General features: G+C 38.0%; 1 protein-coding gene and 1 non-coding gene across 4 annotated transcripts; one reads left to right on the top strand and one right to left on the bottom strand.

The window, feature by feature from the left end:
- Positions 1–3,689: 3,689 nt before the first annotated feature.
- Positions 3,690–25,209, bottom strand: ZNF711 (ZFX family zinc finger ZNF711). Of its 3 annotated transcripts, XM_090264966.1 has the most exons (9): positions 25,113–25,209; positions 21,758–21,849; positions 14,596–15,144; positions 11,170–11,325; positions 10,260–10,397; positions 7,918–8,055; positions 7,011–7,055; positions 5,668–5,808; positions 3,690–5,215 (listed from the first exon to the last, which is right to left on the bottom strand). In XM_090264966.1, the coding sequence occupies exons 2-9, from the start codon at positions 21,834–21,836 to the stop codon at positions 4,038–4,040; spliced, it is 2,424 nt and encodes an 807-aa protein (XP_090121092.1). In that variant the 5' UTR covers positions 21,837–21,849; positions 25,113–25,209; the 3' UTR covers positions 3,690–4,037. The 3 variants fall into 3 exon arrangements, with proteins under 3 accessions (XP_090121092.1, XP_090121090.1, XP_090121091.1); XM_090264964.1 differs by lacking the exon at positions 7,011–7,055; XM_090264965.1 differs by lacking the exons at positions 7,011–7,055; positions 7,918–8,055.
- A 26,920-nt stretch (positions 25,210–52,129) lies between these two features.
- Positions 52,130–52,236, top strand: LOC149990359 (U6 spliceosomal RNA). Its single transcript, XR_016508715.1, has one exon. It is a non-coding gene; the product is annotated as a U6 spliceosomal RNA (small nuclear RNA).
- The last annotated feature ends 19,853 nt before the right edge of the window (positions 52,237–72,089 follow it).

Raw genomic sequence — 72,089 nt, forward strand, 5'->3', positions numbered from 1 at the left:
TTTTTGCTATATATTCTTTCAAAAATCCTTAAAAAGATGTCTAGCATTTACTGCAAATTAAACCAGTAAACTCAGGTGGCTTCAAAACAAACCAATCAGGTAGGTGGGCACAGGAAGAAGTGACGGAGAATATACAGGAAACAAAATTGGCCACAAAATGGTAAGTGTTGAAGCTGCCTGGTGGCTATATACTACAAGGATTCATTATATTCTTCTATTTTTTATTTGTGGTTGAAAAATATATCGTCCATATTTTTAAGGGTAGTTCAGGTTTCAACTGGTGGTTGTCCTCTTTGAGCCTGAGTTGAATTTGAGAGCTGTACCCAAGTAATTATCCCAAATACAGTAATAACCCTTTCCTCTGCATCATGGAATAGGCCGTTTAGAAGTGACAATCAGAAAAGCCCATTTCCACAAAATGGCCGTTAACTGTTCTGGAAAAATGCTTTTAAAATAATTACCTAATTATTTCTCTTTCTCATGATGGTATTTTGACCTGCATTTTTAGGTGAAATGTTTTGTCCTAAGACAGGCCCATGCAGTAAAATTTGTATTTTTAAGACAATGTTTTGTTACATGGGCTACATTTTTATTTGTTCTATCTTGGATGGGGTTTTCTAGACCCAAGTTGTAAGTGAAAGAGAAAATCCATCTACTTTTCTCCAGCTCCTCTGTAACTGTGAACAGCTAGAATAACTTTTTTTATATGGCTCCCTACTTCCTGCAGCTTCCATACATTCCTTACACAGCCTCCAGAATAATCACATCACATATTCCCTTCCTTAAATGGCTTCCCTTTCCAGATTCTCATAGGCTTCATCTCAGTCTTCCTCACCATGATCCAGCCAAAGCTGGTTCCAGCCAAAGCTGGTTCCATCCAAGGTTATTTGCATGTTTCTCTGCCTGGAATGGTCACATGATCGTCATGACTGGGTCCTTCTTGTCACTTATGTCTCAGCTCAAATGCCATATCCTTAGTACAGATTGCCTCTATCTACTTACTCACCCATAGATATCTGTTTAAGTAGTTGTCAAAAAGTACAAGAATCACACTGGGGACTTTGGTCTCTTATGGTAGTGACACATGGAAGCTCACTGGAAATGCAAAATTGAAGGCCTCATCCCACTACTGACTCAGAATATGTATTTAATGAGATCCCTAGGTGAACTCTACAGATATTGAAGCTTAAAAAAGCACTGAGTTAACATGTAATGACTAACACATTTTTTTTGTTAGTGATCATTAAAAACTAATTAACCCAAGTGACAGTCTTAAGCAATAGTGCTATGTATTAAGGTGCATGAATTGTACTGAATGACTAGTTTGAATTTAGCAGATAATTTTTATGCTCATTTGCAAAAACCTTTCTCAAATACTTAACAGTTTTTCTCTTGAATGTATAATGCTCTATTAGGAACATTATTTTTTTTTAATTTTTAAATCATTTTTTGTTGTTCTATTACAGTTGTCCCAATTTTCCCCCATTGCCCTCCTCCGCCTAGCCCACCCCCCGCTCCCAGTCAGTCCCCACCCAGTTGTCCATGTCCGTGGGTCACTCATACATGCTCTTTGGTCCCTTCCCCTTCTTTCCACCATTACCCCCCTCCCACTTCCCCTCTGGTCACTTTCAGTCTGATTCATGTTTCCATGCCTGTGGTTCTGTTTTGTGATCTCCAAAATATATAAAGAACGCATATGACTCAATACCAGGAAGACAAACACTCCAACTGAAAAATGGTCAAATGATGTGAATAGACACTTCCCCAAGGAGGACAAAGGGCTCATAGACATGAAAAAATGCTCAACATCATTAGCCATCAGGGAGATGCAAATAAAAACCACAATGAGATGCCACCTCACACCAGTCAGAATGGCCATCATCAATAAATCAACAAACAACAAGTGCTGGCGAGGATGTGGAGAAATGAGAACCTTACTGCACTGTTGGTGGGAATGCAGACTGGTGCAGCCACTGTGGAAGAAAGTATGGAGTTTCCTCAAAAAACTAAAAATGAAACTGCCTTTTGAACCAGCGGTTCCATTACTAGGATTATACCCAAAGAATCCTGAAACCCCAATTCAAAAGAATTTATGCACCCCTATGTTCATAGCAGCGCTATTTACAATAGCTAAGAGCTGGAAACAGTGTATGTGCCCATCTGTAGATGAGTGGATGAAAAAACGGTGGTACATTTACGCAATGGAATACTATGCAGCAGAGAGAAAGAAGGAACATAATTTTTGATTCATTTCTCAGGATTGTGTTACTTACTGATCAGGTTATGAATTTTGTTTTCTCTATAATATTAAATATCAAGTCTTAAGATGGGCACCTTCACAGCATTCTGCCATGGTTTTAGCAAACACTTAGTTTTGAGCAGTAATAATGTCATAGTCATTATAATAGTGTGAGTTCCTAACTCATGTTGTTGGTAATGCACAAAATTCTACATGTTCCAACTGCAGACCAAACTGCCGAAGAGCAATTTTATGTGAAAGTGTTTCAATAAAGAATGAACAGGACAGCAAAACTTTAAATAAACTCGTACAACTCTGAAGTGCAATAAATGCATTTTATTGTATGCTCATTATAATGAATACATTTAGAAAGAATAACCCCACGTAACATTGACAATCTTATTTTACAGCGTGTACATCATTTACAGCCACATAACACACAATTTTAGATTTTCCAAAGTTAAGAAAGATAGAAAACCTATTCTCAAGGAACTTATTCTTATCTGGTGCAAAAACAGAAAGGTGAACATTAGTTAAAACACAAAGCCACGATATAGTGTGAAGTGAAATTACATGTTAATTATGTTGAACAGCTGCGTGTAAGCATGAAGCAACTAAAACTTAAAGGTACACATCATATGCATTACATTTATGAACAGGATTTTATTAAATTTCCCTAAACCAGCTTTTTATATTAAGCGCCATTTGATTTGCAGCATGCTAACACAAAGCATTGTTAAAGGGATGCATATTTTAAATTTGTACACTGTAAACTGAATACCCACCTCTGAACTCTATTGGCAGCACAGTGTTTTGCTAAATACTGCATAAACACTGCCTCATATTGAAAATGCATGTTAATTATATGGTATATAGATTTCAAAAACCAAAAATTTCAATAATGGCATAAAATTGCACCTTCAAACATTAGAGCAAGTAAGACTAGAACCATCATACTTGCTAAGACTGCCCTAAAAAAAACCTTCTAAACAATGAATATATTTAAGAAAACTGCGTTCTCTCAATGTCATCTTTAGCTCATTAAGAAATATAGTGCTTAACTTTGTTGGCAACACTACCAGTTGCATCCGTTTTAGAAAGCCACACTTCACTCAAATATACTTTTGTTATATATGCTATACGGAACAACAATCAACTCGAACATCAGGAAATGGGGAAACTGTAATCCTTAGACTTCTCCTTGGACTTCAACGCAGAATGCTCTATTTCAAACATCCTGCCCTGTGGTAAAATTTTAGCATCTCTGAAATTCTTTTTTATAGTAACTCACTCAATCTAACCTGCTTTCCAGTGCCATTTGCTTTAATACACAAACTTGAAGATTTCTGGAATTTCCAGGTGCCATAATAAAGGACTCAGCAGTTAAGTGACTGATGGGGACTGCATTTTATTTCCCATCTCACTGCTGAAGTTCCACAAAAGTAAGACTTGTTTGTCATAGCAAAGCATTGCTCAGCTCCTCAATTATGTAGGACTTTTTTCAGAATCACATCTCTAGTATCAGCCAAGTAGTCATCATCTTTGCTCTTCCCCCTCTGTATTTATGCATATAATCCTATTACATCAACAGTAAGTTTTTCTACAACCACTCTATGGTGCTTCTTAAACTTTTTAAGTAGTTTCAAAGGGCTGAGACCCCCTGTCAATTTATATATCTTTAATACAAAGAATGTAAAGTTATGAATATCAACTTTATAACCACATGAAATAGTTTAATTTTCCTGCCATGTAACATATCAAAATTTCCAAATCACTTTTGTTTCTTAAATGGGCCTCATTACATAAGCGCCTCCTTGTGGTGTCTCATAATATGCTGATTCTTTTCTGATGGTCTTCGGAATCCCTTCTTGCAGAATTCACACCGGTGTGGATAGTCTTTTGTATGGATCGATATCACGTGCCGTTTGAAGCCAGATGCGTCTGTAGTACTGTACTCACAATATTCACATTGGTAAATCTTCCTTCCGGTGTGGGTCTTCATGTGTTTTTTGAGCTCATTTTGTTGCCGGAACCCTCTCTTGCACCTTTTGCACTTCAATGACTGATCCTTAGTGTGAACTGAAAGGATATGACCGCTAAGAATGAACGGATCTGATGTTTTAAAGTCACAGTGCCTACACTGATGAATCTTCCTACCCTTATGGATATCACTATGTTTTTTGAGCTCAGAAGGGCGATGGAAACCTTTATCACAGACCTCACATTTGTGAGGGAAATCCTTAGTGTGGACAGATATGATGTGCCGCTTAAGGTCACTTGAGTTGGTGCTCTTATGGTCACAATGAGGACACTGGTGTGTCTTATGTCCTTGAAACAAATCCAGATGGCGTTGAAGCTCCCTCTCGTCACCAAAGGCCTGGGGACAATGCTCACATTTATATGGCAAATTGTTGCCGTGCTTAGACTTAATGTGAGTCTTCAGATTTGATTGGTCTGCACACCTGAACACACAATACTGACACTGATATGGCTTCTCACCAGTGTGGGTTCTCATGTGCTTTTTGAGTTCCGAAGGATGTCGAAAGCCCTTTCCACACTCCACACAAACATGAGGAAAGTTCTTGCTGTGAACGGCCAGTAAATGCCTATTCAGTAGTCCTTGTTCGGCAGTTTCATAGTCGCAGTACTTGCACTTGTGCATCTTCGGCTCCTTGTCCCTTAGTATGAGTTTGTTGGAGCTCAGCGGACTAGCTTCTCTGTATCTTCGTGTATATTCTGTGAATTCATGGGTCTTGTCAACTTTGTTTATGAGCTTGTGGCTTTCTAAGTGGTTATGGAAACTCACTTTCTTGTTAGTTGTAAAGTCGCAATCTGTGCACTGGTATTTCTTTCTCATCAGATGATCAGGATGGTTCTTCATGTGTCTCTTCAAGAATCCCCTTGACTTAAACTTTTTTGTGCAAATATGGCAAGGGTATACAGTCAGGGGCTGTCCATCAGGGCCTATTATAACAGCTAGATTTAAAAAAAAATAGGAAAGTTGTTATATTTGGCCAGACTGTTTAAAAGGGTTTTATAACAAAAGTGCCAAAATTACCTGACACTCACAATGTGAGAACTATGCTAGTGGCGTAAAATCTTGTACATTGAAATGTACATTAAAAGCAATTGATGATAAAGTGGATCACTAAAAATTAATGAGCAGCACTCCACTATAAATTACTCATCTGCCAAAATACTATATCACATGCACTTTAAAAACATCATTTGGGTAAAGAGCAAACAAGCATTGTTTTATTTATTATCAATCAAATGTGTTTTTAAAAACCCAACTATTGAGATCAAACACAAACAAGTATGTGGGAGTAGAGCTATACTAAAACAACTGATTTTTCTTCAGTTACAAAAAAATAATTCCACATTTCAAATCATTATAATATTCATAAAACAAAGTATTAGTATTTTACCCGTTTGCCACTGCCTTGTTTCTCCCCTTCTTCTCTTCTTGGCTTTTTGTTTAAGTACTTTATTTGAATTAACGTTCTCACAGATTTGAAGGTACTGTGCCGTACTACCTCTGTTTTCTAATGTTGAGTCCAAAGTATTTCCTGAAAAAATTGATACACTGCATATATTTATACGTAGCACATTGGTAGTAAATTTCACAAAATGTATCCATGTTATACACTTTGCCACTTTTACACACACACACACACACACACACACATTTATGCAAACACTTTAAATAGGACATGACATAGAAGTAATTTTAAAATATCCCAATTTAGTCAACCTAAAAGAATAAACTGATGAGGTGAATGTAACATGAAAAACTGTTATGACTCTATAAACGAGTTCTTGGCATCAGATCAATTTCTCACCAATGAAGGCTAATGAAACTAACAAGATTTAGCAGAGAAACATGCATGCCAGTGAACCAATATGGTCATGGCGACTATGCGTAACACAAAACAAACAAGAGTTCTCTTACACATATGCTTTAGAATAGTTTACTTAATGTGAAAAGTATTAAGGTGGATTTTAAGTTAGCTGTGGCAGACAATTTACCACAATTCCAGAGGGATCGGTGCCTACAGGATAAAGCACTTAATAAAATCTCATTTCGCAGAAATCTGTTGTTATGCAGTTGAGTTTAAAAATGCAGACCTAAAAAACTTTAGTTTATATACTGTGATTTTTGCCTCTTATCAATTCCTCTGAAATCTACACTTAAATTTAGAGTCAGATACCACCTAAGGGTAGAAATGGAACAGACATATAGTATAGCATAAGAAAAAGTCTCTCTGCTTAAGAAAATAAAATGAACTATTAACTGTGGTATAACACTATATGTAGTGTATTAAAATAAAAAAATAAGCTGACAAATGGGTTTTATGTAACAGTTACATAAATCTACTGGCTGCAATAAAAACAATTCAAAAAACAGTTCTGCCCCAAGGAAGATATTTCCAAACAGTTGATATCATGGACAATTTTTACATTTCTATCAAAATAATTTCTATTTTATATTTTTCCATAGCAGCCTTTGATGGACCATCTGTTAAGTTGCTTGCTATTTGCATTTTGAGGTAAATCTAAGTTAACTGCATTCACAGAATAACATATATATATAATCTGTGTGTAGATTAATCAATCCCCCAAAGAGACAAAATCCCATGGAACTAATTAGATATGATCAGGCAAGAGTCTATCCAAGAAATGTGTCTCTACATACACCCTAGTAACTCTTCAGCTGCCAAGCAGCATACAAAATTGGCTGTTTAACTTACAACTCATAAGGCTCTCTCACCTGATGCTTGACAATCTTCATATGTTCGTGAAACTCTTTCGTCTCCTAAAAAAAGGACTAATTAAAAACTGATATGCTGAGTATAATAATTACTAGTGGGTCACATCTTAATCTATAAAACCTTCCTTTGAGCACCGTTCCTTGGATTAGACTTTTGTTGCTCAGTTTTTCCAGTCCCATAGATTAAATAATCTCACACCCTGAAAATAAGGCTTGCTCTCAGCATCCCTGGACTGTTAATGTCCTGAACAAGCTTGCTTTCTAAATAAAAACTTGGTAGATGTTTCTGCAGAGTACCCTCAAAATTGAAGATGCCATTAAGACTGTTGAGTGGATGAAACTTTAGGAAAACCAAGTTAAGATAAATTACTGCAGTTGAACAGCAAAATTTTTCAAAAAGTATACCTGTACCATCTTGTAAATTAGGTAGGAATGAGATAAAATAGAGAGGAAAAAAGTAATTGGATATATTGACCTTTTTATTATGTACTCTCCAGAAGATTGCACTTGGCTGGATTTCTTTTCCTCTTAAAAATCCCCAAATCTTATTGTTTGTGGTGCTAATACATGAAAATAAGACTTTCCAAAAGGGAGAGGGTCAATTTTCAAAGACTATATTCCTATTTTAGAAAAATACAACTTTTATGGCACTCACTTATATAGATAGGATTTAAAATAAATCCTACTTGAAAAACATAATGCATTAAGGAAGGTTCATTTTAAATAATGCAAAAAAATGTGGACGAAAACATCACATAGGTAACTAGAGATGAATCAGTGCACAGCAAAACACACTGTAATATTAGCCAACTCATAAAGGGCATTAGTGCAGGATATTTAATGACCTAAAAGCTGACCAAATAGATACGTTATGTACTTATCAGGTGAAAAAATGCCAGTTTCCTACCATATGCCGCAGCCCAGACAACAGGGACAATTTTTTTATTAACATCAGAGTCCTCAAGCTGAATCTCAGGGAGAGAAGTTCCTTCCTCTTCCCCTACAATGACTTCCATGTCAACTTCATCTGCTATTTCAGGGCAACCTAAATTTCAGAAATAATTGCTTGTTTATAATGCCAAATATTTACTAAATGGGTAAAACTTCCAAATAATTAAAATCCTTCAACTTTCAAAATTCCCATTTGGTTGATTTAAAAATGACATTAAGCAGTTTGGAAGCTAGTGCCACTAGGAGACAATCATTTATCAAAATTCTTTTCTCCTTAGAACCTAGTCTTATAGAAATGATTTTTTGATTACATAAAATGTGCCCTTGCAACACACTGCCTGGTTTTACAGCCCACTGAGCAGCCAACAGAACTTCGGTATTCCACAATTCTGATAGTTCTTTGAAAATGAGAAAGCGTTTTCCATCAAATCTGTACTAGAAAGTGGTCCATGCTATCGCACATACTGTAACTTCAATGAAAAATGGTCAAAAATACTAGTACTGAAAAGTTTTGAATAAAAATCATTAAAATCATATATACTATTACACATAATAATACTGGTGCTGAAGAATATGTGGACATCCTTTAAGAGGGAGGATTTTCTGAGACTTTACTGAGGAAAACAGTAAGTGGGACTCATTTCTAAAAACAGTGTCGATGTGAAAAAAAACTTAAACTTAGAAGATAAATTAATGTATTTCATGTGAAATAACCCATTTAGATTTAACCTGTTTAATAGAAAAGTGGCTTGGATTTAAGCTTTTCCTTTGATTCACATAATGGGATCTTCTAGTCACTACAGAAGAAACATGGAAAAAAATGTGGAAAAACGTGTTCCTCCTCTTCTTGGTTTCCGTTCTTTAAATTAAAGAGAAAGAGTCATTGGTCTGTTTTCCACCTCCCCATGGAATTCTGGAATCAGCTAATCTAAGCTTCAGTCTCCCACCTTCTACTGTGCCCCTTTACTTACCAATTGCTAGAAAAGATGGAAATAAAGACCAAGTAGCAACTATTTTATTTACCTCTCTACCTCTCCAGTGAAATCCTCTATACTCATTTGTTTTGATATTTTCAGGTGTGGTCTATTATTCACGCTTGGGCTTGGAATTCAGTTCCCCGTGGCTGCTCAGCGAAGGAGAGTCGAGGAGCAGGGATAAGAATACAGTACAGGTAAAGCTGGGCCCTGTGAAAGTAAAGCACTTAAGTAGGGACTCGGTGTCCTTCTGGGACAAAACAGGTGGTTCTGTCTCAGCGTGGCGAGAAGACGGAAGAAGCCTTAGGGAAGGGCTGCACTCCCATGAAGAGGTGAGGAGACAGCAGGCAGAAAATAAAATGTCTTCATAAGGAAAAGGCAGGAAAGGAAATCTGAGAACCTTTGATCACCCCTTGGTACTCAGCCCTAAGAAGTCTTAGCAGCAACTACCTGGAGACCATCAAAGGCATAAGAAGTAAAGATCCTGGCAGCTTGACTTGGAAGAATACTGGATCTGCTCTTCCTTCAGGGACAGAAGGCAAACGATCAGTTAGTCCTTCCACTGCTAAATGCACAGAGGGGCCAACACCTTAACTGCCATGTGGAAAGAACACTGGGGCAGGAGAGTTCAATAGAGAGCAGTTCAAATTCTACCTTCCTGCCTAGTAGAATAATCTTGGGGAATTATTTAACTTCCCTGAGCATTTTTTCCTGCATAAAACAGGGATAATATCAACTACCTTAGAGATGAGTTGTGAGAGTTAAATGAGAAAACATTCGTGTGACATGTCCATTAACACAGAGAAATTAGATTCTCCATAATACCACGTATCTTGGTGGACCATATTGAAGTCAGGAAGAGTCTGCTCCTGATCTCTGTGTCCTTGGTATCTGGTCATAGTATTTCATGTTCGCTGATTTGAACAATACACATATTATTCAAATCAGCATAAATGGGCAGAAAGGTCCTTCCCTTTTAAATTAATTATAGCAAAGAGTCAGGCTTATCTTAATGACTTCTGTTCCTATAGTGTGCTTATATCTCTGAGATTGCTGTATTTTTTAAAAATTATCATTAATATTATTTATTTTTATTTTAAAAATATTTTTTAAATTTATTTTTAGAGAGAGGGAAGGGAGGGAGAAAGAGAGGGAGAGAAACATCAATGTGTGGTTGTCTCTCATGTGCCCCCAACCAAGGACCTGGCCCACAACCCAGGCATGTGCCCTGACTGGGAATCAAACTGGCAACCCTGAGATTATTTTTTAAAAATACATAATGGCTACTGATAAATCACTCCAGTGTCCTTTTTTTTTTCCTTACTGATATCATCTTCTTCTTGAGAAGAATCTTTAACTGCCATATAAACCATCTTCTCCCGTTGCATTCGGGTCTGGTCAAGCACTCCAGCTACAGGATGTCCATTGGTGTATTCACTCTCTGTGACAATTTCTGTTCCGCCTTAAAAATTAAAACACATATCAAAATAGAGAAGTATCATGGAATAATTTCCTAAATTAATAAGGAGAATATAAAAGAAATATTTTCCTTTAGAAAAATATCCCCCAAAATATTCTAATAAGAATTTCTAAGTGTCAAGAGAATTTTCTCATAATTTACATTTTAACTTCTCAGTCAGTGACAAATAACTGAGGCAGAAGGGGTTTAAATAATTCACCAAAGGCCACTCAGCTAAATGGCAGAACTAGGATTAAAATCCAAGCAGGCTACCTCTAGCTTCAGCCTGCCCTTAAATACTTACTATAACTTCCCACTCTACGCTAAATCTTCTCCACTCATTTGTTTTAACATCCAACTGTAATATCCTACTTGTGTTTGAAAGAATCTAAGAATGATATATTCTGCATTCCTGCTTTATATTCATAGACAATGTCTTATATTCCATACCCAAAGAAACCTATAAAAACTCTGTAATTTACATTATTTATTTTTAGAGAAGGGGGAAGGGAGGGAGAAAGGGAGGGAAACATCCATGTGTGGTTGCCTCTCCCATGCCCCCAACTGGGAACCTGACCCACAACCCAAGCCTGTGCCCTGACTGGGAATCGAACCGGCGACCCTTTGATTTGCAGGCCAGCGCTCACTCCACTGAGCCACACCAGGCAGGGCAAAAAAATATGTACTTTTAATTCAATTTTGGTATAGTCTCCAGAGAAAATAAGAATAAGTTCTAATCCTTAACTATTACAGCAATAAACATTTGTCTTTGTACCTATTTCAACATCATCTTCAGCTTCAGCTTTAAATATATACACTTTTATTACTTCTGAACCAAATCCATCTTCTTTAACATCTTCTTGTGAACCATCAGTGCCGATTTTTAATGGTGTGTTCCCCATATGCTCCAATTTTTCTCCAACGTCATCCACTGTAAAATATAAAGAGGACACTACCTCAGTCAAAAAGTACCATTGACATTTAGGGGGTGTTGAGCATTACGTATTAATAATCCACGCACTATATTCACATAATGACCTATTTTGCAACCATTAAAAGCGGTATGCTTCATGAAAATAGTGTAAAAATCAGATATACTAAATGATCACAACTATATAAAAAATAATCCACAGGTTTCAATTCATACATGACATATTTAATAACCATGCAGCTTTAATTAAAATGGCTTGGGAAAAGACTAAATAATCTTCCATCATGTTCTACATTTTAAGTTAAATGCTAATACCAAAATTAGTAACATTAAAAGTAGTATGCGCTCATGAAATATGCTCACATAAACAATTCCCAACTTAAGAAAAACAGTATTTCTAAAACCAACTAACATATGAAATCTAGGAATGAAAAAAAAAGAGGAACTACAGAAAACACCTGAATGCTTTTTCTAAAAAGAGCTTTTCAGAAGTCATTACAAATATAAAATCTTAGTACTCTTAATTTTTGTGAGTCAATGGAAGACAACTTCAAACCACAGATTTTGTATATTCCTAGATGGACCAATGTATGCTTTACTTCAAAACCATATATATTGGTAAAGCAACATTATTTGAAATATTACTTACATTTTAAGTATACTTAAAAATTCTGGTTCTCTGCTACACAATCTTTAAGAATAACATTTAATTTCACATGAATGCTATGCACAAACTATGCAATTGATTATATTAATATACTTTGTTCTTTGACTATAAATATGAAATATATTTTACCAAATATTAAATGCTGATAAATTTTTAGTTCAATGCTTATCCCTGAAAAACTAAAATATAAAATAAGTTGAAAATGTGCTCCTTATTATTATGGACATCGAAGTCTAGATTTTCTCTACCTCACTTACAAATTTGATATGTTTTCAAAAATAGTCCTTTTGCCTTTTAAAGTAGTGAAAGACAATAATTTTCAGAAATTATTTTACAATGCAAAGCTACTTTAACGTTGTGATTAAACATCCATGTGTGGTTGCCTCTCACGCGCCCCCAACTGGGGACCTGGCCCACAACTCAGGCCTGTGCCCTGACTGGGAATCAAACTGGCAACCCTTTGGTTCACAGGATGGCACTCAATCCACTGACCCACACTAGCCGGGGCATAGTAGGTATTTTTAAAGAAAAAAAACCAAATCTAGGGTAACTTTAGATAGGTCCAGTTATCCTATATTAATATCCAAGTTACTCAGCACAAGTAGGAGAGCCTAACCATCCACTAAGATACACAATTTGTGAAGTCTGGCCTGAAAGAAGGAGAAATTCAGATGCACCTCAGATACTGAGAGAAGACAAACTACCTTTAAACCTCAGCTACTGTCAAGAGTTCTTTATAGTATTATTCAGGGATTTGGGAACAAGGCAAAAGTCTCTTTTAAGTCCTCAACTTTATCTCTTATTTTGAAAAATCTCTATTTTGGAAAAAATATAAAGAAGAGGATGTTTAATTTACCATTAAGTTCTTTCAAGGCATTTTATTCTAAATGCCTGAAAGATTCAATGGTCAACAGAAACCAAGAAGTAAAGAAAATGAAATAAAGATTAAGAGATGGGGGAAAAAAAGAAAAGCTGTATTAAAATAGAATACAACATACAAAATTGTAAGAAAGAGTACTTAGTCCCAATTTGAGTATTATAACCATTATAAAATATGATCAAGGATCTGGATGGTGGGAAAATGAGTGATATAAAAACACTTAATGCTTGTATATTTGTGTACCTTGTTTTCCAAAATTAAAAAATGCTTACGTTTTCAGAGGACTTTTACAAAACTATTTGTTTCTTTACTAATAATTAAGGAGTTAATTAATCCCCGGTTTAAATTCCCCTTGGAATAGAGTGTTCTTTCTAATTGTCAGTCTATTAAAGTAGAAGGACAGAAATCCTCTGTATTTGACACATATAGTAATATGAAGATAAATAATCTACATTAAAATATTCTAGAAACTCAAAGAACTTTTGTAGAAACAAATCATAGAAGATATGTTAAGGTATGACTAGTCATAATATTTATGATGTCTAAATTTTAGAACACATTAATACCAAAGAGTTCAATGTGACATGTACCCTTTGAAGGGCACATTGAATCTACACTATTTTATATAATCATAACCATAGCTTTTCAAATTTCAGGTTAAGATATAAATATGGAGTTGCTTTAGCAATCCACATTAATTTAGAAAGAGGTAATAACATTTGCACAAACTGTCTTTTAGTGGTTTGAATCATTCATTCCTTTAAAAACAATGTAAATATTCACCTTCAAAGCTGCACCTAGAGGAAAAACAACACGCTAGACTTTAGAGTCATTTTTACAAATTAAGTTAATCTAATTTGTTTTTCATTTCAAATTCACTGATATACACAGGTAACATACAATCACTGTATACATACATACACATATTGTAGCTCCCAACCATTTTTTATTTTAAAAAGAATGGAAATCCTCTATAGAATGTGAAGTCTTTACCTAATCTTTACTAGTTCCAGCATAATCCCTTCAAATTGGACAAAGCATTGACCTACATCTATTTCAGATCCATCAATAACTTATCGTTAGATTTTTATTATTGTTGCTGTTCAGGCAAACCCACGACTTAGAATGAGAACAAGATATTTATATCTTCCTCCTTCAGATAGTGTCTTAAGGACAACATAAAGCAATCAGGAATAAACACATATTTACACAAACGGAAATAAAATCGAAATACAATTGTAGAATATAATGTGAGTTTATGTTACTTTTCAAGTATTTCATTAAAAACTAATTACACATTTCTGAACATATTATGTTCAAATTCCTGAGCAGGAGTGAACTGACAACTCTTGTATTTGCCATATTAAAAAGAAAGTAGTGGCTACCTAAAATAAATTTCCCATTTAAAAAAAATGTATATTTTTACCGTTAAAATTTTGTATCAGTTAATGGTTCTTGCTGAACCTTCTAAATCTGTGTCTCTTTTCTAAGATATTACTAAATTACATTATTTTACTTTATTTTGGGTATGGATTTTCATTGACTAAATTTAAAATATGGGCAAATTCAAAAAAGCATCTCAACAATACAGCTTTGGAAAAAGTTCTTTTTCAAAAAATTTTTCCCATGACTTTTACTGAATAGATCCCACATCCCACAAAACCTTTCCGGATTATATATAAATCAATCCCTCAAGTAATCATGCGCTTTATGTTTTACTTACGTGATATCATCAGGTAGTCTTCAGAAGTGCTCTTGACATCCTCCTCCTCCTCATCATCGTCTTCGGTTTTAATAGTAACTGTAGATCCAGGAATACCACCAGCTGTTTGAATCACGGTTTCTGTATCTGAATTAGTTACGAGAACCTCCTCTGATACCATTGTGGGAGAGTCAACTCCTGAAACACAATCTTGGACCACATGTTCCAAGTGTCCATCAGGGCCAGTAACAAGGTCAGCCACGAAAACCTGCTCAGGTACTCGAACGGTTTCAGTAATTAGTTCAGAAGTCAGGATGTGATCACCATCATCTTCCTCTAAATCTTCTTCAATGGCAACATCAGCTTCAAGTACAGCTTCAGGGACAATTACACCTTCGGTTACTACATCAGTCTCGGTGATGATGTCGGGCCCATGGACAACTTCAGCTGCGAGGCCATGATCAAGAGTTATCCCATCGTCTGTGACAACATCGGAAACCAACACGGCCTCAGGAACTGAGACAACAATGTGGTCTCCATCGATATGGGCAGTACCAGCCATTCCAGCCACTACAAGACAAACGATTATCCAAAACAGAATTTTATTAATTAAAAGTACTCTATTTTATATCTTAGATAACATAAAATATTTTTAAGTATGAAATAGTCCTGGGCAAACTATCACTAAACAACCACTGACAGTTTGATGGCAATAAAAACCATCACTAACCAGAAAGTGAGTGAAAACAATGTTAGTAATATCTAAATTAGGACCTCAAAAATAATGCACTTTATTTTCCAATAAAACCTAAAGCCACAGTGACATATCATGACATACCAATTAGAATAGCTGAAATAAAAAGCAATGATAACAGAACAGGTTAGTGAGGATGCAGAGAAAAGTTGATCTCTCCTATGTTGCTTGTGGGAACGTAAAATGCAGCAGTTACTCTGGAAAATAGTTTGGCAGTTTCTTTCAAAACTAAACCCGACAACTGCACTCTAGGGCATTTTCCCAGTTATTAAGACATATGTTTACACACACACACACAAAAATGTACATGAATATTCACAATACCTCATAGTAACTATTACTCAATAGTAACAAAAAACCCAACTCTGGCACATCTTTACCCTGGAATACTACTCAGCAATAAAAAGGGACAAACTATTGATATATTCAACAACTGGAATGAATCTCCAGAAAATTATGCTAAGTAATAAAAAGCCAATTACCAAAGTTTACAATACTGCATCATGTAAAAATGGAATAATTTCTGTAACATTCACAAAATCAGAAAACTATACAGAGAATGGAGTAGCACTTGCCAATGGTGGGGGTGTGTGCGAATATGTAAGCATAGCATATGTATGGCGATGGAACAGTTCGTATTTCCATTGCGGTGGTATTTACACAAATGTGCGTATGGGATAAAACTGCATAGAACTAGACATACTCATACACAAATGTACGGAAAAATGGTAAACACAGAATGAGGCCTGTAGTCCAGTTGACAATAATGCACCAATTTTAATTTCTTGCTTTTGATGTTGTAGTACAATTAAAAAGATGTCACCATTAGAAGATGAGTAAAGGGTAAACGGAACCCTATGTACTATTCTTCTACTTCCGGATAGTCTAGTTTTTCAAAGATTAAAATAAAAATAAAAAGGACACACAAACATGAGAGTGCTAGCTGCTATATTGAATTAGGTGAGTTAAAAATGACAAGTTTAATGTAATACATATTATAAAATATGTAGTATAATCATAAAAGTTTCTGAACTTCTTTATCTTCTAAGAATTACTACACAGAAAAGTGGAATGCATCTTTTACCACCTGATTTTGGGGGAGAAAACAAACTCATTTTAGACAAATTTGTCTTGATAAAAAAAATCATACATATGGACTCTTAAGTTCTAAATTAATCTGTAGGACAAAAAGCTTTAAGTAACATTTTCTTGGGCACCCTATTTCCCTTGCAAATATTATGAGAACGTAAAATCCCTTCATGAGGAAGTCTGTTCAATTCTGCCTCCCTGAGGTAGTACAGAAAACAATTTCATAGTTTTTGAACCAGGTTATAACAAAATGATCTACATGAAAGAATCCAGTAGAAAGCCTTTTCCATATGTTGGCTTTCTATAAAGTAATACCTGAAAGTGTCGTTTGCTATGCATTATTCACTATTGTTAACAGATTCATCATGGAGGTAGGCTAACAAGTTCGGGATGGGCTGGACACTGTTAGTACCCTAACCCATCGAAAAACAATGCGGGAAGGGAACGCTGCCTTTCAGGATTATCTTGCTTTCAACCCCTCTGTATTCTTCTCGCTATCCTCAAACGCTCAGCTAAATCACCGTAATTAGCGCAAAAGAATGCAGCCTCGATCACCGTCATTAGCCCCAAAGAATGCAGCCTCAATCTTGAAAATCTGGTAGACAAAGGGAGTGTGTGTACCAGTAGGACTTTCTCTTCACCTGTTCCTCCATCGGCCATTTCAGAGACAGGGAGGGGTTCCAAATGCAGCAGTCAACCAGACTGGCAATATGCTTTTGAGCGAGGAAAAATTAAACGTTAAGTCGATAAAATTCACCGCGTTGAAATTTTATGTAAGCTAGAGCAAAGGAAGACCCCACTGACTCTATAATAAAGAAATGGACCGGGTGAAATGACTTCCTCCTTTATAACTAACTAGAGGGGCGGAGGGAGGGGGATCGTCCTGCCGAACAAAAATGACTAAGAAGATTTGTAAATTGGGTTCTGTTCCCTGTTTGAAATGTTCTGACCTCCCCTCCCTTGAAATACAGACCAGCAACCAGAGGAGCAGACTGACTGAAGAGACATTTCCTGGCTTTCTAAAGCTGTGGGCTTGAATAGGGTGAATTGCTAGGGACTTGGAGAGAAAGGTGACGAATCTCATTCAGGTCCAAATAAATCAGCTCTAAACCAAAAGAAATGCTTCTTTACCCTGAACTAGATAATCTCGAAGAGCCTAGGCCAAGAATCGACGAGTTTTCCACAATACTGGCAGATTACTCAGAATCACATCCAAGACACCTATGAAATTTTGCTCTTTCCTCCTATCAGCTCATCTGTGGGATTCTATTGCCTTTCTAAACAAAGTCACATATTTAGCTAAACAACAGCTATATTTATTGAGCACTGACTATGCACCAAGCAACTTGCTAATGCTTTTACATATATGATCTCATTTAAGCCTCAGAACTGTATTCTAAGATGAGTTGTTATTATCTCCAATACAAATAAGAAGTAAGTACGGTTTAGAGACGTTAAATGAGCTTCCCCAAGGCTCAAGCTGGGAACTGAACTAACTGACTCTGGATTGGACTTACTTTTTAATGTTTTCCTGAAAAAGGAGAAGAGAACTTGTTTCCTCTAAAGACTGTATTTTTAGGAGATTTATATAGGGTTAAACAGGCAAGTCACTACTAAAGGAACAGTTTGAGAAAAAAGTAAAACATCTATCACATAGTCACTTATTTAAATTTCAAAGCATTAAATGGCATTAAATTTTTATCTCACTAGGTAACAAAATGATAAACAGTAAAGAAAAAATCACTTGAAAGTGTGAAATCAATTTGATAAGCAGATGAAACATAGTCATAATTTCAAGGATTTTCCATTTATTAAAGTCATTTCATTTCCATGTAAACAGCTGGAATTTCACAACAGGAGCGGTATAAAATTTGATATTTTTGGAGCCTGTCTAAGGCTGTTATTTTTTTTTTTTAATTTAAGTCCAAAAGCAATGAAGACTTTTTGCAGTAATAAAATCTTAAACAACTATTAAATTCAATGGTACAGATTCCAAGGACAACCATTATACTGAGACATGAGCAAGGTTATTATTACATAGTATTGTAAAATTTAAACTCTCAAATATCCTTGAAAAGAAACAAGTGCAATGAATTTCTGCATTAAATTCATGTTTTGGATTTTTAATACAGAAGCCATCCCATCCACATTTACTTAGCTAGCTCTACATGTGAATGCTAAACTCTGTTTCATAATTATCACTAATTTATGGGATTGCAAATATCTCGCTTCTATGTTAGCAGAAACTTAAAGAGGATGTACCTGATTTCTAATTACGTTGCAGAATTTGGAAAGTTTAATGGATGAAGGGGGGACTAGTCAGAGACACTGCTCTCAGAAGGAACCCTAAATTACTCAGGGCTAAAATTTCCATTGTCAAAAATCCTACCAATAAAGGTCCCTTTAGGTTTAGACCTGTCTGATACCTTTTTGGTTCTTAAAATATCACACAAAACAAGAAAACACCTATATATGAAACTGAGTTCGGAACTGCACATTAAAAAAATATAGCGTTCCTACTTTCTAAGATTTCAGAACTTATTTACTAAGGACAAATGGAAACCTAACGTATACATCATCCCTAAACACAAACGGGAGAACATTACCCATATTAGCCATTTCTGATTTAATTGGATAGTCAGCAAAATAATTAAGCCAAAAAATGTAAAAGCAATTTAGTTGCCATCAATTTATTTGTCTTCGTTTAAAAGATCATAAAATCAAATTTAAAAAGAATTTTTAAAAATGTACCATTTCAAAAACCAGTAATCACAAAATTCCACTAGGAAAGTGAATCATGAACAGCTGCATAACAAAAAACCGTGGCTTTAAAGTTCTATGGTCTAGGTAAGTTGATTTGCTCTACTACATTCATTTTAGAAAGGGCTTTACATTAGAAAATCTGAATGTAGTTCTCAAATGCTCCCATTTAATGACTCATACAAATAAAGGGGACAGTAAGTGAAAACTTTGCTTTCTATACTCCTTACACTATTATAACTGTCCCCAATTCAAATGAAGTGCTGTTTGTCTAGTGATTTCAGGCACATGGTGGCACATGAGGCACACCTGCCTCCACAGGCACTCAGACTCCAGTCTAAGATGCAGAGCTTTAGGTCAAACACAGAAGCATTAAAAATGGGTGACTGAGTCAAATGTCTGTCAAGTGACAAATGGATAAACAAAATGTACAATAGTTTACCCATGCAGTGGAGTATTATTTGGAAATAAAAAGGAATGAAGCAGCGGCACATGCTACAACACGGATGAAACTTGAAAACGTGATGCTCAGTGAAAGAAGCCAGTCACAGAAGGCCACGTACTGTATGATTTCACTTATATGAATTGTCCAGAACAGGTAAATCCATAGGCAGATATAGTAGTAGTGGCCTAGGTCTGGGGGAAGGAAGGGATGGAGGGAGTAACTGCTAAAGAGTGAGATTCATTTTTAGTGATGAAATATTCTGAAATTACGTGTTGCTTGCACTTTATCCTAAATACCATTGAATTGTATTCTTTAACACGGGTGAATTGTATGGTATAGCAATAAAAATAAATTTAAAAAAGAATGTACATAAAAATATTTCAATATGCATGCTCTACTTCCATAGTGACTAAAAGAAAATAAGTATTAGATATAAGTATTAATTAACCCTCAAAAAAAAAACCACCGAGGAACAATGAAAAGGAGGTTAAGAAGAACACGCAATAAATATTCACTTCACCAGCAACAGACTTTTTTTCAGTATCTTTGAAAGGAATCACGCTTTACTTGCTAACAAATACCTTCTTCAGGAATGAAGGGAGGTCTGATACTTTTACCAAAGGCTCCACTGTAGGTAACATTTTGGTATTAAATGGAGAAATACCGTATTTCTTACATTTTAAAGTATGTTTAAAAGGTAAAAAATTAAAGTTGACATTTCAACCAAAACTTAACATATTGAAGTTCAAGTGTTCAGAATTTAAAAAACTATTTGTAGCAAAGAAGTCAGAAAATTATTTGCAAAATGTCTTAATTCTTCAGCCCTTCTTCTAAAATTTATTCCTGTACTTTTTTCTTTTCACCCCAACTCACTTCTAAGTCCTTCATAATCAATACAAGTCAGTTCTGACTCTTAGCAGAATAAATCCATGATTCCTTTCTATTTCATCAATAAACTTCACACTCAGCTTGATCTCCATCACATTCGATCTTGAACTATACCTTTACTTATCAGGGAGAAATGTGAAGGCATCCAAAAATTGGAGAGGACCCTAAATGTTTTCTAGTCCAACCCTGTCATGAAAGTGAACTAAGTACTTTGCCTGAGTTTACATAGAGAGGTAATAGAAATGCCAAGACCAGAATCCAAATTTTTCTGGGCTTTACAACAGCACAAAGTAGTGTATTCAACCATATTATCTGAAAAGAGTAGTAGCATTTTCTTAATTGAGCAAAGAGTCCCCATCCTTCATTTCATCTTTGACAACTTCACAATACCTCATGTTTTCTGTTCACTTTTCATCCCAATTTACCACTTGTCTTTTTGACTCTGATGGTCTCACTCTGATCTTTTCTTCAATTGTTACTACCCTACCCCTGCCTCTTATACTTTGGATACAGTAGTCCCTCTCTATATCGCGGTTCACTTACTGGTTTACTTATAATAAAAATATTATATTTAATTATTTATCGCGGATTTTTCACTCTATCGCGGGATTTTGTGGTGCTGTATACGTATGTTGTTAAAGTGACGTAGGTTAAAGAGTGGAGAATAAATTTAAGGTTCCTACTTCGCGGAGGGGTCTAGAATGTAATACCCGCGATAAGTGAGGGAATACTGTACCTCTATCTTCTGTAAGAGGCTATTGAAAAATATGGAATCTTTTATTTAAAACCAATTTAGTGCTATCAGTAAGAACTTTCAGAGAACAGACTATCAGAATACAATGACTCGCCTAGTGAATAATTTTCTTGTATTCACTACGTAATCATCTAACTTCTTCAAAATGACTCAAGTATTTGTCTGTCCAGCTTTATTAACAACTCAAACTTAAATGTATTTTAGAAAGCTAATTTAGTATTTCTCACATATAAGAACTCATAGTTATTTATGCCAATCGAGTTTTGCATTTCCAATGGCATATTATCACTCTACTCCAAGTTTCCTTCCCTCAACCTTTCCACAAAATTTTAAGAATCCTTTTAAGGAAATAAGCCCTACCAAGGAATTTTCCTAGGAAAAGAACAATTTTTTTTTCATTGCAACTGTCCCCTTCCTCAATGTACTTCTGATATTTACTTTGTTCTAACATTTTTAAAAAGAAAGAAAAAATACAACAAAGAAAATGCTTTACCGAAATCCTGCATAATCATGGTATGGGCCATTCTGGAGTCTGATGTGTGCAAGCCAAGACTTCCTCCACCTGAATCCATATTCAGCAAATCTCTGCAAAAGAAATGGGTTTTAAAATAGTTTAAAAACATGTAAGTCAGTCAGTTGTTTCGAGACAAAAATGCAATTGAAAATATGCCTCTCAACCAGGTGTGCAAATCTCATTACAAAGGAAAACAAAACGAAAAGTTTGGTTAGATGCTTTATGGGACAACCATAAATTAAAGGAGTAAGTGGAAGTAAAGCAAAGATCATGGAGAATAAGACACAGGAAGGGTGCGGAAGCATAGGGAAGTGAGGAAAGCAAGCAAGGGAACAAAACTGTAGCGTTGAAGCTGCAGTTATGATGGAGGTTATAAAAGCAGAAGGAGAAAGAAGAAAAAGATGAGAACGGACAATAGTTGCGGTGTTTATACATCACTAGAAGACTTGGGTGGCTAGTATTAGTGAATCTCATCCAGTGGCTGCAACCATTTCCTCCATGCCCAGATCAGCCCTGCAGCTGAGCTCTGCAGATAAGACTTGTGTTTCACCTCTGGCTCCGGGCGCTCTACTTATAATGTAAAATGTTCTATCCCAGTTTCCCTGGAGTTCTTTGAGTCAGTAAGGACTTCTGAACTCACTCTACTACATTCTTTTGTCTCTCAGTTTTGAGAAGTCATGAAACATGACTGCCTCCTAAATATGGTAGAGATAAGGTCAATCACATACCAATATTCAATAGCAAATTGTTTCTTACAGAATATAGTTTACTTGTACAACTTTCTTTTCACTAATGATTAACAAAAGTCATACTAGCTTCGCGCTAAGTTTGAAAGCAAGGGATCATCAACATATTTGTTTTCAAATGACTTATCTAAGATCCCCAGATGGTGTGAAAGCTGAAGTCAGATGTTGTCATTCAATACATTTCTCTTAATTCTTTATGTGTACTTTCCCTTCAAAACGAGAAGATTCGAAGTAACCAAAAATCTGTGAATTTTATAAAACATGTATCTCATTTTTAGATAGGAATGTTTAATAAATAGGCCTATACTGTACAAAAGATAAGGTTGCATCATTAATGAACATTTTAGAAAGCTTCCATAAGATAACTTTACCCTTAAGTACAGGACAGTACTAAGATTTTTTCCTTGCCTTAAAGTTCTATTGAGGTACAGGAGGCAGAAGAGTCCCACAGAGTGACCTCCATCAACATTTGAGTCATGCATAAAAAAGTCCTACAGTAGTAGGTGATATTTCTGTGTATTAATGTTTCAGACAAGATTATTTTGTTTATGCGTGAGCAAAATTACAAGATTTTAGAAATTCATGGATATATATTGTGTTTTTAAAAAATATTACATTGCTTTCTGTTTTCAAAATGCAGTGGAGTTCACAGTAAATTACTTGTGTTTAGAAATAAAGTACCATGAGGATTTATTTTTAAAAAGTGTACTATTTCAACTTTAATTAGAGCAATTGCTTTCTTTATTACTAACAGAACAATTATATATGTCTTTAAAATGTCCTAAACACTTAATTTTGTTTGGTTAGTAAGTAAGGTAAAACACTGTAATTTGTTAATCACCTTAGTATAGTCTTGAAGAAATTGTAATTTTCTTAAATATTGTAAAATAAAATGTGCATGAACTTCTCCTTATTTTTCCTTCTGAACTATATTAGTTTCTTCGGAAAAACATTTTCGTCACCTATTTAAATGCATTTAAAATTAGATATTTTAAAACATTTGAAAGCAAATGTTTCACACAACTAAGAATTTTTCTTTGGTTTTAAATTGAGCTAATATGCCCAGACATATTAATCTAAAACAGAGCCAAAGGGATTGCAATAGAAGCAACTACCCACTGCGAAGTAAGCGAATTTGACCACTTCACGAAATCAAAATCTTGTCTAAAGCGCATTTCAAAAAGCACTAACGGCATCGTATTTTGGAAAGCGAAAGAGACCAAACCAAAGGCAAGGCTTATCTTTGCTAAATCTACGGAGAAAAATGTGCTCTGGCGCTCTCTGAAGTGAAAAAATTTGAACACGTAGCGCAACTATTACGAGAAGTGCCACGCTGTCTGCATACCAAATAAATGATTTCGAGCGCCTTTTTTTGCCATATAGGAAGTTTCAATAAGATCAATAATAAATGAGGTGTGCGAACATCATATCTATTCAATAGGCAGCAGATCGCTAGGCTTGCCGGGCTTGCAGAGACCGCCTCACCCCGATCACTATGAAATGGAGCTAAGCAGCAAGTACGCTTTAAGTAAACATCCTCCGAGCTCTGCGCTCGGAGCAGAAATCGCATCACACCCCAATATTCCTCCCAGCAGCGTCCGCTGAGCACAGCTCCTTCGGGAGCCAGCTTTCCGGGGACGTGCGTGGGGTGAGCGACGGAAGAGAAACCGTAGGGCGGCTCGGTAGGAGAAGAGGAAAGTAGTATTTGCAGAGGCAGGAAACAAAGGAGCCCCGGCGAGTGGCAGCACTGCAGCTCTGGACGCTCCCTCGCTGCCGTGTGAGTCTCCGCTTCCCGAGGACGTGAGAAGTTTCTATGGTTTCGAGCAGAACGCACGCACGTGCCTCCCCCGATATCACCCAGCGGCCGACGAGACGGCCAGCCCGCGCGGCACGGCGCGGGGCGAGAACACCCCCCTCCCCCACCCCCGGCCCCGCGTCCCCGGGGCGTAGCAGCCGCCGGGCCCTCCGCCGCCCGCCCGCTCCCTCCGGCCCCGCTCCGCGGCCCACGGCGGCGAAGCAAAATGGTGGTGTTTCAGCGGAGGCGACAGGAGCGGCGCACGTCCCCCCTGCCTCAAAATGCCCGACCCGTGGCCGCCTCCTCGCCAGCGCCGCCATCCCCGGCGGATTCCGAGGGCGCCGTTCGCAGCGGGGGGCGGGAAGGGGCTGCAGACGACCCGGGGCTGGGGGTGGGGGGGGCGGCGAGCGAGGGCGACACTGGCGGGGTGGCGGGAGGACCATGCCAGCAGGACGTCGCATTCTTCACCTCCCCGTTTTGTTTTCCGCCATTTTCCCGTCACCCTAAACCACCGACGGCCTCAACGGGGGGCTCCAGCCCCCCAAAAGCTCCGGCCTACGGAAAGAAGGGCTCAAGCACGGCTGAGCCGCTCGGGTCCCCTCCGTCCGGCCGGCCGCCAGCTGCGGCAGAGGACAAAAACCGTGCGCCCGAACGGGAGGTAAACGTAGGGGACTAGACGCCACTTCCATTGTTCCCTTCGCTCCACAATGCGCGCTGGAGAGCGGGATCGCTTCCCTCCCCACGGGCGACGCCGATCGCGGGCCCTCCGCCCGCCCCCGGGGAGCGCCCTTACCTGCCGCCGCCTCCGCCGCCGCCGCTCGGAGTGTGACCACGCTCCGGATCCGTGCAGGGGGCGGCAGCTGGGGCTCGCTCGGGTCCTCTCAGTCGGGTTTCCGACGTTCCGCGGCGCGGGCCAATCACAGGCCACCCTGCGGCGGGGAGGCGCGCCACCCCGTCCTCCTTTCTTTCGCTGCTCGCTGCTGAGGTTGCATTACGTCACGCGGTCGCTGCTGCAGGGGAAGGGGCCGGAGGGGGGAACCGCGCGCACGCGCGCACGCGCCGCCCCGGGGAGCCCGCGCTCGGCCGCGGCTTAGAGACCCCGCCAACGGGCAGGGCGCGCGGCGAGGGCGCGCGCCCCGGGAGAGTCCCCTTGGCAAGGTGTTGTTTTCCAGGGTTCCCGAGGGGGTGCGGGGGGCAGGGATCGATCGCTGAGCGCCCCGCCTGCTCGCTGAGCCTCTAATGCATGCTGGACTATGGTTCTTCAAAATCGGCCCTGCCCTCCAGGATTGGACCGTTTAGGCAGACAGGAATGAGAAGAGGTAAAGCTATGTGTGCTTTGCAGTTCTTCCTCCCTCTTTCTCCATTCCTTGTGTATCCCGTAATGGTAGACAATTCGGTGCACAAAGTACACGGAGGGAACGCATACAAGGGAAAGCTGGACAAGGGACCTACATGAAGAGAACGCTAAATACCTATTGAATATATCACTTTGAATTAGTGTCTAAACAAAACGGGAGGACGGTGGGAAATTCATTGCTGACTGGCGGGGAAAAACTGATGAAATCTTGACTGAAAGGGTGGATTTGCAAAGACCCTTATATTGTATTCTGAAAATTGAGCTTTACTACTATGAGGATTTGAAACAAATCGCAGTGTTTAAGCCGGAAAAGGAATAGGCTCCTTTAAGAACGAAGTAACCCACTACCTTTTCCGAAATAATTTCACTATTTTACAAATGAAGCATGTTGTTCTTCTCAATTAGCTACACAATCTCTCCAGGTCGCTTAACCTAATACACCACTGAGGCTTCTGAGAAAAACACACACGCGATGTGCAAGCCCCACAGTACCCTGCTCATAGTAAACCAAGGTTCCTCGGGCTGTCTCCGTACACGGCCACGTAGTAAGTCTTCGTCTCTGACGACTGCAGGGTCTCTAACCCAGCCTGCAATCATACCACAAAAGCGGCCATCTGTACACGGATGAGCGTTGTGTGTCCACCTCAACTTTATCTAGGGACACTGACATTGGAGTTTTGTGCGATTTTTACCATGCCATGCAAAATTCTTATCGGAATATTTTCCGAGTATTTAAAAACATAAAAATCTTCCCTGGCTGGTGTGGCTCAGCGGACTGAGCTCCGGCCTGCAAACCAAAAGGCTTGCCAGTTCGATTCCCAGTCAGGGCACATGCCTGGGTTGCGGGCCAGGTCCTCAGTTGGGGGTGCATGAGAGGCAACCACACGTGGCTGTTTCTCTCCCTGTCTTTCTCCCTCCCTTCCCCTCTCTCTGAAAATAAATAAATAGATAAATAAATAGAATATTTTAAAATATTAAAAACATTAAAGCCATTCTTCATCACAACCATGAAAAAAGGGCAAAAAATAAAATATAAACAACACTAACAAAAAGAGATGGCCATGCAGGTTTCGCCTGTGGGAAGTACTTTGACAACCCGTGTGTTAGATATTTACACTTTTGTTTCCCCTCTTAGATGAAGAAAGGTATTTTTATGAGCATATTTCATGTCATGAACATACATGACATGTTTCTGTGTTGCATACTCTGGCAAGTACTACCTGAAAGGTCTTGTACCAGTGACAGTTCCAACAGGATATGGATGGAAGAAAGTCAGAGATGTGGGGGTTATATATCAATTGCCTTTGTGAATGGTACGTTGTAGTAGATAATTCTTAAAACCTAACGATTATCCTAGCTCCTCTCTTTCTCCAACATCTGATCCATCAAAATGTCTTGAGAATTCGACTTCCTTAATACCTGTGGAATTCCTTTCCTTTTTTCCCTCCATCCTTAATGTGATTGATTACCTGGTTCAGATTCACATCCCTTTGTACCTGAATCACTACACCACCTCCCGAACTAGTTTCTCTGTGAACATTTGCTCATCAGATCCTGAAATCAGAAGTCGCCCAATGAGAAAAATGTCTCAAACCAAGCCTCCTCACTCCAATTTCATTTCAGCTGAGGCCCACAACAAATCCAACTGTGCAACACAGCTTCCTGACTCATTTCTCTACTTCAAGTCTCTCTTTACCCCACTTGATACATCTTTTCTAGGGTAGAGTCTACGCCACCACAGAGATCACTTGCCTAACAAAACAAAATGCTCACACATTTCCGTCAGTGCACGTTAGAAGGCAAGGTTGGCACCCAGGCAAGGACAAAAGGAAGCTTATGGCAATTTCACTTCGGCAACAATGTAGAAGAACATGCGGTCAATACTGACTTAAGGGGGAACACTGAGTGCTGCATTGAGGATGGCTGTTCGCAAACAAACACAATTAAATTTAAAAAATATGACACTTCCTTTTAAAAACAAAAAAAAATGATGGCTGTTCGTGCTATTATTTTTAAATAGTGTTTTTTATATCCATGCTTCGGGGTTTTTGCAGTTTCGTATTAGCCTCAAGATCAATAATATTAATTAGGTGCCATAAACTCTTTGTATTTTGTATCTTGCCTCGTTGCTTTGATTTGCAGCTTGCTCGCTTCACTCCCACTACTTACCTCGGGAATCTGGGCTAATAGTATTTTGCACAGTTTGTTGTGAACTCTGTTCCCTTTAAACCTCAACCCCTTCTATGAAAACTCTTAGCCTTCTTACTTTAATAGGAACCTGACCATATCCCAAGGAAATAATCTAAAATGAATGAACAGAAGCACACTGACACCAGCTAGTACCACTTTAATTGTTTTGGGTTGATTTGAAACGGAGGCAGACTTTGTAAATTACATGCTCCTATACCAGGTGTTTGGACATAATAAGATTTCCTAGTAGTTAGAATAAAGTGGTGGGGGAAGTGAGTCATCCCATCGTGTGTAATAAGACAAGCTGCACTCAATATGCCATCGTGGAGTCACGTTCATGTTGGGAACTGTAATTTAGTTCTAGCAAAACAGTATAATGCATAACAAAATTAATGCTGTTCATCTATTAGCTCTGTTTTTTATTGTTTTGGTTTTATGATTGATAACACTATAAGCGTAAGGCAGTTATTTATACATAGCTATGTTTAAATAACAGTATAATACAATTTAACATTGAGAGTACAATTTTTAAAAAATTAGTTTGTAATAAACAATACAAAATGATGCACAGAAGTTCTTTAAATATTATCCTACATAAAAAGTACCAGGACTTCTTGCGGGGGAATAGCTAATTTTGGATTGACACAGGAAATAAATAAGATGAGACTGTGATTTATGGTTGGGTCAGTGAGCAAGGAAGCAATCAGACTAATAGGATCATGTCAAAAGTACATAGAGCATCAAAAAAAAATAACTGCAAGTGATTGAAACACAGTAAGTATATATAAAAAAAGACCAAGTTTATTAAGAATACTGAAAGAAGGAAATAGAGAAAGACCACCCCCCCTCCATGATCCCAAACATTGGGTACCATTTGAAGTCAATAAGACCATCTCCTTACTCTGACAATTACTAATGAAAAGAAGAGAACTCAGTATTTTATTCTCCTTTTCCTGTACAAACCCTAGTTTGATGAGTACAAGTTCTTCTTTTCACAAGAAGTGCAACTAAGTCCTGCAGAAAATATAGAAATAATCACAGAAATCACAATTTTATAATGAAGTCTGGCAGAGATCGGTGGGTGAGATATTAGATATAAAACTGATGGGAACTTTATAAAGGAGGTCAGGTGTCATCACTTGAACCCTCTAATCAGTTTCTCAGTATCCTTGCCACTTTTTGGTACTTTAGCTGGTCTAATACATGTGTGGTGATATCTCATCATGCTGTTAATCCGCATTTGTTTGATAGCTAATTGTATTAAACATCCTTTCACGTTTTCATTTGCCATAACCTCTTTGGTGACGTGTGTTCACCTTTTTTTACTGTGGTTGTTTCCTTATTGTTCAGTTTCAGACTTTTTAAAATACAACTTGTAGATACAAGTTCTTTATCAGATATGTGATTTGTACATATTTTCTACCCATCGTCCCCTGCTCTTTTTTTTTTTCTTTTATGGTGGCTTTAGCAGAGCAAAAGTTTCCATTTTGATGAAATCCAATTTATCTATTGTTTTCTTATATGGATTGTTCTTTGGTATGGATTCTAAGAATTATGCGCCTATTTTCAGCTCCCTAATGTTTTCTCTTTTGTGATTTTTTTCTGAATGTTTTTATTGCTTAATGCTTTATATTTACATCTATGAACTATTTTGAGTTAGTCTTTTTATAAAGTGTGAGATTTAGGTCGCGGTTCATTTTTATGCATATAGATGACCAGAGGTTCTGGCATTTGTTTAAAAGGCTGTCCTTTCTCCAAACAGATTTTCCACCTTTGTAAAAATCAAATGGCCATATTTGTGTTGTTTTTAATTTCTTTCAACAGTGTCTGGTAGTTTTCAGAGTACAGGTCACTTACCTCCTTGGTTAAATTTATTCCTAAATATTTTAATATTTTGTGTGCAGTTGTAAATGGGGTTGTTTTCTTCAATACTGTTTCTGATAGCTCATTATTAGTATTTAGAAATGGTACTACCCTGGCTGGGTTACTCAGTTGGTTGGAGTATTGTCTCGTACACTGAAAGGTCAGGGCACATAACTAGGTTGTGGGTTTGATCACCAGTTGGGGTGCATACAGGAGGAACTGATCAGTGTTTCTCTCTAACATTGACGTTTCTCTTTTTCTCTCTCCTTTCATCTCTCTCTAAAATCCATAAAAACATATCCCTGGCTGAGGATTAAGAAAAAGCAATGATATAGACTTCTGAAAAGTTATTTTATTTATATCTTGTTACTTTACTGAATTCATTTATTAGTTAAATAGTTTTTGGTGGAAACTTTAGGGTTCTCTGTATATATAGTATCATGTCACCTGCACATAATGACAATTAAATTTTTCCTTTTCAATTTGGATGCTTTCATTTCTTTTTTTGTGCTTAATTGCTGCGGCTAGGACTTCCTAATCTATGTTGAATAAGAGTGGTAATAGTGGACATCCTTCCCCCTGGCTGGTTTGGCTCAGTGGATTGAGCGTCGAGCTAAGTGTCGCTGGTTCGATCTTCCAGTCAGGGCACATCAGAGAAGGAAAACTCTGACTCCAAAAAACCTCCGCTGCCTTGCGGCATACCTCTTCAGGGGAAAGGCTAAGGGAGTAAACCCCGACAGAAAATCCGGAGCCGGAGTCCCTAAGGCGGTTTGACGTTGTAGTCAACACCGGCAACTCCTGCGGCGCACCTGAAGCCAAGCTGTATTGACTCCGTCTTTCCCTTGGACCCTTCAGCTGTGAAGAGAGGGGGGGTCTGCTGCATGGGCAACAGCAGACCCTCCATATCACCCTGCCCAGGCTCTGTAGCTTCAGCTTCACTGGAGAGGACACTCCAGCGTCATCGCAAGATGTCGATTCAACATGGGAGGAGACAGATACCGTGTCACTCCCGAGTCGGACTGCACAGCCATTCTCGGCGGTGCAGATAGACTCTTAAGAAGCTACACCATCGTCTCTCGAGACGGACGGCTGCCGCCAACGCCGCCGACATCCCGTCCAACAGCAGCGCTTACCTGTTCTCTGAACCCATCTGCCCTGGCCTGGACCTGGACCTCCCCGCTTCATCAGCCGGGTATATCCACCTTCTCTCTCTCTCTTCTGGCTCCACCTTAGCAGCGAAAATATACATTGCATGTTTAGAAAGTAAAAAACAAAACCCCTCTATGGAAGCCACATGAATGTGCTCCAGATACCTCTAACCAAGGGCCCAAGCTACTGTGCTTGGAAATTCATCCTTGCATTTGCCTGGAAGCTATGCTTACCCCAGGCTGCTCACAGCTTATGCCAGAGAGAAGGATATTATTGTGAGTTCATTTCTGAGAGTCATGGGACTCACTCCTCTAATGGAGGACTTCCTAATGGCTTTGCTGAACCTTCCTTAGATTGCACAGCAGTCCAAGACACTTCCAACTTCTCTTCCCTTTCTCCTTCATTCCAAATCAGACCTTCTCAGGCTTTTGAAGATCCCTTCTTATTTTCTCTCAACGGGTGTTTCTTCTAAAAAATCTATGAGACAGAGAAAGAACAGTTCTAGGAGAGAATGTCATAATGTTACCAGAAAGAAGAAAAGTTTCAGATAAACTATCTATACCTTAAAAAAAAAAAAAAAGCCCTAGAAAAATAAAACAAAGCCCAAAGTTAATAGAAGGAAGGAAATAAAGAGCAGAGAGGAAATAAATGAAATAGAGACAATAAAAAAATTTAAAAAGATCACTGAAACTAAAAGCGGGTTCTTATAAACAGTGAACAAAATCAATAGACCTTTAGCCAGAAATATCAAGAAAAAAGAGAGAGGGCCCAAGTAAATAAAAATAAGAAATGAAAGAGAAGTTAACAAGGGATCATAAGACACTACTCCAAACAATTATATCCAGTACATTGAAAAATCTAGAATAAAATGATAAATTTCTCCAGACACACACTCATCGGCAGCCGTCCGTCTCGAGAGACGATGGTGTAGCTTCTTAAGTGTCCATCTGCACCGCCGAGAATGGCTGTGCAGTCCGACTCGGGAGTGACACGGTATCTGTCTCCTCCCGTGTTGAATCGACATCTTGCGATGACGCTGGAGTGTCCTCTCCAGTGAAGCTGAAGCTACAGAGCCTGGGCAGGGTGATATGGAGGGTCTGCTGTTGCCCATGCAGCAGACCCCCCCTCTCTTCGCAGCTGAAGGGTCCAAGGGAAAGACGGAGTCAATGCAGCTTGGCTTCAGGTGCGCCGCAGGAGTTGCCGGTGTTGACTACAACGTCAAACCGCCTTAGGGACTCCGGCTCCGGATTTTCTGTCGGGGTTTACTCCCTTAGCCTTTCCCCTGAAGAGGTATGCCTCAAGGATGAGAACCGTGAAATAAGAGGGTGAATGCAGCACCATTTAGAGGGCTGGGAGCTTCCATCCCAAGAGTAAATGGCAAGGTGAGATCTCCACAGAATGGAGGTTTGAGACTGGGGATGGGTCAAAGCTCAGGGAAAGATGCCAGATAATCAGTATGGGGTGTTAGAAAGTGACCTATTCTGTGGTCACATGACTAGGTAGTGTTAATGGCCCAGCTGACTCTGGCGGTCAGGGGTTTGCTATGGCGCCTATCAGTGCCTATTTTTCTAGCTCTTATTCTGTTACCCCACCCAGCCTGCTTATTGACCTGTTGACCTGTTAGAGACCTACCTCATGAATAGCGCTAACATCTTTTCAATCCTAAAATCTTCTTCCTCCCATCTGTGCCATCTCATGAGTGTCCTAGAAGTTGCTTAGGTAAGCCTTTCCTCTCAGTCCTCACCGCTCCAGCGACAGGACTCCTCATCTGTGCCCCTAACTGGTTGCCCTGCCTCTCATCTTATTTTGTTGAAATCCATTCTCTTCACAGCCATCTGATCATGATTACTTACAACCCTTCAATATATTCCCATAACCAATAAGATTTAGTCTAAAGAAGGCATTTCAGCCCCTCCATGACAGTGTCGGACTACCTCCTCAGCCTCACTCTGTACACTGTTCTCTTCCTCACCTTTGCACTCCTTGAAGTTCCCTGCACACTCCACTTGTTTTTCACTTCGGGGCTTTTTGCTTCCTGTTTCAAAACTGTTACAACTGTAGGAAACAAGGACATAGTGACTCCCAAACCAGTAGCAAAGTCATTAGTAACAAAGGGCAGGTGTAATTAAAGGGTCTCTGAGAAGGGAGCTGACAGCGTTGGCATATTCACAAATCACAATAGGGGCATTTAGATGAACGCGTTAGATTGTAACTCCGGAGTATCCAGTCATGGCGAAACGAGGAAGGAGCAGAGGGGAGGGGGAACTAGTTGCGTTAGGGAGGGGGAGCTGATCGCTCTCACTTTACTGTGAGGAAGCTAGTCAATTTCACTTCACAGTGACAATTTCAGGGTGGGGAAGCTAAGACTCTAAAACCAGCCATCTTTGGCTACTTGGTGTGCACATTCTCCTGACTGACGGTGCGCCCGGCTCTGCAGACTCGTGAATAAAGGCCTCGCTTTACTGCTCAACTCCTGTGTCCCGGTTTTTATTGTGAGCATTTCTCACACAACCTCCCTTGGTAAAGCTAACTCCTACTAACCTTTCACGACAGCGTAGGCATCGCCTCATTTTCTGTGGCCTTCTTTCTCCACCATGATTATAATTCTCTTAGGTTTGCTTAATTGTTCTTTGAAATTTCCTACTGTCTTCTATACATTTTTTATTAGTGTATTGATCACATTGGGTAATAAGTGATTTTTTTTTGGTCATTGTCTCTTCTACCAGTCTGACCTCCAGGGATTCATCTCTGTACCTTAGTCACTAACTGCTGCTTAACACAGCGTTGGTGTGAAATACATATATTTTTTTTTATTAATTGATTTTGAGAGAGAGAGAGGAAGGAGAGAGAGAAAGAGAGAGGAAGAAACAAGCAGTTTGTTGTTGCACCTGTTTAAAGATTCATTGGTTGTTTTATGTATGTGCCCTGACCAGAGATTGAACCCACAGCCTGGTGTGTCAGGACAACACTCTAACCTTAAACTGAGCTAACTAACTGCTCAGGGCTTGAAATAAGTACCTTTTATTTTATTTATTATTTGTTTTATTTTATTATTATTTTTATTGTTGACACTATTACAGATGTCCTCCATTCCCCCGCTTTGCTCCCCTCCACCCAGCTTCCCCCCCACCCCCCGCCCTCATCATATTGTCTGTGGCCATGGGCTTTGCGTATATGCATTTCTGTTCTTTGGCTAATCTCTCCCATCACCCCGTCCCCTCCCCTCTGACAGCTGTGAGTCTGTCCCATGTGTCCGTGCCACTTCTCCTATTTTGTTTGTCAGTTTATTTTGTTCGTTAGATTCCACATATGAAAGGAAGGAGGAAATAAGGAAGAGAACAAAGAAAGGAAGAAAGGAAGGGAGAACCCAGATCTTGGGATCATTCCACTTTGCTCCTTGGTTTACAGAAATCATTCAGCAATTCTTAGTTTATTTTAAGGAATTAACATATAATCAAACTATGCATTTCAAATAAAATTCATTATTTATATGCCAATGCTTTGGTGCAATTTCTTAAGATTTAGCCAGTAACTCAAAAGCACTGAAAATTTTCTAGAAGCAATTTGTAACCATCCTTCTGTGCATTTCACTGAACAGTTGATGAAGATGCATGCCATAAATCAGGAACCAAATGTTATGCTGGATTTTGAAGATAACAAGTATTTACCTCCCCTGCTGAGTTAATGAAGTTAGATATTGGAAATGGACGTTTGCTTGGTAGTCGCAGGGGGAAGGGAAAGGAAAAGCTGAAAGTATAAAAAAGATAAGAAACGATGGCAAGAAACTTTTAACAGTTGGGTTTTATTTGCACATGGCCTATCTATCCTCTAAGGGGTTCCTTACTCTTCAGAAATTGAGTGGATATCCAATGTGTTGTTTCATTTTCGAACTCCTGAGGTGGAAAAATTCTGCAAGAAGTTAAAAATATCACATGTAAGTTAATGGCATTTAATACAAATTTTTATTATTAAATTTATTGGGGTGACTTTGGTTAATAAAATTTTTGTTCTTGTTTAGATATGGTTATGTATTAGAAAAGTGAGCGTATAATATCTGAGTCATTTTAGAAATCTGTTTATTTACCATAATAAATTTTAATGATTTAAAATAACACAAAAATATTTTTGTCTAGCCAATGAATTTTTGGTTGCTTTTGAATAAACATTAAGTACTATACTTGTAATGTAATTCATCCAGACAAGTGTAGATATTGTGTAATCCAGAATCTTTGTACTAAAGTATTTGTATTTGACTTCTTTCACTTAGCATAATGCCTTCAAGGTCCATCCATGCTATCACAGATGGTAAGAGTTCCTTTTTTTTTTATGGTTGAATAATATTTATTTGTATATTTATACCACAACTTATTTCCTTAGAAGGAAATTAAATTTTTGTTTTTATTTATTGTTTTACTTTACTTATTTATTTTTCCGTATCTTTTTTATTGAATGTATTGGGGCGACATTGGTTCACAAAACCGTACAGTGTACAGCTTGATAACACATCATCTGCACACGGCAGTGTGTGCCCATTGCCCCAAGCAAAGTCTCTCTTTCTCCCTACTTATTCCCCCTCTACCCACCTCCTCCTGCCCCCCCACCCCCTTTCCATCTGGCCATCACCACACCGCTGTGGTGTCCGTGTCAATGTGTCAGCATTGTTTACAATGGCTTAAGTGTACCACAATGGATGAATGGATGAAAAGTCATGGTAATGGGGCCTGGATTACCACAATTTCTTTTTCCATTCATCCGTTGAGGAACACTTAGTTTGTATCCATTCCTTAGCTACTGTAAACAATGCTGCTATGAACATGTGGAGGCATGTATGTTTTCAAGTTAGTGTTTTTGTTTCCTTTGAATATATTCCCAGAAGTGCAATTGCTGGATCACATGGTAGGTCTCTTTTTAATTGTTTGAGGAACCTACACATTCTTTTCTATATGTAGGTTGCACCGATTTACAACCACATCAACACTGCCCAAGTGTCTCTTTTCTCTGCACTCACTCTTGTCATTTTAATGATGGCCATTCTAATAAGCAGGATGTAATTACTCATTGTACTTTTACCTTGCATTTCCCTAATACCCAGTGATGTTAAGCATCTTTCCATGCTTCTGTTGCATGTTCACGTATCTTTGGGAAAATGTCTATTTAGGTCTTTTGCCCATTTTTAATATTGGATTTCTTTCTTTCTGTTGAAGTACATGAGTTCATTATATATTTTGGATATATGTCTCCGGGGACAATCAGCTGTGCCCATCTCTCAGCTGGAGCACTATGGGCTACACAGCTTCCAGATGCTCTCTCCAGCTCATGACTCACCCCTTTGGCTGAGTGTAGGCAAATGAGGCTCTATGGCCAGCAAAAGTCCTTTGAGGACCCAAATCAGGCAAATATGCCTCCCAGTAAGAGTGCTGCTCCAAATGTTGGGCCCTCTTTTCCTACTGGTGGAACCAGAGACTCAGAGGAGGCCCTTCTGCATGGTGCTGCACTGGCCTGGGGTGGAACAATGCAGCCAGTGTGGAGCCGCTTCTCTTAACCACCTAATGAAGTCTGTCCTGGCTTCTGTGGTGCAGGGCGTGCTTCAGCCTCCCTCTTGTGTCCTAGGACTGTCTCAGTGGTGTCTTCTTCATTGTGAAGAGTAGGACCAATAAAATGGCATTGGTCCGGTCAAGACAGCATAAAGCATATAAAACAAAGTGGAGTCACTCATGTCAACTACAATGGTTGCCATCAGCCATGACACTTTGTTTCAAGAGGGAAACTACTTAAGTTACAGCAGACACATCTGGCAAGGGCACACACCTGAGATATCTGAACACCTGGTCAGAACAGCCATGTCTGCAGAGCAGGATCAGCCATAGATGGGCTCCTGGGGGAAATTCCACACTTGCCATCAGGGGTGCCAAGACATTTACCGAAAAGATCCAGAAGGGTGGAGTACCCCACTTCCCAGGTATAACTGAGGCAGGCTCCAGACTACTGCTGAGACAACTGAGCTCCACACACCAGAGCACTTCTCCAGGCCACACGACCTCCCTTGGCATCGGCCACGGCGGCTCTGCCCTGCTGCCCACCTGGCTCCGGAGATCCTTCCTTGTAAAATGCTGACAACTCTCTGCCCGCCATGCTGTCTCCCAGACCTGCAGACTGAGACTCTGGGACTCGGGTTCATTATCCCCCATTGATTGCTGTGTGTGTGTTATAGTTCTCTTAGATTGCCAGAGTGTGAGTAGGATATTAATGCATGTTGATGTTCTACTCTGAGTGAACCTGTATCAGTAAATGTGAGTGAAGAACACGGTTACTGTGTGTGACTCTGGTCTGCTCCTCGGTGCTGAGCGCTCAGCAGGCGGCGAGCCGAGGCACTGCCCAGCTGACTTATAGGAAAGACTAGATCATGGACACACGCTCGTGACATTCATAAATGGTTACTAGTTGTTTTTCTTGTGAGGGAAGGTGAAGTCAGGAATAACCTATGTTGCCATTTTGGTGCTATGAATCTCCCCATAGTGGACTTTTGGGGAAAGTCATTTTTTTCATGCGGTCAACTCAACTAAAAATGTCCCCCACCCTTAAAACCCTCAAAATGTCTAAAAATACTAGGTATTCATTCTATTTTTCTGTAATTCATTGCATTTGTTAACAAAATTCATAAAGATAACTTTTTTAAGTGATTCTCCATTTCATTGTTTTTATCTGATTGCTATTTTAAAACTTGTGCAAAGAAACAGAGTTTGTATTTTATGTTAACTGTTAATATGTCTTGTAACTAGAGATCAGCAATTAGTTAACTGTTCAGCATTAGCTTGAGCAAGGTACTGTTTAATGTATTATTTAAGTATACTAAAACACACAAAAAAAGCATTTACCTTGTTAAATTATGACAATATAATGATTATATTAACAATACCAGTCAGACCTCTGAGTTAGTCTTTTGGCATTTAACTAGTCTTCCTTTGCTGTCTAATCTCCTTTCTAAAGATTGCAAATTTAAGTAAGATATAAATACATATATGTATATGGTATATTAATGCACATGAAATATTATATATATTATTAATTGACTAACATTCTCATATGACTAATATATACTTTATATAGAACTTTATATATATACATTTTTCTATAAAGTATATTAATACCCATGAAATATATGTACTATACCTTTGACTCATACTTCTTAATCTCATGTTATGCAATGAAATAGTGATAGTAAGTCTTACAAACTTAAATTTCCATATCTGTATCACAACTGATTCTGTTTTATCATTCTGCTATAGCAAGGTCTTACACTGTGTTATCTTTACATAAATTATGGTGGTGACAACCATATATAGAAATGGAAATGTGTGATACATATGAAGAGTGGCTTCATGTGCATGGTTGAAGGATGTTCCCACAATTTGCTTCAGGTGTAGCTGTCCCCAGAGAGCCATTTGAATTACAAGCTGAACAAATGTAAGCATTGTCCTCTTTGGGTTTAGGAATCATTAAGCTATTTTAAATTTAAAAAAATAAATATGAAATATTTCAGGATACTTTAAAAAATTGAACACTCACATAGCACTGAGCTATGATGACATAAATCATCACGATATTTTATAGGAAACAAATACATGAAATCGTCCAAACATCCAGAAGTCACATTAGATTAAGTAGATACAATAAAATGATGACATCCTCATAATACAAAGAAGACCGTTTTCATTGTAGGTTAGTTCTCACTAAAATTAGGGGTGTTGTTAGGGAACAATCCAAATATTTGAGAAATTACTATGCTACTTAGATAAATGAAGGAAGCACAATTCTAAAAATCTTACAGATTAATTTTGGTCAGTGCTGCTCTTTCTCGGAAATGTGTCTTCTTTTTAACTTTATTTTTATTGTTGACATTATTGCAGGTGTCCCCATCCCCCTCCCCACCTTGCCCACCTCCTCCCAGACCTTGTCCCCCTTTCCTCTGGCCATCACCACGCTGATGTCTGTGTCTATGTGTCGTGCATATGTGTTATCTGGCTAATTTCTCCATTCTGCTCTGGCATGAACACAAGTAGATATTTATAGTTAGAAACGTTATCTCTTACTATATCCATTTCTCTCTGCAACCCCACCTCCTAATGAAAAATAAAAACATAAAACTCTCTACTAAAGTTCTTTCTAAATAAGATCCCATTTTCTGTCTCTTTTAGTAGTTACAAGCTTTGACATTTCTTTTTAAGAGTTGGCTTACTTGTCATTTCCTTCAGAGAGTTGTGGTGGTGGAGACATAGGAGTTCTAGGAAGGCCTTTCTGAGGGAATAAGCTCTGGGGATTCTGCACATAGATTTTTTTTAAAGAGAGAGGAAAGTATTAGCCATGACTTTAAGCAAATTTGAAATACAATAGGCCACATTGATTCTACATGTTAAATATCTAAATGTCTTGATCCTAGAAAATGACAAAAGTATTGCTAAAAGACAAATGTTTTTGTATTACAATGACACCTTAGCAAGTCTCTCTATTTCTAAATGTATCTATCTATCATCTACTTATCTATCATCTATTTATCTACCTGTCTATCTACCCCAAAGAACAGCTTACTGAAGGGGAAATGAAAATGGAAGATTCATTCTAGGTGCCACTCTAAGCACTAAGTGGCCCTTCCACCCAAAAGGATCACATATAAATTCCACTTCCTATTGTCACTGTGTGTAAGAAACTTATCATCAGAGGAAATACATCAGAGAATACATGGGGTGAATATGGATACCTGCACCACCAAACAGCCATGACATACTGCAGAGAGTTTTAGAGGGAAGGTAATACATACCAATCAATTGATAAAGACTTGGTACTTAAAGAGTGTACTTTGTGTAAGTGTATAAGGAAAGAATAAATTGTAGTAAATGGGCAAGAAGTTAGCATTTTGACACAGACAGGAAGCATATAACAGTAGATCTGGACATACCTACCCAGAGTCTGTTTTTATAGCCACATTAGTTATCGGGTTGTACGTAACATTGTGACATGGCTATTTCAATGGAGATATATTGAAATCAAGGACATTTTAACATAGCTACTTGGAGAGACATAATTTGATGTGGGGAAATGTGATGCAGACTGTAAAATAGGTCTTTGTACTTTGATTTAAAAAACTAAATAACGTGAAATATATACCATGACTCATCTTAAAGTACCATCTCATGTCTACAACTACCCCTGGGGGTGGTTAATTTTGGATTGATAATAATATTAAAGATAAGATAAAGACTATCATCTACAAAAAACAAAGTAATACAAACAAGAAAAATGACACAGACTTTGGCTACTCTGTTGTTCAGAGACATCTATTCTGTCTCTGCTGTCTCTGGGCTTTCTTTTTCTGCCTTATTCTCATGATATTTTTAAAAAATAAAATAAAAAATTATAATAAAACATAACAAGAAAGGCATTTCCCTCGAGAGCTGAATTTAAACACAGATTGGCAAGGAAACTTCCCTTGGGTCTGTGGCTAGGACCTCTAATCTTTGTTCTTTGATGTCATAGTGGATAGAATCAAGGGATTCTGAACATTTCATACATCAGGTGTTAAAGGCACCAACTTTCTTTCCATGGAGGACTTAAGTTCATTGGTCCAGGCCTTTCTTCTCTAGCAGGTAAGAGACAGTAGTATAATTCATATGATGAAAGGAGGCCTAACTAAAATTTGGGTTTGGGGGCCATGATCAGTTTCTCTAGCTTCAGCAGTATGGATATGTTGAGGAGAAGGAACCCGTAGAAAGTAGTCGGGGGTGTCAGCATGTAGAGGATCTGTTGTTTACCTTTACTTTTTCCAGTTTTAGCCAAATTTAAACTCATTCATGCAGTCCTAGCCCTTGATTTCAACTAAGTAGTTGTAGAAAAGTGTTTCATTTCAGCTGCCACTCTAAGCATTAAGTGACCCTTCCAGCCAAAAGGATTAAATATAAATTCTAATTCTTATGTGCAAAACACTTATCCCGAGAGAAAATACAGTCCACAAAAGTAACTCAGACACAGAATACATAGGGTGAATACAGAGAACTGCACCATCAAACACCTATGGCATACTGCAGAACCTAAGAGTAGGAAATCATAAAATAGAGCCTAAACAGAGGAACTTATAGAGTAGAAAGCAGGGCCAGATTAACATGGTGAGATTTTGTTTAAAAAGATCAGGTCCTAGGGGTAGTGGTGATAGTAATGTGATGCTCCACTCTTATGAGCACATGGGCATCCAGAAAAATAGCAACTGGTTCCTGAAGACAGTTTTCTCCAGAAGGAGTGGGTATTTCAGACCCTTGAAGTACAGTGACCATATAATTGTTGAAACAAGAGCACTTATGAGTGGGACAGGGGGGATCTGTCATTGGAACAGCTTAACAGAAAGTGGGACTATCCTGTTAACCCTACCTTAAAATCACAATTGTTGGTCACAAAGGTGAGCCTCTCCATGGTTTTCAGAAACACAGTTAATGTGGCTTCCAATTTCCATATCAAAAGAAATTCCTGATGATCCAAGTTAGCGATGGAGTAGGTGGAAGCTACACTAACATCCTCCCAGGATTCATCTGCAATTACTACTAAATTGTAAAGAAATCATCCAGAACAACCAACTGAGCACTAGCTGGAGAGAAGCCTCACAACCACGGACAGAGAGGAAACTGCTTCATCACAATGTCTGGTAGGGAGTGTGGAGGAGACACGGAAGGGCTGCCTGAGCCCCTACGGGTGGCAGCTGACTATTTTAGCGGCCGAGGGGTTCCCCTTGAGAAGGGTAGGGTCTAAACCCCAAGCTGAGCTCCCCAGCCTACAGAACCAGAGCTGGAGGAGCCAGCAGGCTTTTTGTTTTGTTTTGTTTTGTTTTGTTTTGTTTTGTTTTTTTGCTGGCCAGGGAGGGACAGCTGGACCCACAGAGAGCTTCTTAAAGGGCCACTGCACAAAATCTCATTGGCACCCACTTGCTCTGGGCTCTGACAAAGTGGGGCAGAGTGTACTAGGGACACTTGAGGAGAGTTTGGGGACAGTGGCTTTGGGGAGAGGGCTGAGGGCGTAGCTGATGGGATTCTTGTGCTGACTCACCCCCCATACTGCAGGAGCCATCTGGCTCAGGCAGCCCACTCCCCTCCAAGTGGCATCAGCCTGAGGGGAAGCAATACTCCACCCAGAGGAATTACTCTGCCCCACTTTGCTGTGTTTAAGCTTGATGGCTGATCACAGATTGACTAGATTAACAACTGAAGGAGACAGACACAGACTGGGGATTGCTGGTAGTCTCAAACCTCAGAAGAGACATGAGACACTTGGCTGGACTCCCATGGGTGGCAGCTGAAGGTCTAGGGAAATATTTCAGTGGCTGGAGAGTTCCCCCTGAGAAGTGTGGGGTCTAAACCCCAAGTTGGGCTCCCCAGCCTACAGCATCAGAGCTGAGAGGTACTCAGATACTATCCACCTGCAAAAAGGGGCAGAGTTTTTTTTTTTCTGCCAGGGAGTTACTGCTGGAGACTCAGAGAGCTATTTGAAGGGCTAACACACAAAATCTCATTGGCACCCATTTACCCTGGACTCCAGCAGAGGGGAGGCAGAGTAGACTAGAGATGCTTGAGCAGAATTAGGGTACAGTGGCTTTGGGGAGAGAATTGAGGGACCAGCCGATGAGATCCCTGTGCTGACTCATCCCCCACACAGCAGGAGCCATCTTGCTCAGGCAGAGTAGTCACCTCCAGGTGGCATCACCCTGAGGGGAAGCAATAACCTGCCCACGGGAATTACTCTGCCCCACCTTGTGGTGTTTAAGCCTGACTGCTGATCATAGGTCGACTAGATTAACAACTGAAGGACATGGTTGATAGTCTCAAACAGGCTGCCTAGGCCTAGACTGGGACATGATCTGATGTCACCAGGGGCAGATCCAGAAAGAGAAGTAAGGGTAAAAACCAGTATTAGTCTCCAAAGAGCCCGACAGCCCTTCCTGGCCCTCCTCCAATCTCCCAATTAATTCTTCTACTCTCTGAGACAACCATTTCACCACATCATCTCTCCACAAATCCCCAATTTCCCCATGTTCTTTATTCCCAGCTGATGGCCTCACTTGTTATTGCACTAAGAAAACAGAAATAATCAGAAGAGAGCTATTGCATCTTTCCATGACCAAATTTACCAACCTACCTGCATCTGTTATTTACATGTTCTATTATGGATAACTATTGTATAAAACACCAACTCCTCCAAAAGTGTTCAGGAGCCTTCTTTTTCTTTCCCTCACAAGGACTTTATGGAGGCAATTTCCCCCATTCTATCCTATAGTATTGCTTTTAAAAATATCTACTAGATTATTACTATTAACATACAGATTTGCTTTACATAAAACTGTCTTAACTCCACATTATCTTAGTTACTGCCTCGTGTTCTGCTTCACATCACTGTAAACATTTCATAGAAGTTGTGTACCTTCATTGTAACTACTCCTTCACTTCTCATTCACTTTTCAATGCATGCCAGCCTTGCCTCTGTCCCCACCATTCTGCTAAAACAGCTCTTGTCAAGGTTACCATTTCATGTTGCCAAATCCAATGTTGCCTTTCTGTGTTCATCTGACTTTATCTTTCAGTAGCATTTATATAGTGAACCATATCCTAATTCTTGAATAATTTCTTTTCTCTCTTTGCTTTCATGATATTATACTCTCTTGGTTTTCTTATATTGCTCTGCATCACCCATCCCAGTTCCTTTTGCTGACCCAGCTTCTCCTTTGCTACATGACCTCTAAATGTTGGAACACCTAAGGGCTTGTTACTAACCTCTGCTTTCCTCTGTGTCTGCACTCTACCCATAAATCCAGTCACATGACTTTAAATAGCACCCATATTCTGATGCCTATCAAATTTATATATCTTGTCCATATCCTGATATCTAACAATCTACTCAAGACCTCCGCTTGGATAGCTAATAGGCCATCCCAAATAATCATGTCAAAACCGAAAACTCAGATCTCCCTGCTCATCCTGCAGCTTCTCATCCACCCAGTCGCTCAAACCACAGTCCTTGGAGTTATCCTTGGTTCCCCTCTTTTCCTCATGCTTCACGTCCGGTCTACAAGTTTTGTTTCTTTCCCTTGTAAAATACATCACTTCTCTTTATCTCCTCCATCACCACCCTAGTTCAAGACACCATTAGCTTCCTCTTGGACAACTGTCAGATTCTGAACCCTTCTTTCTTTTTCCAGCTGTGATCCCCTCCAAACGATTCTGTGCAAAGCATCCAGAATCACTACCATGGAGGAAGTCCTCCATGGTGACTAAAGATAATTAAACATTAGGTCTTTAAGAACTAGCAAATAGTGGTCCCCTATCCAGGTATAAGTGCGTCAAATAAATGGAAGAAAGGAAAAGAGATGAATAGTCTTTAACCCCCTACTCTAGAATTATTCCAAAAATCAGGAAGGGACTGTTTTTTGTTCCTGTTTCTGCCACAAATAGCCTTGCTCACAAAAAAATAGTTACTCTAGGCCCCTTTTGAGTTCTTTTGGATGGGTTGTGAAGTGAATCTTAACTTTCTAAATGTTCTTTAATTCATGCTAGACTGGCCTGCAAAGCTCAGAGAAAAGTTTAACACTTATAACTCAAAAAATGCATATATGTATGTATTTCCATGGATATACACACAACGTTAAAACAACTCATTGAGAGCACAACTTTAAAAAGATCAAGTATATATCAATACAAAATACAATATTTAAATGGGCTTTTAAATTAGCATAATAGTCATAATTTCTTCACAAATTCATGTTAATTAATACTCTCTAGGCTATGTTTCAATTCTCTACTCAGAAGCACAGAAGTCTAATGAAATTAAGTATGTACTTTAAAGTTTTGAGGATACTTTTTCTTACTTTTGCTTTAAATCACACACAGAAAATGCACACATACACATGCATTTATGTGTGCTGGAAGCTGCATTAAAATATTAAAATGCAGTCACATCCCTTGGCTTCTAGTTAATACCAGAAAACAGTACCCTGAGGTATTGTAAACCAGAAAGAGTGAATGCATCTGCCAAAGGTACACATTTTACAACTGGTGAGTAATTGAAATCCTAGGAGAATCTGACTCATGTTACTCACAGTTTCCTTCCTTGGCACTACACCTAATAGAGAGACCATATGTCTTAAATTTTTATAGGGACAATACTGACTTCTTTCCACTTATATGTGGAATCTAATGAACAAAATTAACAAACAAAATAGAAACAGTCTTATAGATAGACCACAGACTGACAGCTGTCATAGGGGAGGGCATTGGAGGCTGGGTGCAAAAGGTGAGGGGATTAAGCAAAAACAAAAAAAATTCTTCATACATACAGACAACTGTATGGTGACTACCAGAGGGAAGCGGGGAAGGGGGAGGTAGAAGAGGGTAAAGGGGGGGATAAGTGGTGACGGGAGGAGACTTGACTTGGGGTGGTGACCACACAATACAATATACAGATGATGTGTTATAGAATTGTACACTTGAAATCTTTATAATTTTATTAACCAATGTCACCCCAATAAAATCAATAGAAAAGAAAAATTGTCAATAATGGATATTTGCTAAATACATTACCTGAATAGGATGACATGCCTATGCAAGAAATACACAGATTAAAAAAAAAATAAAATAGCCCTGGCCCTAGGTGGCGTGGCTCAGTGAATTGAAAACCAGCCTGCGAACCAAAAAGTGTCACCAGTTCGATTCCCAGTCAGGGCACATGCCTGGGTTGCGGGCCAGGTCCCCAGTTGGGAGTGCGCAAGAGGCAACCACACAGTGATGTTTCTCTTTCTCTCTCTCCCTCCCTTCTCGTCTCTTTAAAAAAAGAAAATCAATAAAATATTTTTAAAAAATAAAATAAATGCATAGATCAGAAACAACTGTTTCAAACCACATGTCTTCACTTTCAGATCAGAAAATATAATTACTACCTTTTATTTTAAATAACTTCCTACAGGAAGCAGTGATAAGGAAGAGAGCAGAAAATTTAGTGAGATGAACCTGAGGCTCAAGGGCAAGATTCTATCATTATTTCATTTTGTTATCCGTGAGCTCTTATGGGGTGATCACATCTATTCCTAGGGTTTGATTACCAGTTCTGCATTATTGGAGCCTCACTTTCCTCATTTAAAAATAGAAACAATAATATTTCCCCTAGAGGTTTCTGTTATGAGCATTAAATGAAATAATGCATACAAGAGGGGAAGGGAGGGAGAAAGAGAGGGAGAGAAACATCAGCGCGTGGTTGCCTCTCGCACACCCCCACCTGGGGGCCTGGCCCGCAACCCAGGCATGTGCCCTGACTGGGAATTGAACTGGTGACCCTTTGGTTCTCAGGCCAGCACTCAGTCCACTGAGCCACACCAGCCAGGGCTTAGGTAAATCTTTAATACAGGAATTTAACCTCTTTAATTATTTATGCCATACTTTTTTTTTATCGAGCACATTCTATGTGTCAAGAATTTGGACATAGAGGTAAGACACAGATATTAAAGTTTGGGGGGAAAGGACAACAGATAAGTAAACAGTTTAGCCTCCACCTCCAAAGGATAATAAAAGGATTAAGTGGAAGTACATGCACGAAATATTTTAAAATTTGAATAGCACTGTAGGAAGAGAATCCTGGTCACTTACACTTATTCACTTTCTTTTTAAGATATTTTATTAGCATATAATTCACATTCCATAAAATTCATCCACTTAAAGAGTACAGCTGAATGCTTTTTAGGTTATTCATGGAGCTGTGCCACTCTCCCTATAATTTTAGAACATTTTCATTACACTCAAAAGAAACTCTGTATCTACCAGCACCTATTCCTCATTTCCCCCAAATGCTGTTCTTCCCACCTCTGCCTTTGGCCAGCATTAATCTACTTTCTGTCTCTATGGATTTGCCTATTCTAAATAGTTTGTATAAGTGGGATCATAAAATATATAAGCCTTTGTGACTAGCTTTTATCCTTTAGCACAATGCTTTCAAGAGTCATCCATGTTGTAGTGTGTATCAGTATTTAATTTTTTTTTTACAATTTATATTCCATTCTATGGGTATATCATATTTTGTTTAGCCATTACTTAATTGATGGATATTTTGAGTTGTTTCTACTTTTTGGCTACAATGAATAATGCTGCTATAAACAGTCATGTACGAGATTTGATTGGAATGTTTTCAATTGTCTTGGGGCAACAGCTAGAAGTAGAATTTCAGTTAATGTGGGAACTCTATGTTTAACTTTTTGAGCAACTGCCAGAGTTTCCCAGCCTGCACCATTTTACTTTCCCACTTGCAGTGTAAGAGGGTTCCAATTTCTCCACATGGTCGGTGACACTGTCTGTTTTTTTTTTTTAAATATGGTAATCTAGTGGGTGTGAAACAAAACCTTATTTTGCATTTCCTTGATGGGTAGCAATGTCGAAAATCTCTTTATATGCTTACTGTCATGTGTATATTTTCTTTAGAGAAATCTATCTGACAAACTTTTAATTATGTTATTTATCTCTTTTGTGTGTGCGTGTGTGTGAGTTGTATGAGCTCTTTATATATGTTCTAGATACAAGTCTCTTGTCAGATATATGACTTACCAAAAATTTGGGGCTGTCTTTTTACTTTCCTGAAGGTGTCCTTTGAAGCACAGTTTACATTTCAGTGATTTCCAACTTGCCTGTTTTTTGTTTGTTTGTTTGCTTTTGGTGTTATATCTAATAAACCATTGCAAAGTCATGAAGATTTATAGCTTTTTCCTTCTTTTGAAGATTTGTATGATTTTAGCTCATCCATTTAGGCCTTCGATCCATTGTGAGTTAATTATTGTGTGAGATCGGGTTCCAATTCCATTCTTTTGCATAGGAACATCCAATTATCCAGGCACATTGTTTTTAGAAGACTATTATTCCCCTCACTGAATTGTAGTGGTTCCCTATTGAAAATCAGTTGACTGTAATGTGATAGTTTATTTCAAAGTACTCAGTTCTATTCCCTTGATCTATCTGTCTATCCTTATGATAGCACCTCACCAATGTAATTAGAGTAGCTTTGTTGGAAAGTGTGAATACTTTCTCTTCTTCTTTTTAAAGATTTTTTTCTATTCTGGTTCTTCTGCATTTTCATATTTTATATGTCATATTTTAGAGTTAGAATTTCTCTTTCACCCTGAGCAGTGTGGTTCAGTCAGTTGGGCTCTGTCCGGCAAAGTGAAAGGTCACCTGTTTGATTCCCAGTCAGGGCACAGGCCTGGGTTGCAGGTTTGGTGCTTGCTTGGGGCATACAAGAGGCAGCTTGATTGATGTTTCTCACATTGATATTTCTCTCCCCCCTTCCCCTCTTCCTAAAAATAAATTAAAAATATATATTTTAAAAGAAACTACTGCAATATTTAGAAAATAAGAATGCCCCTTTCTGCCAGAAAGGCAGTTGTAAATTTGATAAAGCTTGTTTTGAATTCGTACGTCAATTTGGGGAGTGCCACCATCTTAACAAAATTAAGGCTTTCAGCCCATGAACATGAGATGTGTTTCCACTTATTAAGCTCTTTACTTTGTTTCAGCAATATTTTGTGATAGGTAGTTTTGTACTTCACTTACTAAATTTATTCCTAAGTATTATATTCATTTTAATGATATTATAAATGGAATTATTTTAATAATTTCATTTTAGGATTCTTTAGTGCTAGTGTATAGAAATATAATCTATTTGTGTATATTGTTCTTGTATCCTGCTCAATTTCCACCACAGGCTCAGTATAACCTGAGGCTATATCCAATCTCCTGGCTAGTGTGGGCTTGTAGGAATATGTGGGGTATGCTATGCTTCTTTCTTTAAGAGCTTAAACCCTGTTTTTCACTCCAGCCTTAAGGAAGGCACATATTTATAAAATAATTTAACTACTTCCAATCCACTCTTCATATGTGGTCACAGTGATATTTGTAAAGTGCAATTCTGAACATGCCCTTAACTTCCTGAGTCCCCACAGACAACCTTATTTTTATCTGGACCCACTCTTACCTACCTGTTTCTTTTTTCAGTGGGAAATATGCCCTTCCTTCTGAGTCCCACCTCCCATTGTCAACTATTTGATCCTAAATTTTCTCAGGAATCGCATTATTTCTTGAGCTCTTGACACTCAATCTTCTTAAAAGTGTGGACCACATTACCTCCACTTCCTTACTACTCACTCTCATTTCAACCTACTACTGTCTGCTTTCTGTCCCCCACTAGTCTACTTAAATGTCTAGAGCCCAGAAAAATACCTTTGGCTAAAGGTAAAAATTTGGAAGTTGTTTGTTCCCATCACTTTTAACTAGCATCTCCATGGCGATGTGTCCCAAATCAATCTTTACAGCCAGGACCTTTCTTTGAGGCTGCAGACCTCTGTATTCAACCGTATAGTGTATGTTTCCACCCTCATGTCCCACACACAGGTCCGTCATAGTTAACAGGGGCAAAACTTTTGTCTCCAAATATGTTCTCATTTTCTTCTTTTCAGTCTTAGTGAATAGTATACCCAGCACCCAAATCAGCAACCAAAACACCAGTTAACCAAATCAGAAATATAAGACTGTATTCTGGATTCTCCCTTTTCCTTGATGTACACATCTTATCAGACCTGTTGATTTTGTTTTCAAAATCTTTTTTACCTTCGTTAGTACTAAGTTAGTTCAGGCTGTGATCAGATTTTGCCTTGATTAGAGTTGTCTCTGTATACAATCTTTTCAACTGTTTCCTTCACTCCCATCCATTGTGCACACAATAGTCAGTGATGTTTCTAAAATGCAAATCCGATCATGATACACTTCTTTTTAAAAGTCTTCAACTATTCTCCCTAATTACCCACCCATTGTCATAGTCCTCAGGATAAAATCCATTAGTGTGCCTTACATAATGTTTGAACTGGACCATGCTTTTTTTACCCCCGGGTTCCTTGGGTTCTAGATATATTGAAACGTGCATAGGTCATATGCAGTTATTCAAATAAGCCATACTTTCATTCACTTTAGTGCGTGGATTCTCTACCCTGTTTCTTTGTTTCAGTGACTCCTACTCGTCTCTGGGAAGCTTTCCTTAACAGTCCCTGGGGTAGGCACATATGAGATCACATAGCATCCTGTGAGCTTTTCTCAATTACAGAAGTGATAACATTGTGTTGTCATGTTTTCCTCCCCATCACACTGTGAGTTTAAGTATGATTAGTTGCCTGATACTTGCATATCTTCCAAAAATACATAACTCCCACTAAAGCAACAACCATTGCTTGCTTTTAACCAGAACTGTTTTTATTGTCTTAAGTTTGACTCCCCCACTTTTCTTAGAGGGAAAACACCAAGAGTAGAGTAGAGTGGAGGTCAAATACTTAAGATTAAAACTAACTTCAAAACACATGCATATGTGTTTTATTTGTAGTATTTTGTCTATAACTCATTTACCAAACACCATCTATAAACACAGTTACACAAATTATCTAACATATAATTGTTGCTATACTAAGTTCTAGGCATTCTGCTAAGCACTAGGTATAAAGAACATAGGTGTAGGAATGCGCATGCGCGCTCTGTCAAGGTTACATCGCCCCTCCACCCCTGCGGCGTGTATGGCTGCGTGTGCATGCGCAGATTCCAGAGGTGCCTGTGGAGAGAGATGCTGAGGAAGGTGATGACCCATATGGTTTTGAAGACTTTTCTGCACAAAAAATGAGGGAAATACAAAGAACCAAATACAGTTCTAAAATTCAGGTTCTATATTTTGAGGTGATTTTATTTTCAGAATGAGAAATATATTTGGTTACCTTTATGTATGTAGAGACATGAGAAGAGCGTAATGATGGCAAAAAAACAAAGAGCCTCGCTCCCCTCTCCCCATCGTATGTTATCAGTGCAGTTGGACTCTGAGAGTGAAACAAAGGTACCTGTGGAGCTGGAAAGTCTTGTTTGTGCCATAGATTTGTATGCTCAAAAGCAGATGAATATTATCCAGAGCATACTTCTGTGCTCAGCACCATTGACTTTGGAGGATGAGTAGTAAACAATGATCACTTTTTGTAGTGGGGTGACATAACACGAAATGGTGAAGACTGAGTAGGACGCAAAATTCATGTCATTGAACAGAGCTCATTGATGACTACATTTTCTTGCCTCAGTGGAGCATGAATTTGCAACCATATATAAAACATGCAGCTGCCTCTAAATTGCAGTCAGCACAAAACTTAATGTGCATTTGCACTGACCAACTAGGCTTGGAGCAAGACTTTGGACAGAAGCAAATGCCTGAGGGGAAGCTCAACATAGATGGATGCGCTTTGTGCGTTGATGTTAAGTCAGGGATGCAATAGGAAGTTGGATGATCCACTTAAATTTGCAAAGAACCTTTTTGTCCAACTATCAAAACAAACAAACAAACAAACAAAAAAACCCTGTAATAATAGCAGCAACTAAATGTGATGAATGTGTGGATCACTACCTTAGAGAAGTTCAGGCATTTGGTTCAAATACAAAGAATCTTCTTGTAGTGGATACATCAACACGATTGAAGGTCAACATTGAAACATGTCTCTCTGAACTGGTACAAATGTGGGAGTAAAACTCGTGGCAAGCCTAAAATGATTCCCTATTTGATTGCTTTTAAAACACAGAGGCAACTTCTCACAGCAACAGATAAGTTTGAAAAACTTGTGCAGAATGTGAGAGATTATCATGCAACTAGGAAAACTGTTAGCAGCAAATTTTAAAAAATCATCCTGATTATGAAGAATATATCAACTTAGAGCGAACAAAAAAGGCCAGAAATAATGCAATGCTACACAGCAAAAAGAGAGAAGGAACTCATACTTTTCATGATAGCACGGATGGAAATGGAGAGTACTATGCTTAGTAAAATAAATCAAGTGGCAAAAGGCAAATACCATATGATTTCACCTATAAGTGGAACTTAATGAACAAAACAAACAAAGGAGCAAAATAGAACCAGAGACATGCAAACAAGGAACAGACTGACAGCAACCAGAGGGGATGAGGGAGGGGGAGAAGGTGGGGAAGGAAAAGAAAGGTCTAGTCAAGGAACAAGTATGAATGACCCATAGAAATGGACAATGGGGTGGGGATTTACTGTGGGAGTAGGGGGAGCAGGGCAGAGCAATGGGGGAAAAACTGGGACAACTGTAATTGAACAACAATAAAATGAAATAATATATTTTTAAAAATCTTACTTTGTAAAAAAAAAAAGCCAATTATGTGATCACTTCAATAGTACATATACTAAAATTGAAATGATACAGAGAAGATTAGCATGGCCCTTGTGCAAGGATGACACGCAAATTCGTGAAGCGTTCCATATTAAAAAAAAAAAGCAAATTCTAACTATATTACAGTCTGTAAAAGGCAAAACTATGGAGACAGTGAATAGATCAGGGGTTGCCAGAAATAAAGAGGAAGGAAGGAGTGAATAGGCAGAGCAGAGGATTTTTAGGGCAATGAAACTATTTGTATGACACTATAATGATGGATCCCTGTCATTATACATTTATCCACAGCCACAAAAGGTACACACCAATAGTGAATCCTAATGCAAACTATGGACTTTGGGTGACTGTGTATCAATATAGGTTCATTGACTGTAACAAATGTACCACTCTGGTGCAGGGTGTTAATACCAGGATGCTGTGGGGGTGCGCGGTAGGCAGAAGGTATGTGGAAACTCTCTGTACTTTCTGGTCAGTTTTGTTGTGAACCTAAGACCACTCTAAAAAATTAAGAAAAAATTCAACAACAACAAAAAAGAAGTGGTAGATGTATATGATGGAATATTAGTCATCTATAAAAAAAGAACAAAGTCTTACCATTTGCAATAACATGGGTGAACTTAGAGAGTATTATGTTCAGTAACATAAATCAGGCAAAGAAATAAAAGACTATAGGTGTATATCCTTATAATTCAAGGTAGTGCACCCTATAGGAACAGTGTAAGCAAGATGTTGTGGCAGCAAGTGAACAAAGGAAATTACTGTTTGACTTCATCATTGAACGTGGTTTTTGAACTAACCTTTGAAAGATGAGTTTGAGTTTGTTACATCAGTGGAAGTAGGAATCAAATAAAAGGAATGGCATTAGAGGCAGAGAAAATAGCATGTGCAAAGAAAGTATGGAAAGTGTGGCTATGTAGAGAGTGCTTGCGGAACTCCAAGTACTTTGAAATGGCTAGAACATAGGATGGGTGGAGGGAAAATAATAGCAAATGAGATTGGCAAAGAATTCAGGGAACCTAAGCATGAAAGGCTTTATGAATGATGCCAAGGAGAATTGCATTTATCCTATAGGTTACTGGACACCATTAAGAAGTTTTTAATCATGGAATTAATAGGATTTGATTTCTGTCTTGGAAGGATCATGCTGGGTCTATGGGAAATGGATGGTGGAGTTAAGAGTGGGGTAGGACTAGAAGATTATAGACCAGTTAGAAGGCTATGGTAAGAGGCCAGGTGAAAGAAGACAGCTGGTTGAATTATGGCAGTAGCAATGGAAATAGAGACAACAAATGTGTTTAAGAAATATGAAGAGCCAGTGAGTGAGATTTGGTCATTGATATGGTGAGTGAGGAAGAAGGAATAGTCATGTATCAAATCCATGTTTTGGTAACATGGGTGAGTGGGTGATCATCTCTTAGTGAGGGGGATTAAGCTGTCAATGGATTATCTTGTTAGGTATTTACAGTGGATATATCATATCATAAAAGATCACTGAAAAAATTTTATGGATAACGGAGCCATTAGCCTGTTTCCGAGAATGTAGAAGAGAGATCACAATAACAAATTCCTAAATCACCACTTTTTCATTATATTCTCTCATATAACTTGAGTAAGTGCCAGGGACTTGACCTCTTGGGCAAGGGCACGGGCACTGACTATTCCTAGCTCTATCTTTGCCTCAGAAGTCAGGCTGTATATTTCATAGGGGCATTTCTCACACGTTAAAACCCTCAGTCATAGTTGAGGCTTGACCACCAAGTGACCCCACAACATCATGCCCAGATCCTTAGCTACATTCTGGAGAACATCACGTTACTATTACTCGAACCTCAAGTGATTACATTCACATTTTTAAAAGGAACAATTGACCTCATCGGAGGCTGAAAAAATGTGCTTGCTAAGGAAACAATGATAACATCACCCAGCTGCGCTGTAATACTGACCCCGATTCTCATTCACTTCAGTACTTTAGCAATTCTCTTATGACCAGATGTCAACATATGTCACATAATGTACATTTGGTTTCAATTTTTTCATGGTAGTGCATGCCTTATGCTAGTTGATACATCATTTTTCTTCTGGATCTACGTGCATAAGTGTTCAAGTTTTGTTAGGCTCAGAGTGATTTTCTTTTCAATCTACTATATTAGTCTCTAAGATGAAAACAGAGAGAGCTCCAACCAGGCACTCTATTCAGACTGAGACTGTAAGCCCTCTGTACTTAGGAAATAAAGTAGCACATACATGCATTTGACATTTTAATTTTTATATATTGATCTGGACCTCTTGCCAAGTATATTACCATGATTGATTATTGGCATATCTGTCAAAGGGTGATCCTTTAAGAACGAACTCGAGTCCTAACTTCACCATGATTAAACTAACTATTCTAGCCCACACTGATTTCCCTCTGAACTACTATGGCTCTTATTGTCAGGTTAGCTTTTAAATATACTTAAATGTCATATGTTGCTTTAGTCTGTCCAATTTTATTATAAGCTCATAGAGGCAAGGAAATACATCGTATACTTCTTGACTATTTCACAGAACATTTAGGAATGAAATATTAGATTGGTTGATTGAAATACTATTTGTAGAAAAGTAATGTCTTCTAGGGTACATGAAATTACTCAGTTGACTATATAATTGACATTATTCTTATAGGCTCAGCGTTCACATTTGCTTCAGCTCTTCCGCCATAGTCACAATAAGATTATGATAATAAGTGAATGAAGCTGATTTTTTTTTTGTTTAGCTTATGAGACCTGGCCTCATTATTTTATAGTAGAAACACACACTTGCTTCTCTTTTGAAAGATTGACAGGGTCTAGTGATAACACAAGTAAAACTATGAACTGAATAAGTTCAATTTCTTTATTAATTTTATTAAATAGCAGAGTATTTGTTCTAACATCTAGTGTATCTTTTAGTGGGCATTATTTAAGATATTTTGTTATTCATGTTGATAGTTCATTTATAATATATTTGCTGGTGATTAATCTTGACACAGTTATTATGCTTACTAGTGGAATAATGCAAGCTGGACTAAGTTCCTTGAAAAATGGGATTAATTTTTTGTTTCTGTTAATTCTAACTTTTTGTCAGTCTTACAGGCTAGGCTAGTCTTCCTTGGCTCATTGTAACAAATAAAGGCACAATTGGCAAATGTTGCTGTGTCATAACCATAATTTCAGAATAAATATGTTTTTAAACTAATTTTATTAAATTCCAACCTGAAATAACTGTAGAGGCTGAGTCTGGGTATTAAATTCATTTATAGTTCAATAAAAGAACATGTTTAAGCATGAATAATTGATTGCTCAAATTTGTAAGTTTTTACATTTCTAAAACGGAGCTTGGCAATCATATTTTTCAATTTAGTAACAGATTGGTTTGGGAATAAATTAGAACTCATCAGCAAGGAAATTATTAAAGAAGCAATAAGAGTTTGATTTCTGTGTGTATTCACTTATTAAATGCTGCTGTTCGCTATTCTGACCATGCTGTATAAGTAGCATTTGTCTGGTTCCAACTGTGCAATATCCATATTAGAGCAATACATACCAATTGAACATCAAATGCTGTCAAGTAGCATTCATAGTCTTGTGTTACAGATGTCTTGTTGTGCCTGATTCTGAAAACTCCATGTATGATTCAAGTGGATGTTAGCATTCATTTCATAGAGAACTTTCATCTGAGGAAACTTTTGAAGCAATAGTTACAAGAAGTCGCCCCCTTTTGGGGTGCTATGCAGCTGTCAGGAATCTTAGGTGATTACATTTAAGCCTTGAACTGTGGGGAAGCCAAAAACTGTTCCATACATACTCGCAAGTCACCAAGTTTCAATGCTGGAATCTGGATGAAGACTTTGAAAAAAAGAAAATTGACACATCAATATTTTATCTGCTTCTAAAAAGGACATTCTCTGCAGCAAGTTTTCTGGGATGTTATGCTCATAGAAACAAGGATAGCAACTTTCGAAGATAAAACATTCTAATGAAGCTAACAGAAATGAAACTTCACAGTTTCTATATTTGGCTTATGCATGTATGGCTACAATAACAGGAGCATGGAAGAATTTGATATAATTATTTGATCAGCCTAGTGGCTGAATTATATTACTTCATGGTTGAGTTAATTCACTCTGTGATCAATAATTTGTTTTAGGACTTCCACCCAAGACGGCGGAGGTGCAGGTAAACATGTTTCACCTCTGCCCACAACCATAAGGATTATATCTATCTCAAAACGGAAAACAACCAAAACTACCAGAAAATTGAACTGCATGAAGTCCAGCAGGCAAGGATATGAAGAGGTAGTTCTCATCCAGATGAATGGCAGGGGCAAAGACGGGGAGCCAGGGCAGAGAGGACACAGTGTGGTGGTGGTGGTGGCAGTGGCAAGGCAGTGACTGTGGCTGGCAGATGGAAAGAGCAGTCACACATTATAAAAGTCAGGAGGGACACCCAGGGAGCAATCCCAGCACTAGTCCAGACCACACAGCTCACGGTTCCAGCAGCAGGAAAATAAAGCCTCATTGCTTCTGACTGTGAAAATCAGTGAGGGTTGGGGTGGAGGAAGAAACTGCTGGTGTCTCCTCAGAGTCTGCTTGTTTATAGGACCCCACAGTCCTATAATGTCCGCAGACCCACCCACTCTGGGAATGACAGCCAGGGCAACAGCTAGAGAGGCACTAGTCCGATACAGAAGTGGGAGAAGTGCCTGGAAAAGGGGCGAGTGTTGAGCAAGCAGCATTGTTTCCTCTGAGACCCCTTCCTGGCACACAGCACCACAACACGGTGAAACAGGTCGTCCTGTACTGATGAATTCCTAAGGCTCTGCCCCTTACAACATAACCGAAGCAACATCTCTACCTAAGACACAGGCAAACAAACACAGGGAGCCTGTCAAGATGAGGAGACAGAGAAGTATGGCCCAAAATGGGGAACAGATCAAGGTTCCAGTGGGAGAACTAAGCGACGAGGAGATAGCCAACCTCACAGATGAGGACATAGCCAACCTAACAGATGCTGTGATCAAAACACTGGTGATAAAGATGCTCACAGGCTTGACAGATATGCTTGAGTATGGCAAACACAGAAGGGAAGAAGTGAAGGCTATGTTAAGTGAAATGAAGGAAACCACATGAAACCAATGGTGAAGGGAAGGAAACTAGGGTTCAGATCAATGATTTGGAACATAAAAAACAAAGTCACCCAACATAGAATGAAGAAACAATAATTGAAAATAATGAGGAGAGACTTAGGAACCAATGGGACAACTTTAAATGTACCAACATCTGAACCATAGGGGTGCCAGAAGGAGAAGAGGAACAGCAAGAAATTGAAAACTTATATGAAAAAATAATGAAGGAAAACTTTCTTAATTTGGTGAAGGAAATAGACAGACATACAAGTCCAGGAAGCACAGAGAATCCCAAAGAAGCTAGACCCAAAGAGGACCACACCAACACACATCATAATTAAAATGCTAAAGATTACTGATAGGTACAAAATAGACAGGGGGGCATTAAAAATAGTAAAGTAAATGGAGAAGCCAAATAACTTGTATGCATGACCCATGGGCATGAACTAAATGGAGAGGGGTTGCTGGAGGGAGGAAGGTATCTGGAAGAAAGGAGAAAAGGGGAAAAATTGGGACAACTGTAATAGTATAATCAATAAAATATACTTTAAAAAGGGGAAAATAAAGAAAACAATGCTAAAGGTTAAAGATAAAGAGAGAATCTTAAAAGCAGCAAGAGAGCCCTGGCTGGTGTGGCTCAGTGGACTGAGTGCCGGCCTGCGAACCAAAGGGTCACTTGTTCAATTTCCAGTCAGAGCACATGTCTGGGTTGCAGGCCAGGTCCCAGTTGGGGGCGTGTGAGAGGCAACCACACTGATGTTTCTCTCCCTCTCTTTCTCCCTCCTTTCTCCTCTCTCTAAAAATAAATTAATAAAATCTTTTTAAAAAGTAGCAAGAGGAAAAGCAGAGAGTTACCTACAAAGGAATTTCCATAAACCTATCAGCAGATTTCTCAAAAGAAACTGCAGGCAAGGTACTGGCAAGAAGTACTCAAAGTGACAAAAAGCAAGGACCCACAACCAAGATTTCTCTATCCAGCAAAGCTATCATTTAGAATGGAAGGGCAGATGAAGTGCTTCCCAGACAAGGTAAAGCTAAAGGAGCTCATCCTCACTAAACCATTATTATATGAAATGTTAAAGGAACTTATTTAAGAAAAAGAAGAAGATCAAACTATGAACATTAAAATGACAACAAACTCACAACTATCGACAACTCAATTTAAAACATAAAAACAAAATCCAACTAAGCAAACCAGAACAGGAACAGAATCATAGGTATGGGGATCATTTGGAGGGTTATCAGCTGGGAGGGGGAAGGGGGAGAAATGGGGAAATGGTGCAGGGACTAAGAAGCATAATTGGTTGGTACAAAATAGGAGGAAGTTAAGAATAATATAGAAAATGGAGAAGTCAAAGAACTTATATGCACGACCCATGGACATGAACTAAGGGGGACATTTCTGGAGGGAAGGGAGGTACCAGGCAGAGGGAGGCAGAGGGGAAAAAATTGGGACAACTGTAATAACTTAGTCAATAAAATATACTTAAAAAAGCAATTTGTTTTATACACTGAAATACAAAATTGGAGATTATTGTGACCAATTTGGTAGCCATATATTGAGATAGATTACACTTTACCTTTAATACAGTATGAGAGAAGTGAGAAGTGAAAAGCAGCACTGTTTACTACATCTGTCAGTTTCTTATTAATATTAAATAATATTAGTTGAGGATTCATAAGGCACATGATACTCGTTTAAGCATAAGGGAATATCAAGAAGAATGTAACTTCCTGTTTATTAAGACATTTGCAATTCAAGTGGAAAAGAAATAAAGGTATTTCCTCCCAATAGTTTACAATATCTTTTTTTTTAAATGTAGTTTTGCATGTACAAACATGTTTGAGAATCCTATCTCTGCCTAAAAAGGTTATAGATCATTTATTTTAACCATTATTTTCATTTAGAAATTCCCTTTCATTATTTTAGCTATTTTTACATCTTAACCATGAAACCGTCACGCACACACACACGCACGCACGCACACACGCGCGCCTCTTCCCAAATCTCTCCTTAAACGTCTTCACTTCCTCACACCCCAACCAGTTTATACACATTTAAAACAATCTTTTAAACACACACCACGTTGAAAATTTTAATAATTATTTGATGGATAGTAAGTAAAGTTGCACCATAACTCCACCTGGTTAAAATACACTTTTTGCATTCTCGTGTGTATGTTATGGACAAATATCTTTTACATACTACATTTTTGCATGCAAGGAAGGTAAAAATGTATTTCCAAAGAGATAATAAGTAGTATAATGTGTTAAAAATATACTAGAATAGTATATTTCTTCAAAGAATATCCTATTTTTTTAGATGAACAAACTAGGAACCATTTAAATTCTGTGTTAATTTGTTTTATTTTTACAGCTACAGAGTAAGGACTATAAATTTCCAGGAGAATTTAAAAGGTTTAGAACTTTTAAGAATAATGTCTTGCTTTATTTTGAGTGGTATATATTTTAAATGTATATTTAAATATCAAAAAACAGAAAAGTGTACACATCATTTTAGTGCTTAAAGCAAAAACAAAAAACAAAACCCTTTTGCTTCTTTCCCTATAATAATATACTATTTTGTGTAACAATTTTGAGTGTTGGAAGCACTTTTCCTTCATTAGCTTACTGAATATTCACAATAGCCTTGTGAGACAGGCAGGGATGATATATATTCCCATCTTCTTTTATATAGATAACGAAACTAATAGACTGTTCACACAGCCAAACCCACAGCTCTATGTTCTTTCTTAGGGATCAGGATCTTTGAAATAATTTCAGGGCTTTTTTAAAAAACAAATTATCTTCACATTTTCATTTCAGAGTTAAAGGACAGTGGCTGTTGACTAAGACATAAAAATCTGACTCTGTCTCCGAACAATTCAGATTTGTGTCTGATCTTGATCTATACTGCATCCTCCAGTTCCTCACAAAATGAAATTGAAATCCTAGTTTAAATTGGGAACTGCCTTAAGTTTTCAAGAATAGGCATCTTGAATTACTCTAGATTTCAGATCCTCCTCTGATTCTTCCCCAGACTGAACCAGAAATGGACTACCCAAAAGGATAAAGAGCAAAGAAACTATTCCATGGGTATTTTTTCTCAATATTTAGATCCAGGAGTAAAATGTGTGTGTGTGTGTGTGTGTGTGTGTGTGTGTGTGTGTGTGCGCGCGCGTGCGCCCAGGCGTGTGCTGTGTACACACACCCCAGGTACTTTTCACTTATTTTTTTCTAGTTGAGCTATTTTATGAGATGACAGATTTTACTCTTGGTAAATGATTTTTATGAGTTTCATCACCAACAGCTCTAATCTGTCCACTTAGATTGTACTTAATGTCTCCTACAACAACAACAGAAAGGAATTAAATAGGGAAATCACTATAAGCCTGAAAATATCTACAAACACATTTTTTAGTGTCATGATAAAAAATAAAAGATCTGGAAGGGAAACATCGAAATGCATGAGACAAGGCAGAATATCTAAGTAATGAAACAAAATTGGAAAAACTGGATAATGGATGTATAAACAAGAATTAGCTTGTTACGTCAGTAGTAGTTTTGAATCCAGGCTAACAACCTGTAAAATATCTTCCATCTTGGCTCTGCCTCCCTTGACATAATTAAAATATGGCCTGTATCAAGAAATAAATTTGCATTAAATTAAAAATGATCACTGACATTTATTGCAGACTGAATATCTTTTTATAAATTTTATACAATGAGACTAGGGAAGGGAAGAGATACTGAAGAGAAAAAAAAGCAAAAGATTTTTGAAGATAAAAATTTGGTTTTACACTTGAAACTAATACAAAATAATAGTGGATGTAAACTGTAATTGAAAAATAAAAAATACATTTTAAAAAGAAGAGGCAATTTAGATACAGACACACACAGAAGGAAGACCATGTGAAGAAACAGAGAAAGGCATCTATAAGCCAAGGAGAGAGACCTGAGAAGAAACCAACCCTGTCAACACTTTGCTCTTGGACTTGTAGCTTCCAAAATTTTGAGACAATACATTTCTGTTGATTACACCAAAAAATATCTGGTTTTATCGATCTTCGCAATGTGCCAGCTCTCCCCAAGCCTACTGTAGTGCTTTGTGCATTATGAACACTCAAAGTATATTGTGAAATAGAAGTGTAAAGAGGGCTTCAAGGCAGTCAGCAGGTTCAAAGAAAAGGGAGACTGGTGGAAGAGCTGACTTTCTAATCCTCTTTGACCTCCTTAAAAATGGATCCTGCTAACTTACATTTATTTAACCCGTGTTTTATAGTTTCTTCTCTGTAAAATTCATAGTGTCATTGTGAAGATTCAAAATTGATGTATGTAAAGTATTAGAACATAAGTACCAAACTATGTCAGTTATTATAGTTGTTTTAAAAAATTATTCAGGGGCAACTGTGGTTTAATGAAAAGAAGATTGAACTTAGACTACAAAGACCTAGTTTTGAATCCTGGTTCTTTCACTTAGTTCTGTGTCCACGTGTAAGCCCCTTATCCTTGATTTTCTCATTTTTATTTATCTATCCATCTATCTTTTTACTTATTTATATTTAATATATATTGATTTATTTCCTTTCTTCATTTTTATTATTGATACTATTGCACATGCCCCCACTCCCCACCCCTGTTGCCCACCTTTACCCAGGCCCTGCCCCCTTTTTCTCTGACCATCGCCCCACTGTTGTCTGTTTCTATGAGTTATGCATATATTCTCTTTGGCTAATACTGCACCTTTTTCCTTATGCAGGGGCATCATGGAAATTAAAATAGATATCCTCTGTTATAGATACATTATGATTAAGAAAATGCTTGGTATATGATAAGTGTTCAATATGTGTTGGTTCTTCTCTACTCCATTTCCTTACTCATAGCCCAGAACACCTCGATCACAGTAAAGGCTTAATGATACTGAGTGGGTAATTGGAGAAAAGTCACTGAAACTACTTGATGGCCATGATTCAACAGATGCAGATTTTATAAATTCAAAATGTAGATAAATCAAGGTCACAGAGCTATTTCTCAGACTCTGAACACATAATTCCAAACTCAGAGCTCTTTTACACTATAACCCAAAGAGGGGACATACACAGAAGCTATTCTTAGAATTAAAAAAAAAAAAGATTAGAAAAGACACTACATGAGTTATTTTCATTAGTTTTTATGGACAGAAAATAAGAATAGTGCTTGTCTGAAAATGTGTACTAAATCAAATAAGTCAGAGGTATCAAAGAAAATTATTTTAAATATGTAGGCTGGTCCATGCCTATTCTATCCAAAATGGTAGCCATTAGCCAGATTCATCTACTTAAATTTAAATCAATTAAAATAAAATAAATCCATTCCTTAGCCACATTTCAAGTCCACTATAGCCACGTGTGTTAGTGGCTGACACATTGGACATCATAGGTTTATACATTTCTGTCATCACAGAGAGTTTTATTTGAATTAACTCATGAAGGCTTAATTAATGTACTACAGGAGAATCATAAGTGTTGGAGAGCATCTCCTGAACTGTTTGATGGAACTCAGTGTTGAAATTGTAGAATAGATGACCACAAAGTATTACATTTTGTTATCAATGACCACGATGCTAACTCCGAGCTGTAAGGACAGAATCTGAGAACTATAGACCAATAATTCTTATTCCTCCATTGTGGGTGTGGTGGCTGATTAACAAAGAGCAGTATCAACAAATGCTTATGAAAAAAAATATAACCTGTAGGTTAAAGCAATCATACTTTCTGGAAAGGACAATAATGCCTGATGAAATTGGGTAGGGTTTTTGAGCATTTTGAGTAAGGGGGTTGAAATAGTTATAATCTATTTAGACTTTTAAAAAACTTTGAGAAGTTTCCACAAAAAAAGGCCTTTTAAAATTGAGGTCACCCTGGGGTTAGAGAGAGCGTCTGTTGTTGAACAGATAGCTCTAAAATTTCTTCTAAACTAACATTTGTTGCCGGCCTTCCTGAAAATGAACTGCCAATCTGACAAGGACAATCTGCATGGAGACCTCCCAAGGCTGGATGAGTGGGGAGACCTCAGCAGATAAGCTCCAATGAGCTAAACGCTATTTGTTAGAAAACAGGCTTCAAAGAATAACCTTGGCATTTAACACACGGAGAACACAGAGTTGAAAGATAGCAAAAAACAAGAGTGCCTTTGATTCTTCAAATATGAATGAAGCTACAGAAAATTGAAGGTCTGATGTGCCAAAAAGGATACAGAATCTTAAAACTGACTATCAGAGACCCTTGGCTGTTATTTAGTCTGCTCTCCCACCTGAAACGTTACTTCTGATTTTGAGGAGTGTACTCTCACTAGAACAATCAATCTAATTACTTTCTCCAACTGTTAGAAATAAGTGTATTGCATTGAGCTGATATTTGCTTTCCATAATCACCAGCATTGATTTTAGTTCCTCCTTTTTGAAACATGCAAAATAAATGTAACACTTCTTCCACATTAATGTCCTACACAGGCTTTAAGTCACGTATCACATACAGTATGTGCATATATTTCCCCATTCCTGTTAACCTTAGAATCTAGTGGGGGAAGCAGACATTTAAAAATTAACCACCCAAACAAGTGTATAATCGCAATGTCTTATGTGCTATGAAGGAAGAAACATCTCCCCTCAAGAACGTATAGCAAAGGAGTCTGACTCAGACTTGTCCATTGTTTCATGGATATTTATCATGTCCTTGGATATCATGTCTTCCCACATGTTACAGCAGGACTGGGGACCAAAGAGGTTTTCAACCAATGCTTATTTATTTTGAAATAATTTTAACTTACTGACAAGTTGCAAAAATCATACAGTGAGTTCCCACATTGCCTTGACTGAGCTTTCTCTAATGTTAACATCTTACATAGCTGTGGTACATTATCAATATCAGGAAAATAACAACGGCACAATATTACTAACTAAACTACAGACCTTAGGTGAATTTCAACACTTTTGCTATTAATGAAGTTTTCCTGGTCTAGGATCCAACTCAGAGAATCCCATAATACAATTACATGTCATGTCTCCTTAGTGCCTTCCGATCTGTGATAGACTCTCAGTCTTTCTTTGTTTTTCATGACTTCATGCTTTTGAGGACTTCTAATCAGTTATTCTGTAAAATGTCCCTTTAAATAACTTTGATGTTCTCTCATGATTACATTGAGGCTATTCATTTTGAGCAAGAAAACCACAGAAGTAATATGCCCTTCTTAGCGCATCGTATCACAGGGCACGTCATGTTGCTGTCTTGTTATCAGTACATGTTAACATTGATCACATGGTTAAGGTGGAGTCTGCCAGATTGCTTTTTAATACGGTTTTATTTATTGCATTTAAAAATAAAGTGCTCATTAAGAATATCTGAGTGAGTAATACTTTAAACAAAGAAGTTCTTCACACCTCTGTCCCTCAACCCCTCAGTTTCCACCCCTCACCCCCAAGTACTGGTTGGCTTTATAGTTGCTTGCGTATTTGTCCAGGTTTCTTTCTACAAATGTAAGCACATATGAATATACATGTATTCGCACTTCCTCCCCTTTCTTACACAAAGGAAGCATACTATACATACTCTCTTGCACCTTTATTTTTGTCACCGAACATATCCTGGAGAGCTTTCTATATCAATAGAGATAACTTGTTTTTGTAAAGTTCCATAATATTCCATCGTATGGTTGTACTATAGATTATATAAATAGCCTATCTTGATAGGCATTTGTTTCCAGTTCTGTCCTGTTGCAATTGATGCTGCAATAAACAACTTGTAAATATACTAGTTTGCACCTGTGGGAATTTATCTGTAGGATATACTCCTGGAAGTGATAATGGGTCAATGATCTATGCATTCGTCATTGCCAAACTGCCTTTCCACCAGTCACTTTCCTCTCAACCTTTCTACCCTTTACTGTAGTGATTTAATCTTTATTGCATTTTCCCCGTTACCTTTTAGCCCCCTTATACCCCTCCCCTCAGCAATCACCACACTGCAGTCCATGAGTCCTTTCTCCTTTTTGGTCAGTCCCTCCACCCCTCCACCCCCTACCCGCCCCGTAGCTGTCACCTGCTCTCCATCTATGAGCCTGTCCCCGTTTTCCTTGTTAGTTCAGGTTGTTCATTAGATTCCTCATATGAGTGAGATCATATGGTCCTTGTCTTTTGTATCTACTGAAATGATAGGCAAAAATCATACTTCAGTGTAATTATAGTCACAGTTCCCTCATAATGATGTGGGAAGGTGAACATCTTTTTTATGTTTTTTTTTTTTTGTTGTTGTTGTTTTTAAAGATTTTACTTATTCATGTTTAGAGAGAGGGGAAGGGAGGGAGAAAGAGAGGGAGAGAAACACCAATGTGTGGTTGCCTCTCCTGCACCCCCAACTGGGGACCTGGCCCGCAACCCAGGCCTGTGCCCTGACTGGGATTCAAACCAGTTACCCTTTGGTTCAGAGGCTGGCACTCAATCCACACCAGCCAGGTCTGAACATCTTTTTATATGTTTGAGCCGTCTGAGTTTTCTTTTCAGTGAACTATCAATTCATCTAATTTGTCCACTTTTTAAATTGAGTTGTTGCTGATTTACTTCATGATTATGAAAAGTCTTTACATATTCAGGAAAACTAGCCATTTGTTGAATGTGTGTTGCTTATCTTTCTGTTTGCTTTTGTAGACCCACTTCCATCTGTCTCTTCCCTTCTCTCCGCCCCAGAATGCTTACTCAGATCTTATCAATGCGCTCCCTGGCCGTGCAACAGGTTCGGTCGGTTGGAAGACTCATTAGGAGGTCAGCGTGGGAAGCGCACATACAATCCCCCCCTCCCCGCTCCCTCCCTACCAGGCTGCCCCGGGATGCCTACATCCCTAGGTCAATGTGGGCTTCTCCACATACCACTTTCCCTTCAGGTTCCAGTAACCATTCCCTCTCCTCACTCCTTCAAGCCTAGAGGTCCTAAGAGCCCTGGGATTATTAGCTCTGGAATATTAATTACCCCCGTGCTTCCCTTATTCACCCTGTCCGCGTCTTTCTAAAAAGTCCCTTTATTAACCTCCCCTTGAATTGACCATCTGTTTCTTACTGGGACTCTGATTAGTGCAATAGGAGCTTATTGCTGCAAATATTTTTACCTAGCTTCGTCTTTATCTTTGCCCATGGTCATTTATCTATGTAGACGTTTTTGTTTTGTTTTTAATGTAGCAAAATTTCGTTACTCTTTATGACTTGTATTTTGAGTCATAGTTAAGAACTTCTCCATTCCAATGTCATAAAGGATTTTTCTAATGTGTTCTTCTAGTAGTTATATGGTTTCAATTCTTTATGTAAGTCTTTTATCTTTTTCATTTCTATTGTAAATGGATCGGTTTCTTCTAAACTTGTTATTTGTACAAATGGAAGCTACTGCCTCTCTGCAAAATTCTCTTATTTCTATACACATGATTTTACTATAAATAAAGACAGTTTTAACTCCTTTTTAATTTTTATAACTCTAATTCCATTCTTTGTCTAACTATGTTGGCTGGTACCTCAAATACTATTAAACAATAAAGGTGATAGCAGGCATCCTTGTCTTGTTCCTTATTTTAGAGGAATTGATTCTATGTTTTTTATGATTGATGACGACTTTTCATTGGGGGAGATACATTTTATTCTGTTAAGGAAATATCTATCCATTTCTATTTTTATTGAGTGCTTTCTTCCATGAATAGGTACTACATTTTGTCAATTGCCTTTTGAATATTTGTGGACATGATCATATTTTCCCTTAACATATTAATATGATTAATTATATACCCTTGCATTCCTGGAATAAAGTTTATCATGATGAGTTAGTTTTTAATATCTCACTAGATACTGTTTATTCCTCTCTTTTTTCATGATTTTTGCATATAGATTCATCAGAGTAATTGATATATGGCTTTCTATTTTTCCTTTTCCATAAAGAATTAATGTCTTTAAATTAAAGTATAGTTGACATACAAAAGTGTATGAGTTCCAGCTGTACAATATACCATAGCTCTTCAACATTTATATACCTTAGGAACTGATCACAGTGATAAGTCTAGTAACCATCTGTCACTGTACAAAGTTATTATGATACTGTTGACTATATGCTGCATGTTATAGGCTTGCAACGTATTTATTTTATAGCGGGAAGTTTGCAGCTCTTATTCTGCTTCAGCTTTTTTACACCACCCTGTTATGGTTTTCTTTTTAAATGCGTAGGGTTTTGTGTGGCAGGGTGGAGGGGTCTTCTCTATTAGTTCCATGGAAATCTTTTACTATCTTTTCTGGAAATAATTATACTTCGTTAGAAAATTATCTAATTCATTTTTGAAAATATATCTGTATAGGGTTGAGCAAAGTTGTTTCTTGTGGATCTTTTAATTTCTTTTGGTTTGGAAGTTATTTCCCCCCTTATCATTTATTTTGTAATTTGAAAAAAGCAAATAATTTTTAATTTGTAATTTTGAAAACCAAGGAGACATAAGAGAGAAAAAAGCACCTAGAATCTCCCATCTTATGAAAAGTACAATAAGTATTTTGGAAGATGCATTTTCATCACTTATGTATATTTTAGAAAAAGAACACTTGTGATCCTTCAGCATCTATAGTTTGTATTTTCCTGTTACAAATCAGCTGGTCGTGGGCGAGTGGAGGTTGGAAAATCAGTAAAAGTGACGACAACTGCAATAGCATAAACAACAAAATAAAAATAAATAAGTAAATATTTATGAGTTCAAAAAATAATTTTATCAGAATCGTCATAATTTCTGACGGTACAGTCTTTGAAAAATTTGGCCCTGAATTCTTAACTACAAGTTTTGTGTTTTTTTTCTACATTTCCATAACCTTTATTTCAGTATGTTGTTATAATTTTTCTTTCTTTCTTTCCTTTTTTTCCCTGTTTTTGAAATTTTAGAGGAGACACTTCTCCAAACAGGGATCATCAAAAATATAACGGTTAATCACTGTCCTCTAGTGGTCAAAGTGGAAAATGTCACCCAGTGACTTTTCCTTATGGCATGGATATTTTGTTTATGAAAACATATTCTAAAAATAATTCCAGAAAATTTGGGGGCATGATAATCTTTAATAAAATTGAAATAAAATTGTAATAAAAAATTAAAGAAGCTTAGAGGGTTAGTCAAGACATCGTGTTCTTTCTTTTGGTTTTTCTTTTCAATATAGATACTCACCTTACAGATGTACAAAACAAATCTAATCTTACTGCTCCCAAACAAGCTAATAACTCTGTAAAATCAGGTTTTATGTTTACCATTATCTGTGGTACCATACAGTCTGAGCAATATAATAGGAGTGGTTTAACATAAGGTAGAGATTGAACATTAATTTTAGCTACATAGTTTTTATTGTTGATTTATGTATTTATTTTGCTTAATATGTGCCTATATAAGCTCTAGGTTAAGACAGTCAGTCCAAGAGGTGCAGGGAACAAAAGGAGAGATGAAAGAGTGGTAAATCATTGGAGGCATAGAACAAATGAAAGGACTTTCCTTTCCTTCTGTTCTGTTACACACACCATTTAAACTCAATTAGCATTGCCCTCCTTCTAAACAATTACTGCAGTTAGAATGTAATATTCCTTTTTATGATTATTTTATGGATACCTGTGTTTTGTTTACTAAGCCAGAAACTGCATGAAAGACATTACATCTGCAGCACCCAGCAGCCTGTCTGACACGTACCAGGTACTCAATAAGTATTTTTGAGTACATGTTTATGTAAATGATGCAATGGTTAAACTGATGCCATGGATACACGCATATCTCCTCTTCTTACAAATGTCCACATATGGACTTGTTTTTCTCCCAGTTCAAATTGCAGAGGGTTTAAAGGAAAGGAGATATAAGAGAGTGGGTTGAAAATATCCTTGCCTTGCTTTTTTTCATGTAGAAGTGGAGAATTCTGTGCAATGTAGCCACCCTGGTCTCTTCCAAAGGAATACGAGTGGTGTTGTTTTAGGGGAAAATAATTGTGTATTAACTGATACCTCCTTTCAGCCTGTTATCATGACATCTAGGTGACAACAGTGTAGGAGAGGATGTGGAGAAAAGGGACCCTCATTCACTGCTGGTGGGAGTGTGAGCTGGTGCAGCCAGTGTGGGAAACAGCATGGAGGCTCCTCACACAATTAACCAGAGAGTTACCATATGGTCCAGTGATCCCTCTTCTAGGTATCTACCTCCCAAACTTGAAAACATTTGTTCAAAAAACAATATGCACCCCCCCATATTCATTGTAGCACTGTTCCAGGTAGCTGACACATGAAAATAACCTAAATGTCCTTCAACAGATGGCTGGGTAAATAAGTGGTACATCCTATGTAGAATGAAACACTACTCAGCCACAGAAAGGATGAAATTCTGCCATCTGTGACAACATGGATGGATCTTAAGAGAATCATGTTCAGTGAAGTAAGTCAGATGGAAAAAGAGAAGAACCCTATGATTTCATTCATATGTGCGATAGAAAACAGAAAGCAGCAAATGAACAAACAACACAAACTCATTGGAAAACAGTATGGAATTTGCTAAGAAAACTAAAAACAGAAATGCTTTTTGATCCAGTGATCCCACTGCTGGGATTATACCCAAAGAATCCTGAAACCCCAACTCAGAAAAACCTCTGCACCCCTATGTTCATAGCAGCGCTATTTACAGTAGCCAAGTGTCCATCTGTAGATGTGTGCATTTTGTGGTATCTTCCTAGTGATCTGTTTGATTTAAAACAATAAAAGCATTGCTGCTGCTTCTGACACTTGTCTTCAAGTATAGCATCCAGACCTTTTTCCGTATTTAGAGCTGTTCCGAAAGTACAATGAATTTAAAAGATGCCCACAAGTCTTACATTTTAGAGGCTCTGTGCTACTCATACTGTAGTAGATTTTTTAAAAAAGAGATGTTCAGCTAGTATGAAAAGGAGTCACAAGGTTCAAATTCTTGTCCTCTTATCCATATCTTTCTGGCCCGCTGCTCTGCTTTAGTTACTCCCATTCCCCTTTGTTATACGCTTTCACTTAACACTGCTTTTGACCTAACTTGTGTTTACCTGGAAACAAATGATGGGGAGACTAGTGGAGAGGACTCCAACTGTAATGTGGCCCAGGCCCGCTTTGCACTCTACTGATAAATAACCTGGCATCAACCATTCCTTATTTGTGCGATTTGATCTTCTGATAGCATTTCATTTTGTTGTCTGTGAATACTTCTTTAATCTCCCATGTTTCTGTGTTTCTGCAATGCATTTCTGTCTTTGGTGTCTTTTATACACTTGGTCTCTTTGACAAATGAGTGTTGGTGTTTACCTGGTGTTTTCTCAGGTTGAGAAAATCTCACAGCAGCATATTCCAAATTACGCTGGTGTTGGAGATGTGATGAACTCCTTTGCTGTCTGGCAAGTTAAATGAATAAAAATACATAGTTAGGATAGAGCATTTGCTCAAGTAGTTATGAATCATTTTTCCTGATAAACTCGTTTTTGACCATACAGGATCAATGTTCTTATCTTAAGACTCTATTACTATATGTATCTGGGAAAAGGCAATAATATAAAGGCTACCATTTGTTGAAGGGCTTCCATGTTCAAAGTGTTTTAACTATTTGATTAGCCCCAACAATTTATTATGAAAAATTTCAGACATATAGCAAAATTAAATTTTACAGAGAATGCCCATGTAACTAACTACTACCCCAATTGTATTGCTAACATTTTACTCTACTTGTTTTAACATATATGTGTCCATCCATTCATCCCATTATCTTGCCATTAATCCATCCTAGGCTTTTGATGCAATTGAAAGTAAATTTCAAATAGCAGTTTATTTCACAAAAATTGCATTATGTGAATATTTAGAAAAAACCTACAAAATAGGTATTTTTAAGTCCATTTTTTGAAGATGAAAAAACCTGATGCTGAAAAATTTTAAGGAACTTCTCTGAAGTCACGCAGTTGGTAACTTATAGGGCAGGGATTTGAACCCTAGTCTGTCTGGCTTCATTACTTTACTTTTCCTACTATACTGAGGAATTTCCCAGAGTATATACAGAATGACTTTGTCATTTCAAAATGGCCAGAGGGGAAAAAGGGAGTTTAAACTAAATTACCTTTTAACTGGAGTAAAATAGGGCAGTTTAATTCTTTACCAAAAAATCCTATAAATAAGCTCAAATGACTGTGAACACAACACTATCTGATTTATAATCAAGCCTTTTGTTTGCCTTTGCTTCTCAGTGCAATTTTCCACTAATTATTTTATTTGATTCTCACAACTATGGAGAAGTCAGATATGTCACCCAAGTCCCCATTTATAAAGGAAGAAATGGGCTAAGCGATTTATTCAAAGTCATAGCCATTTAGTAGAAGGTAGATGATTGGAAAACAAATCCAGTGTTTTAGAATCCTTCAGAGTAGAAAAACCATGGAGAATGCTTAAAAGGTGACTTGTTTACAGGTATGATTTCTAATTATAATAATTCTTTAAAATCTCAGGAGATTTCTAACCTAAGTCGAGGCGTAATAAATAATTCTTTACATTAAGTAATTTTTTAATTTTTTAATGCATTTATTAAGGTGGTATTGGTTAATAAAATTATATTGGTTTCAGGTGTATAATAGTATGATACATCATATGTATATTGCATTGTGTGTTCACCACCCCAAGTCAAGCCTCTGGTCCATCACCATGGTGATTAATTGATTTTATACATATATACATGTGTACCACAGGGTATTTTAAAAACTATGGAATAAGGGTGTAAAGAAAGATTAGGAATTT

This window comes from Furipterus horrens, unplaced genomic scaffold (assembly GCF_987537825.1).
Source record: "Furipterus horrens unplaced genomic scaffold, mFurHor1.1.pri manual_scaffold_17, whole genome shotgun sequence".
Lineage (NCBI taxonomy): Eukaryota > Metazoa > Chordata > Mammalia > Chiroptera > Furipteridae > Furipterus > Furipterus horrens.

What these genes read in the sequence shown, in the direction of transcription:
- ZNF711 (XM_090264966.1), bottom strand. Translation starts at nt 21,836, where the DNA reads ATGGATTCAGGTGGAGGAAGTCTTGGCTTGCACACATCAGACTCCAGA. An exon ending in CATGATTATGCAGGATTTCG is followed by an intron (nt 15,145 to 21,757) that starts GTAAAGCATTTT and finishes TTTGTCTTGTAG; the next exon opens with TGGCTGGAATGGCTGGTACT. An exon ending in TGTCTGGGCTGCGGCATATG is followed by an intron (nt 7,056 to 7,917) that starts GTAGGAAACTGG and finishes TCCTTTTTTTAG; the next exon opens with GAGACGAAAGAGTTTCACGA.